This window comes from Nansenia antarctica, assembly GCF_963989245.1.
Source record: "Nansenia antarctica genome assembly, chromosome: 4".
Lineage (NCBI taxonomy): Eukaryota > Metazoa > Chordata > Actinopteri > Argentiniformes > Microstomatidae > Nansenia > Nansenia antarctica.
Genome location: NC_137689.1, coordinates 7,420,866 through 7,491,945, shown reverse-complemented (window position 1 = coordinate 7,491,945; position 71,080 = coordinate 7,420,866). Strand labels below are relative to the sequence as shown.

The following is a 71,080-nucleotide window of genomic DNA, read 5'->3' as shown; positions in this document are numbered from 1 at the left end:
CTATGCTCCTCAATTCACTGTGTCACTTATGACAGAAATATGTAACGTGTAATATGTAATAAGTGACATCACGTTCATCAGCTGTGCATGGCCGCGTCACCTGTGCCTCTGGCTGTTTCAGAGGCATGCTCTGTGGAAGAATACGTGTGTGTGTGTGTGTGTGTGTGTGTGTGTGTGTGTGTGTGTGTGTGGTAACTGTGTGTGTGTGTGTGTGGGGGGGGGGGGGGGGGTGGTAACTGTGTGTGTGTGTGTGTGTGTGTGTGTGTGTGTGTGTGGTAACTCTGTGTGTGTGTGTGTGTGTGTGTGTGTGCTGTAACTCTGTGTGTGTGTGTGTGTAGGTACAGAGTGGGTGGACCCTGAGGACCCGACCGTCATAGCGGAGACGGAGCTGCTGGGGGCGGCCGCGTCCATCGAGGCGGCGGCCAAGAAGCTGGAGCAGCTGAAGCCCCGCGCCAAGCCCAGGGTAGGGCACTACACTTCCCACAATGCACCTCACCTGCACCCCTGCCCCCCTGAAAAACCTGTATATCAAAGGGCTGCGTTCGTAAAAAAGCAATCGCTCTGGAAATCTGATCAGCACTCATGGAACGTCGGAACGGCCTCTCGTCCAATCAAATGACTTGGTTCATGGTTCCTTTTATGACGTCGAGCCCAGTGTTGGCTAACGGCGCTCTCAGAACAATTTTTTTTACGAACACAGCCACACAGTGCAGCTCGTTTTAGGGATGAAAGCTGTCTTCTAGCGAGCTGAACCAAACCTGGCAGCGGTGTTTGTTGTTAGTTGTCATTGTTTTCGTGGCCGTGTGTGTCTGTTGACGGTCTGCATGTCGTCTGTGTGTGGCGTACGTGTTTGGATGTCTGTGGCGACGCAAGACGTGTCGTCGGTTGAGAGTGAGATGGCGTGGTGGCTGATAGCGGTGATGCGTCAAGGCGTGGCGCTCTAAGTAGCTCTTGGATGTTTTGTTACCGTATCCTTGTTACTTACTGTGTGTGTTGCTGTCTACCTCATGTAGCTTGGTCTGTCTGTCTGTCTGTCTGTATCAGTCTGTCTGTGATTGATCATATTAACATTGTTCAGGAGGAAACCCCCCCCCCCCTTGCCGGTCTGACTCTGACCTCCCCCCGCCCCTCCTCCTCCCCGCCCCCCACATCCTCCCCGCCCTCCTCCTCCCTCCTCTCCTTCCTCCTCCCTCCTCTCCTTCCTCCTCCTCTCCCTCCCTCATCCTCCTCTCCCTCCTCCTCCCTGCCATGCCCCCCCTCCTCCTCCTCTCTCTGGTGTCTCCTCCTCCTAGCGAGCGGTAGTGGTAGCATGGTCCCAGCGTAGCGTCTCTCCGCCTGACCACAGTTAAGCCCCTGGAGGAAACCCCTTCTCTCTGCAGGGCTCTGTCTGATATGTTTGATATATTAGGTTGTTATTCAATCCAACTATATATTAAACATATTCCTACAGTGTCCCGCCCTGTCTACAGGTGTGTGGATGGGTGTGTGTGTGTGTGTGTGGGCGGGGTGCGTGTGTGGTGTGTGTCTGTGTGTGTGTGGGTGTGTGGTGTGTGTGTGTGTGTGTGTGTGTGTGTGTGTGTGTGTGTGTGTGTGTGTGTGTGTGCGCAGTGACACAATCCCAAGAGTTGCTCGTTGCAGGGCGATCGATGGATTTTCTGATTTTGTGAGAATGCTTTTGAAGCTGCTGTTCTTCTTACCTCACAGTTCTGTAACAGTCTTTCAGTTCTGTCTTTCTGTCTGTCAACCTCATGGCCAGACAGACGTCATGGGGGGCTTATAAACATCTCTAGACAACTGACAGCCAATCAGACGGCTTCGGTCTGACGATGTCGCAATAACACACTTCTCACACTTCTCTTTGCGATTTTTGTGTCGGACCCCAGGAAGACTAGCTAACGTCATGGCATTAGCTAACGGGGATCCTAATAAACAAACAGTGTGAAGTGATTGTGGAGATAAACGTAGACCTACTGTTCACATCGCCTGTCTGTCTGTCTGTCTGTCTGTCTGTCTGTCTGTCTCTGGGTCTGACTGTCTCCTCTCCCCCCTCAGCAAGCAGATGAGACTCTGGACTTTGAGGAACAGATCCTCGAGGCGGCCAAATCCATCGCCGCGGCAACCAGCGCCCTGGTGAAGTCCGCGTCGGCGGCGCAGAGAGAACTGGTGGCGCAGGGCAAGGTCAGTACACACACACACACACACTGAGGTAGTCAGTACACACACACACTGAGGTAGTCAGTACACACACACACTGAGGTAGTCAGTACACACTGAGGTAGTACACACACACACACACACACACACACACACACACACACTGAGGTAGTCACCTGGACAGGACATCACAGCCAGTCACTATATGTGACGGCAGCTGGTGAAAAGCGGGCGGGAACAAGTCAGCAACCAATCAAAGTGTTCAGACTTTTATTCAGAAAAATGGAAATGTGAACAATAGAGACATTATGTCAAAAAAGACACAGATGAAAAAACCCAAAATAATTGCTCCACTGTTTGGACACAGTGGAGGTCTGATCATAGACATGCATCAGCCTTTAGGTGTTGTGTAGTGTTCACCATCTTCAGATGGAGGTGTTGTGTAGTGTTAGATGGAGGTGTTGTGTAGTGTTAGATGGAGGTGTTGTGTAGTGTTAGATGGAGGTGTTGTGTAGTAATGTTCCTTCAGCGTGTTGGATGTTCAGGTGTAATACCATGTCCTGCCACCAGGTGGGCTCCATCCCAGCCAACGCCGTGGACGACGGCCAGTGGTCCCAGGGCCTCATCTCAGCGGTGAGTACACACACACACACACACACTCACAGACAGCTCGCAGTTAACCTGAGTGATGAATAAACCTGTGTGTGCCTGTGTCTGTGTCTGTGTCTGTGTCTGTGTCTGTCTCTGTGTCTGTGTCTGTCTCTGTGTGTCTGTCTCTGTGTGTCTGTGTGTCGGTGTGTCGGTGTGTCTCTGTGTCTGTGTGTCTGTCTCTCTGCGTGCGTCCCCTCTCCCCCCCCCCTCCAGGCCAGGATGGTGGCAGCAGCCACCAGTAACCTGTGTGAGGCGGCCAACGCCTCTGTGCAGGGCCAGGCCAGCGAGGAGAAGCTCATCTCCTCCGCCAAGCAGGTGGCCGCCTCCACCGCCCAGCTGCTGGTGGCCTGCAAGGTGAAGGCCGACCAGGACTCTGAGGCCATGAGGAGGCTACAGGTACGTACAGCTACATAGGTACAGGTACACTTACACCTGACTAGAGGCTACAGGTACGCTAGCTAACACCTGACTAGAGGCTACAGGTACGCTAACACCTGACTAGATGCTACAGGTACGCTAGCTAACACCTGACTAGAGGCTACAGGTACGCTCGCTAACACCTGACTAGAGGCTGCAGGTACGCTAGCTAACACTTGACATTTATGAATGTGCTGCTCCAAATGGTGGAAATTATTGTCTGGAAACAGTAAACACCACGAAAAAACAAGAAACAGTCAGACCTCTTTGGAGCATAACTACTCTGTGTGCCAGATTAATTTCGTTCTTACAGGTTTCCCAGAATCCACTGATAGAACATTTGGTTGTACTCTGAATGACAAACGTTGAATCCCTTCCCTCTCTCTCTCTAAAGGCAGCTGGGAACGCCGTGAAGCGGGCGTCTGACAACCTGGTGCGGGCGGCCCAGAAGGCAGCGTTCGACAAGGCGGATGACGACAGCGTGGTGGTCAAGACCAAGTTCGTGGGTGGAATCGCTCAGGTGAGACTTCGACATGTTGGCTATCGGGCTGGACCATATGGCTTGAAATTCATATCTGGATATTTTCTGAAATTACGTATATTTCTGTCCTTTATAGCCTGTGGTGTTCAAATACACTTCTTGTTCAAAGAAAGTCTGCATTTACCTGAAACAAGAAAATAATATACCATACAATTACAGTTTATTTCTATGAGAAGCTAGATTGTTGTGAGTTTTGACTTAACAACGTAGATAGCTGAAGCAAGCACACCGTTTTCTATGAACGTAAAGACAGTTACATGTATGTGTCAGTTATGCCTAGGTCTTTATTACTAACATTAGTCATTTAACTTATTACTATAATTTATAACAGAAACCAAACAAAATCCTGACAGCAGACTAATGTATATGCAACAGCTGCAAGAAGACCACACATTTTTGTGCAGAGAAGATCTCTAAGATTTATCTGTGCACAGATCCTCTCTTCTCTCCATTTGTCTCCTGCTAACAGCCGTCCGCTGCGCTCCTCTGAAACATTTATTGTCGGTTGGCGCGTGGCCACGGCTCCAGTAGCCTTCACACAGGGAGAAAATAAACTGTTCCTTTTCTCTCTCCTGCTTTTTATGAGTCCCGCCATCAGAGTTCAACATGAGGTTGGGACACAGGACGCAAAATGAACCGTATCTCAGTAACTGCCATCACACCTGTCAAAAGATTATCCTTATCGTGTCAAAAGATTATCGTTATCGTGTCAAAAGATTTTATCGCCCAGCTATAGTTGACCTAGTTGACCTTGTCCGTTCAAGCAGTATCTCATACGATTCACCCTGTCAGTTCTTTCAAACGATGTCAATTCACAGAGTGTGGAATATCATCCTGATATTGATGCTTTAGCATAACTACTAGCTATAAGCTACTCTGCATAGATGTGTTCTTAGCTGCTGACAGGCTTGTTTTGAGGTGAATTTTGAGGTTACGAATTTTGGTTGGTGTTTTTGAAGTTTGAAGTGACTGGTTCCTGTTGTGGTGTGTTCAGATCATCGCGGCCCAGGAGGAGATGTTGAGGAAGGAGAGGGAGCTGGAGGAGGCCAGGAAGAAGCTGGCTCAGATCAGACAGCAGCAGTACAAGTTCCTGCCCAGCGAGCTGCGGGAGGACGACAACTAGGCTCAACCATGCTGCTGCTGTACACCTCGCTGCCTGTGTGTGTGTGTGGGGGGGGGTACGTGTGTACGTGTGTGTGTGTGTGTGTGGGTGGGTGGGTATGTACGTGAGTGAGTGTGTGGGTGGGTATGTACGTGAGTGAGTGTGTGTGTGAGTGTGTGTGTGTGTGTGTGTGTGTGTGTGTGTGTGTGTGTGTGTGTGTGTGTGTGTGTGTGTGTGGGGGGGTGTGTGGGGGGGTGTGGGTATGTACGTGAGTGAGTGTGGGTACGTGTGTGGGTGGGTGCGTATGTACATGAGTGAGTGTGTGTGTGGGTATGAGTGTGGGTACGTGTGTACAGTATCTGTTTTACCACACGCACGCACAAGTGGTGGCCTGAATAAACTTCCTCAGATCCTCAGCTAACAAGGCTAAGCTAGCTAGCTAGCACCTTTTAGCTCCTGAAGAATTGGAATCTGAAGAGTCCATTTTTAACTACATCTGCAACGGTCTTTAAACTATTAAGAAACTGTCCATAACTGCGGGAGTGGGCTTTGATCCTTACTTCCTGTCTGTAACTCTACTCTTCCATCACCATCCACGTATTTTCACCGCAGCGGAAAATATGTCCCGATGTTGTACGCCCTAAATACTACGAATGATTTGTCTACGGATCTATATTTGTAAGTCCTTACCAGTGTTGACATTTAGATAGTTTATTTCAACATGTAAGCATGGTCTTAAACGTTTCGACCAGGGTTTTCTTTCGTAAAGGAGGATTGAATGTGACGTGCTTGGTGTGTAACAGTACAGTAGACATGTCGTCATGTTTAAGCATGCGTACATTCGCTGTTCATCTTTTGACGCAACAGTGTTTAGCCTTTGTTAGATACTACTAGAGCTGAACTTCAGACCTAAATGCCCGGATGACACTCCTCTGTGTCTTAAAATGCTAGTTCAGCGGTCTGTTGTTACCTCCCAGTGACCTACCACACTAAATGGTTTTATTTAGGATGTTGAGGTATTTGGACCATATGAAATAATTGAAGAATAGCCTATGAATCTTGTTTTATGGATATGCTTCCAGTTCTACAACCATGACCGTTTGGCTTGTGTAGATACTTACAGACGTGCTGAAGACATCAAGCACACCGATTGTTCGGAAGCAACATTAGAATATAGGCCTACTAGGTTTTTTTCACGAGACCTCAAACATGAGTGTCACCGTGTGTGACTTTTATGACTTATGACGACCTCTATTATGGGATGTATCACACTATTACTCCTGTGGATGCTTTGCTCACCTAGGATTCCAGAAGTTTCTATAGAAGGAATATGTTTGCTGCTCTTGAGCAACTTTTAGCAACTTCACAATGCAATACAGACGTCATAGCTAAGGGCATGGGGTTTTTATCTTTCTTCTGGTCAAGTTATGTGGTCAGAGACAAACTCCTGGCCCTTCTCATAGCGCAGCCCAAACCATACCGGACCACAGAACGGTCAGTTAAACTGACTTTCCTCTTCCTCTTTCTTACTAGTAATACAACACAGCGCAGTTCATAGTTGAGCCATTCAGCTAGAACTGACTAACAGGATGCAATAATGCTGATAGTGCTCTAGGGGGCAGTCTTGTTTTCCTCCTCAACTCATAGTCACATTAGAAGACCCCTCTTGCTTACCTTGCTCAAACGCTACATGTCGGAAACCCTCCCAATCTCTGAAACACCATACAGAATATGCTACTATAGAGAGAAACACACTTGGACTGTAGGAAACAGGACTACTGTGTCGATGTTTGTTGATACGTTCTCACAGTTTAGGTTGGAGTTAATTGGTCAGATGTTAGATGAATCCAGTTTAACGTGAATCATCTGAGCTCGGTTGTACTGTGTAGGAGTTCTTACCACTCATAGACTGACTGTCACACCTCAGACTTCTTGAATGAATGCAATGCGGTACCTCTTAATTGACTATGCACAATGTACTGTGCTCCTCTGAAGGTTCCTCTTCCCTGCGGGTTTCTCTCCAGGGCAGGTTCCCCCCTTACCTACCCTCTCTAGAAACCAGGCATGTCCCCCCCCGCATACCCCCCCCCCCCCCCCCCAATCTAGAACCAGGCAGTTCTTAAAGAACATTGGTTCCAGTGCTACTGGATTGTAACAGTGTGTCTCCTTGTCCCCTTGTCGTTCACGTGTCCCGTGTTCCTCTCTTAATCGAACGGTGCTCTGTAGACTGTACGACTCTCGTGGGATGTGCTATTGCAGTATATTTACCTCTTTTTTTTGCCTTTTTTTTTTTTTTTTCGTTGCCAATGTTTGGTTCCCCTCCTCTTATGGACAGCTTTAGTGCGAACTAAGCATTATTGTGAGGTCAAGTTGTCTCGTGCATGGCTTTGTGGTTCTACTCTTACTTTCAGACTAGAGATAAACCTGTAGGAAGCAGCTGATATTCACGTCTTGAAACCAGCCAGATAACCCAAACCACAATCTGCTCAAACAGTCCAAGTTATACTTTGTTGGAGTCCATTGTTGTGGGTGGGTGTGTGGTAGTGGGCTCTACCATTCAGAGTTGCTTTATTAAAACACTGGGTTTCTGTGTTCCTGTCCACTCATCTTCGGTCTGTGTAGTATATTAGTGCCTTAGTCTGTAGAACCATACATACAGTGTCTGGTCTGCTGGACTGACAGTTTCGCCTCCCCTGTCGATGGGAGGCGCTGGACATAGAAGAGAGGTCAGTATCAGTGGTCAGTCTCACTAGTGACATCACATCCTGTCCTGTGAGCTCTGCTTACACCCCCCGTCCTTCTGGGGGCGACAGAGCTAACTGTCCATCAGTCAAAGACAAAAACGAACGTGGGGCTGTGTAAAAAGTACCATCAGTATATATAAGTGTGTATATTATATATGACGACGACACATTTTTTGTACTGCATTCCACGGGCATGCACCTCGATGCTTCGGATATCTACAAGTCTGTCAGCCGGTAATTGTATGTTACAAGTTAAAATAAAAGTTTAATGGATTTACTTTTCTTTTTCTTTTTCTTTTTCTTTTTCTTTTTCTTTTTCTTTTAAGCCACTATGAAATAGGTTTTTGTTGAATGATAAATGTGATACGGATATTAAGATGTATTCTGTCACCAATCAGATGTTTAGTGTGGTGCGTTTCAATGGTGTTTGGAGAAACTGTTCATACTTGGATGTTTTCCTTCCTTAAACAGAGTTAAATGATTATGACATTACGCCAATAGAGATAGATATGAAGTGATGACGTACGGTATGTAAACTATTTATCTGGCCACAAGAAAAAATATTTTTTGTATTCACTGAAAATAAAGGGTTTCAAAGTAAAAAGATATGGCCTCCACAGTTTTGTTCTTTCTGTGCTGTCAGTGTTTTACTATTTAGAATGCACAACACTGGATGAAAACAGAATTATTATTTTTATTGCCAAGTACATTCGCATATACAGGAAATTGACTTGGTGTGGTTGGTGCATAAGACATAAAGATACAAACAACAATATAATAAAAAGAACAACAACAATGTAATAAACACTATATAAGCATAGTAGTTAAGGAAAGACAATAAGAGACCAAAAGACAAAGAAACACATCGTCCCTGGTTAGGTTAGGGTTATGGTTATGGGACCCTGTGTGTTAGGGTTAAGTTAGGGTCAGGGTCAGGGCAGACAGCTTTTGAACTCTGACCCCTGACCCCTCAGGCCTTGTCTTAGGGTCTGGGTTAGCGTCTGGGCCGACCGCTTTGGAGCTCTGAACCCTGACCCCTGACCCCCCTGGCCTTGTCTCTGCCCCGGGTCTCACCTAGTCTGTTCTGTCAGTAAGGTCTGCACACACACACACACACACACACACACACACACACACACACACACACACACCCCCCTTCAGGAGTGTTATTAATACAGTAATGGCGGGCCTCTTCCTGGTAGGAGAGGCTAACGTGGTGTTTGATCCCAGGAGCCGAGAGACTAATCCTCAGCTTTGCTCCGCTCCGCCTCAGACAAGAGGGAACACTATACAGCTCTGACTCAAGTCAGACATGACAGCGTTTTGTTCTCCTGACGTGTTTATCAGTGAGGAAGTGGCTGGGTACCGTATTCACACCGACAGGGCTCCCACGGGTCCTTGAAACCCTTGAAAGTTTGTGAACTTGAGAAAAAGAAATCAAGGTCTTAAAAGTTTTTGAAAATAGACATGGGTCATTGAATGTGCTTGAATTCCCCCCTCTCTCTAAAAGAGTCCTTTTTACTTAGCTCGTCAACTAGTTCTGTCTCAAACTATGCCGTGTTGGGTTCTTGAATTTGAGGGAATTGAGTCTTGAAAGTCCTTTAAAGTCCTTCAAAGGTGCTTCAAAGGTGCTTGAATTTGATGTTTCAGAAGGTGTGGGAACCCTGCTCCTTACAAGTGTGTCGAATACACACACTTGTAACTCATGTCATTAAGGGCTCCACTCTATTTTACCATTTCCCCATTAAGTTGGAACTGGTGCCAAGTATAATGATGTGTTAACTGGTATTTACACTGGGAATGAATAAGCAAACCAACGACATTCCTCCTCGACAATGATTTGTCAGTTGAAGGAGCAGATTAGTTTAATTCAAGGGTTTGTCTATGATTGAGCCAATCAGTCAGTTTTTACTTCTTCTGGGTGGAAGAATGAGAGAATGATTTGTCTTTTCCATTTAGGGACTAAAACAATAGTGATCTCTGAATCTCTCCCATCCCAATCCCCACAGATTCAATTATAATATGGAACCACATCAAGCTTGTGAGAAGACAGCCGGCGTTCAGAATGGGTTCAGTCCAGTTCATCTTCCATAGATTATTATCTAAGTGAAGCACTGGTAAAGTTTAACAGCAGTTTAAACAGCTTTGTATTTTAATTAATGTACATAGGCTACTTTCTTATGTGCGGCAAGGAGGAATGTTCTAGAGAAAAGTTTTAATGGAATTTGAGGATTGTATGCAGCAAGTTTACATTTTGGTCTTGATTATCACAAATCCAACTGCACACAAATCCGAATGCATACAAATCCAACACCAAAAGTCTGACTGGACTGACTTGTCCAAAATCTGACTTAACACTGGATCAAGTGTCTGTCTGGGTTTATAGTATAAAGTCGGGAAGAACAACAGCTTCTTGTTCTCTGATGTGTTTTCTATCCTATAATAGTGACCTCGTTTCTGCAGAGTCATGCAGTACATTTTTACAGCTATGACAGGCCTGGGACAGTGGTCTCATAAGTGTGTTACTTCTGATGTAAGGCTGGGAGCCGACCTGCTTCAGCCAGGCAGCACCGTCCCTTTAAGAGCTCTGTGTCTGTCAGCGCAGTGTAAGGTTGAGACGGCATCTCTGAGTCAGCACCCAGCCCACCACAGCTATATTAAGCTGGGGGTTGGAGTTGAGACCTGTGCTAATATTGGCTGGCTCTAAAAATCTGAGGAGGCAATGTCAATTCCACTGGCACAGCTGCTCCCGGGGCGAGATTAAATTCTGTTATAAGCCCATGAGTGGTTCTCAATGCTAATGGTTTTTTCTATGCTAAATGTGCTAAAATGCTAAATATTTCCCTGCCTTCAGTGCTGTATACTCACTATAAGCACTGGATAGGTAGAAGCAAAGGAAGAGCCCTTTCTTTAATTTGTAAGAGGACCCCCAATGGAAATAAGTCCTGGATCTGGAGGACTTTATTCATGTACAAGGAGTATGTTTGTATTACAGTGTGTTTGTATGACAGTATTTTTGTATTACAGTTTTCTTGTATTACAGTATGTTTGTATTACAGTATGTTTGTATTACAGTATTTTTGTATTACAGTTTTCTTGTATTACAGTATGTTTGTATTGCAGTATTTCTGTATTACAGTATGTGTGCTTGGTTTTAAAATGGTCAAATAAAGGAGTTCTGAATGACAACGTCACTTTGAAAAGAAGGTTGATGACATAGCAGCTTCCTTCTCTCCACCTCTTGCCAACACTGCTACCACCCCTCCCAGACCCACTGCTACCACCCCTCCCAGACCCACTGCTACCCCCCCTCCCAAACCCACTGCTACCACCCCTCCCAGACCCACTGCTACCACCCCTCCCAGACCCACTGCTACCACCCCTCCCAGACCCACTGCTACCCCCCCTCCCAGACCCACTGCTACCCCCCCTCCCAAACCCACTGCTACCCCCCCTCCCAAACCCACTGCTACCACCCCTCCCAGACCCACTGCTACCACCCCACCCAAACCCACTGCGCTACACACATATCTGCTCTCCCCCCTCTCCCCTGATGATATTCCAAAACTGGTCACATCTAAGCATGCAACCACCTGCCCTCTCAAGCCTATCCCCTCCCCCTTTTCCCCCAATCCATTTCCAAACACCTCCTTCTTTTCCTTTCCACGTAATCAATGCCTCTCTGTCCACAGGATCTGTCCCGACTGTCGGAGTCAAGCCTCTTCTCAAGAAACTCTCTTGGCCTGTTTGCTCTCTGCAACTACAGACCGGTATCCCTCCTCTCCTTCTTATCTAAAACCCTTGAACGCGCTGTAACCAACTGTCTCACTATCTCCTTCAGAACAACCTCCTTGACCCCCACCAATCCGGCTTTAAGGCTGGGCACTCTAAACCTGCTCTCCTTGCTGTCACGGAGGCCCTCCACTCTACTCGAGCTTCCTCCCTCTCCTCTGTTCTCATTCTCCTGGACTGTCTGCTGACAACAAACCTCTGTAGCGCTTCCAGAATTCTGTCGCCATTCTGGTGTTAAACCTCCCCAAATCCCCCCAGTGTCACCCGTCTCCTTCGCACCCTTCACTGGCTGCCAGTACCAGCGTGCATCAGATTCACGACCCTGGTGCTCGCCTACCGGGCGGCAAAGGGTACAGCCCCCGCAAGCACTCGTCACCCCCCCAAACACCTGCCCGTTCACCTCCGCTGACCGACTGGCACCACCGCCTCTAAGTGGATGCAGCAGTCGTGCTAACTGGTCACAGCTTTTCATTATCCTGGCATGCCATTGGTGGAATGAGCTTCCCACTGCTGCCAGGACTGCAGAGTCACTCCCTATATTCCACTGTAGACTGAAGACCTCCATATTTTCAGGCAACACCTTGACTGTCCCTCCTGAAACCTCTACATCCCCTCTACCCCCCTGTACAGTTTCTCTACTGTAAATAATAATAACAAAAATTCAATATAAATTAATTAATTCTTCCTTCTTCTAGCATTGTGACCTCCAATGGCCCCTGGCCCGAGCATAGATTACTTTTTCTTGCTATGACTAATGGCTAGATGATTCACTTACTTAGTCAAATGTATTTGTTGTAAGTCGCTTTGGATAAAGGCGTCTGCTAAATGCTAAAAATGTAAATGTACATTGCTTTCACCCGTCCAGCCCTTTAGGACCAGCGAGCAGTAGGGATAAAACCTTTTTATAACTTCTGTGCATTCAGGTGAAAGTGCATTCTGGGAACAGGGAACTGATAGGGTTAGGACACAGGAGAGGAGGCCTCTGGTGTCCAGAGTCGACTACTACAGACTAATACTGTATCTATAAATGACTGAAGCTGCACAGTCTCACAGGATACTGAACATACGAAGGGCTGCCCCTCTGCCCCTTTTTTAACAATTTGTTTATTGAAGATTTTCCTTTTTATACAGAAGTACATCAAGTTACAATTTAAAGTGCTATTCACCCCCAAAACCCCCCACCCATCCGCCTACCCCTTTCCCTTTACTGGTTAAGAGCAAGGTAGTAGTAACAAAAAAACAAAAAAATTACATATACAAAATAAATCAAGAGAATAAATCAAAATAAATCATGAGAATATTGAAAGCAGTTATCTTCGAAAACATATAGATATGAATGCAACGATATTACGCTAAGTGCAAGTCAAGTCCAAAGGATATGCTTACAGGACCATCCCAAAAGATAGACACATAAGAAATGTATTAGAAAGAAAAATAAATAAATAGGGCTGCCCCTCTTGAAACGACAGGATATACTGTATCCACCATAACCATCTGTAGTCCTTCCTCTGTGCTGCCTTTTGAGGTGAGCACCCTGGCCCCAACTCCTTGGCATCCATGCTATATGCTACGCTGCTATAGAGGGAAGGTGACACAGTGACACCATAAGCAGCACAGCCACGCAGCACCCAGCGTCTAAACAGACACATCACACACGCCTGCTATCTCATATAGAGGACCTCATATGGGGGCTCAACCCGAAATTAATTATAATAATTAATAATAATGAACTGGATTCCTAATTGTGTCTCTCTCTGTCTGTGTCAGTTTGTCATTGAGGAGTGGGACAATGGCATCATAGAAGCTAAATGTTATTCATAGATTGTGTTAAAATGCAAGGATTGTATAACCATTAAAAATCTGTGGGGATGCTACTAACGATGAAATTGAATTAACATTTTTCATTAACTCACTCAAATTAAATATTTCCGCCCATAGTAACTATCCCTTGTGCTCTTCAAACTACTTCTTTAAGTCCAAGCATCCTGAAATAATATAAAATAACATCTAATATGTTTAGTTGCTAATTTTTGGTTCATGGTTATGATTGGTATATACCTGTATATATTTGTTAAGATGATTAACATATTGTCTGTGGTTTCTTAATCCCAATTTGTTTAACTGCTAAATAACGCTTTTATTTGGAAGAATCCAAATTTACATACATTTACTTTGGAAGTAGGTGGGCTGAGTTCCACTATTGTGACTTTCCATTCATCTTTTAACTCACACTTTTATTTTGAAGCCTGGAGAAAAGCGAAACCAGAAGTCTTAGAGCTAGATGGAGCTCTTGTTTGCAAATGTGCCCATAATGCCAGAAGAATATACACTATACTTCCACTTGTGTCATGTAATGTCAATATATAATAATAATAATAATATTAATATTTTTATTTTATTTTTTATTTGTATAGCTTTAACAGCTATAACAGATATGAATACTTTAGATTTTTCTTGGAATGTCATATTCTTTTGAATCGTCTTTCCCCACATACGTGCTATGCAGTAGCCTAATGACTGAAGGAATAGTGAAGTTCAGGGTAGGGAATACAGCCTGATCTCAGGGTGTCTTGACTTCTGTCAATGCTGTGCATGTGTGACAGCTGTGACCGCGCTGGCCCTGTGAACAACAGTCGAAGGCAGAGAGAAGAAAGGATTGCTCAAATGCCGACATCATCATATCTTTCACTGGGGACAATTTGAGATAACTCTGAGGGCACCTAAACTTACAAACTTGATGATAATACCTCTAGAGAAGTCTGTGCGATAAGAGCTAGCGTGTTGGTCTACTGACATGACTCTTAGGCCAGCTAATATGACACCTCTCTGAGGGGCTTTAACTTCCACAGGGGGGCTTAACTAGTCAGACTCGACTTGCTCTGCTCAGCATTAAATCATTATTTATTTTTGCCCTGTGGGGAGATCTGAATGCTGTAAGACAACCCCAATTATCTCAGGTATTGGGGTTAGTTAAGTTGATAATGCTCATAATCAAGAGGAATAAATGATTCGGTGGCCCTTGCTGTTGCAATTTATTTATATATATGCAAATTGATTGGGAATATTGTTATTGGTGAGGTGGGGCCACAGCCACACCTTTAATTGATTTCAATGACTATCCAGTATATATTTCTCTAAGACTTTATTTGGTGATAAATGTGTAAACGTTATTTAGTTGTTGTCGTCCTACTGTATACCAGTATATCAGTAACCTAGGTCCCTGTACTTTAGCTGAACCCCACCCCAACGTATCTAAATAGGAACAGACATCTTGGGAGGTGGGGGGGGGGGGGGGGGCGCCTCCTTGACGACCCTCCTACCCCTTGTATAGTCACATAAGTGGTCAAATGTCTTGGAGCAACGAATCGCGAGACGAGATCCATAAAAAAAGACTGGGGCTGGTAGAGGGAAAAGCAGCTGGGCTCGTTGCCAAAAAAGTATTAGGTGTCCAAACGGATCCAGTAGCCCACTCCGAAAGTACATATTTGACTGCCTACAGCCGAGGCGAGTCCGCACTCCAGCTTGGTATTCAGTGTGGTTCAGACGCATCTCCATCCAGTTCCCTTCTTTTCTCACAAGTTGGTCAAAGCCACCCAACAAATAAACAGCCATGGACGCCATCAAGAAGAAGATGCAGATGCTGAAGTTGGACAAGGAGAACGCCTTGGACAGAGCCGAGGGAGCCGAGGGAGACAAGAAGGCGGCTGAGGACAGGAGCAAACAGGTCGGCACCGATAGGGACACCGGCGTCGGTCTTATTGCGCACGGCTGACCGCCCATGGCTCAGTGCGCCTGTAGGATTAGGGGGCATTGAGCATCAAGTCTCTGGAGCTTCCTCTCCTACTGGATTGTTATTTCTCAGAGGACCAAGAGTTTGAGCATTGATAGAAATCTATTTATTTATTTATTTAATCGTATTTGGGAATACATTGGTTTTTTGGGAGTGACCTCGTTTTATTCTTGGACTCCTTGGATGTTATAGCAATTTTACTGTTTGGCCAATTCAATCTAGTTCGGCCAATTAAATTACACGACATTATTGATACTATGTTGTTAATGATTATTCTTTGATAATACTATGGATGTATTTACAAACTGCAAAGTGTTGATAGCACATGCTAGACTATTATGACACTCATTCATATGCACATATTGTGCTAGATTAAAACAAAGAGACAGAGAAACATTCCAAGATGTAAAATAAATAAGTGCATTCAATTTCCAAGATTTTAAACTTTTTAAACTTTAAAAAAAAACATTTAAAACATTTTGGGCCGGTTTCACAGACAAGGCTTAAGCCTAATCCTAGACTAAAAAACATCTTCAATGGAGATTTTACATTGAAAGTGTGATTTAGTCCAGGACTAGGCTTAAGCCTTGTCTCTGAAACCGGCCCTTTAAAGTTTAAGTAACTGCTGCATAACTCTTTACTAAACCCATTTCTTCCCCTCTGTCTCTGTCTCTCTGTCTGTCTGTCTGTCTGTCTGTCTGTCTGTCTGTCTCTCTCTCTCTGTCTGTCTGTCTACCTGTCTGCCACACTCCAATTGACTGATTTCCCTCTACGACAACCAGCTTGAGGATGACCTGGTGGCTCTGCAGAAGAAACTCAAGGGAACAGAGGATGAGCTCGACAAGTTCTCCGAGTCCCTTAAGGACGCCCAGGAGAAGTTGGAGCTCGCAGAGAAGAAAGCCACAGATGTAAGTTTAGGGTGGTGTCTAAGACCGCTCCGACCTCGGCCCCTGTTGAGGTGTAGGTGACAGAGGCCTATGACATCGTTTCTTAACATTTAACCACAAGATTAATAATAAGGGCAACAAATACCTAGCAATATTATTTCATTCGTATAGCCTACAGCCATTAGGGCCTAGGCATAATGGCTTAGGCATTTCATTTTCGTTTTTATCACATTGGATATCCCAATGTGTGGCTGAAAGCTAAATAGAGGACTGAGGGTGGCAAGATGTGACCACAAAACTGCGCAGTGTGCCATCCTTGAAGATGCAAGTGATCTGGATGGTTAAATTTAGCCGCGTGCTTTATATGGAGAAGTTAAAACTCACTGGCGTCTGAAGAGCCGTCTAGGATTTCAGTTAAATATTTGAATGGATTTGATTTACAGTTGGACAGGTTGACTTTGAAGGTGTGAATTCTAGTGCACATTTTTCCAAACGATTATGCTACAGTCAATCGATTTATTTTACACAATATTAATGGGGCCACTAATAATTTCAAGTTACTCAAATACAGTGATGTTAATAATAATAACAATAATATGAATAATAATAACAACAACAACAACAACAATAATAATAAGCAACAATAATGTTATTGTTATTATTATTATTATTATTATTATTATTATTATTATTACTACTACTACTACTACTACTACTACTACTACTACTAGTCTTATTGTTATTATTATTATTATTATTATTAGTAGTAGTAGTAGTAGTAGTATTTTATTATTCTTATTCTTATTCAGAGTTAAGGCTGAGTTGAAAAAAGTTGAAGTTGAAAAAGTCAACGTGTTGCTATAGCGCCCCCTTCTGGAATCCTGGCGTCAATATAGTTGTAAGGGTGTGGTCTGGTCCTCTAGGCCTACCTGTCATGACCATTTATGAAACATAACAGGACTGAACAATAGAACTAACAATTACAATAACGCTTTGCGCCATAATAATAATAATAATAATAATAATAATTGTATACTACATTTATATGTCTATATTTGTCAACGGTGGGTAAATCAGCATTTTAGGCCCTCTGTAACAGACTATTTTTCCCTCACCTAAACTATATATATATTTTCAAATAATTTAAATGTATATTCTAACCCCAGCCCTATTATAAGGGAGTACATTATTTAAATAATGAATTAATTAGGTCTACAAATGACGCGCAATCAGTTACCAGCCAAATGAGTTACTTCCGGTGTTTTAACGCACACGTCGCACCTTCCCCAGTAAGAACAGGGCTGGGATCAGATCATCCCAGAGGCGCGTTACTGCCCTGAGACCTGTCCTGTTAAAACAACAAGGCGTAGTAAAGGACATAGGGTGTAAACATTAAACAATGGCCGGGTTAACGTCGCTGGAAGCTGTGAAAAGGAAAATCAAATCGTTGCAAGAGGAGGCGGAGGGCGCAGAGGAGTATGCGGAGAGGCTGCAGAGAGACGTGGGGCTGGAGAGGGATGCCAGGGAATCAGTAAGCGCAATCAGGCTTCCGACAGTATTAATTAGTACAAATCTGATGAACAAGCTCGGTAGTTGGGAACGATAGACATAATGTGGATGTTTTTTTTTACCCTAAAATAAATCAATCCGTTTTGTCGTCATGCGATAATAATACGCATAATATTATTGGACCAAAATAAACACACAATTAGGCTGCTAGATCATAGGGAGATTTTTGTGCGTTTTGGTCACACTGCCTCTTCTGTTCAAATGCCTAGATTTCGTTTCATCCGCCTTTTATCTACTGTAGGCTATGACATCTCTTAGGAAACACATACATCTTTGTCAGTAATCTTGTCAGCCTCCCCTACCCCCCCATAACACATTATTTACAAACAAACGGTCCCAAAAAATGATACCACCTACCTACATCTATCCCAACCTAAATCTCCCCCAGCTACCTGATGTGACCTGTGTGTCGTGCACTGTGTGTGAGTGTCTGTGGTGTGTGTTGACTCCCGTCTCTCTCCTGTTGTGCTCCCTTAGGCTGAGGCTGATGTCGCTTCCCTGAACAGACGTATCCAGCTCGTTGAGGAGGAGTTGGATCGCGCCCAGGAGCGTCTGGCGACAGCTCTTACCAAGCTGGAGGAGGCAGAGAAGGCTGCAGATGAGAGTGAGAGGTAGGCCGCCATGACGTCATCCTTTAAAACGGCCCTCAAGTCCCGCCTTCGGCCCCTAGCCCTGTTGTTGTTTCTGTTTGTCTGACTGTTTTTGTTATTTTCCTGTATCTCTGTAAAGCGACCTTGTGTCCCCTGAAAGGCACTATATAAATTCAAGTTATTATTATTATTATTATTATTATTATTATTCCATTCTCAGTGTTATGTGACATATCAGTGAATCCCTCCATCTCTCTCTTTGTTGCGTACCATACAAGTCTTCAGTGTCAAACCTGTTCGTTATTACTCTCATTGTTGGTGCTGCAGCACAGCCGTGTCCTGACATACAATATGTACCCCCCCCCCCTCTCTCTAACCCTCCTACAGAGGCATGAAGGTTATTGAGAACAGGGCGTCCAAGGATGAGGAGAAGATGGAGATGCAGGAGATCCAGCTGAAGGAAGCCAAGCACATCGCTGAGGAGGCTGACCGCAAATACGAGGAGGCGAGTCTTCTTCCAGAGAGAGAGAGATCATATTACCTCACATCACCAGACTCCATTACCCTCACCACTCCTCTGATCAATACCAACACTGCTCTATATGACGTGTTGCTGTACTTGTACACCTATTTGTTTGACACTGTATGGCATACAGTACCAGTCAAATGTTTGGACACACTTCCCCAGTGTTTGGAAAGTCTGTCCAAACTTTTGACAGGTACTGTATGTGTATCTACAGTGTTTGGGGTGTGTTGTTCTGTTTGATGTTGTTGTGAACTAAACTAATACTTGTGTGCTGTACCTCCAGGTGGCACGTAAGCTGGTGATCATTGAGAGTGATCTGGAACGTACAGAGGAGCGCGCTGAGCTCAACGAGGGGTACGACCTAGAAACTGCACAACACTTTGTAAAAATGAAAAGTTTTTTTAAACCGTTACTTACTGTTTTAACTGTTACTTACTTGTTTTTTCTCTTCCTTCCTCTGTCCCTCCTCCATCATCTGTCCTCCCTCTGTCCTTCCTCCCATATCTAAAACACCAGTAAATGCGCTGAGCTTGAGGAAGAGTTGAAGACTGTCACAAACACCTTGAAGTCTCTGGAAGCCCAGGCAGAGAAGGTGGGTGTCTCGTCTTGCTACATGAGGACGTAGTTAGGGGGTTCGCTCACCTCGTTATCTGCTAAGACTTGCTAATCGTCGGTGTCTAACGTGAGTTCGCCTTTGTCCACTACAGTACTCACAGAAGGAGGACAAGTACGAGGAGGAGATCAAGGTCCTCACAGACAAACTCAAGGAGGTGAGTTCCCTTCAGCTTGGTACCTTCTAGCCCACTGGGTCTTGGATATCTTGGGGGTGGGAGAGTTCTTATGGGATGATTATGGAACTTATCATGTCTGCCTCTTGTACCACCCAGGCTGAGACCCGTGCTGAGTTCGCTGAGAGATCCGTCGCCAAGCTTGAGAAGACCATTGATGATCTTGAGGGTATGTTTTTTTTCTTCTTCTTCACTTCATTCTATATTATTGTGAACACACATAGGTGGAACGAGAGTGAGAGAGCTCTCTCTGCAAAGACGTGAGGTATAATGGTAAAATAGTATGTTTGATGTGTAAATTAGCACAAACACTACTCTTTACTTTTATAGGTCCTATTGAAACAAACATTGTTTCTCGGTTCATTATCCTAACAAAGACATCATTTCTGGTACAAAGTCAAGTCCGACCTCTCCCTTTACCTCCTCTGTGGTATGGGGTGATTTACTTAGTAAAACAGCAGGCTAGGGCAGATATTTCTTCCATGACAAATATCTGCACAGTCAGATGTGCCCTTGACCAACTATATTAAGTGCACCATGTCCATAGAGACCTTCAGTAAAAGTGTTTACGGTGGATGAAATACATTTCACACGCTGCTGTTAAGGGAGTGAGACTGGTAGCTGTGTTAGAGGGAGTGTCACCTTCATGAAGGAGTTCTGTTAGGGAGTGAGACTGGTCGCTGTGTTAGAGGGAAGAACCTTCATGAAGGAGTTCTGTTAGAGGCGGAGCTTGTGATGTCATTTCCTGCTGGGTGTGAGGAATTGGACACGTCATCAGTACCGGTGGCCCAGCCCGTAGTTTTACCCCCCTCTTTTCTTTCGTTTGACATTCATTCTGTTTTTCCTTTGTTCATTTCTGTTCTCTGACCTGTTTATTATTTATCCATACTTCCCCTCCTCCTCCTCCTCCTCCTTCTCTGCTCTACCCTCTGTCTCTCCCTCCACTATCACACCATCCTCTTCCTCTCCACCCCTCGTCCACCTCTCCACCTCTCCTGTTGCCCTGTGACTACCCGCACACTCTAGATGAGTTGTACGCCCAGAAACTGAAGTACAAGGCCATCAGCGAGGAGCTGGACCACGCCCTCAACGACATGACCTCCATGTAATTTATCACCCGCATGTGTCTGCATGTGTCTCCCCCCCCCTCACCCTTCCCCTCCCCCCCCCCCTCCCCCTCCCCCTCACCCGACTCATTTCACTACAACTATCTCTCATGGCATGTCTCAGTGCAGTGCTCTGTCACCACATAAGGGAATCACTCATCACTAAAACACCCCCCCCCCCCAAAGAAAAACATTCACTAAAACTCCTACTGATATACCGTATCTAACTACTAACCCACAGCACATGGTTCTGGTCATTGTAGTTTTTAGTTTCACAGGTCGTTGAATTCTACAACGACACATATCACTTCGCCTTATCACATACATGTATATATAGCCACAGAGATAATTATTTCTTCTTATTTATCTATCTTCAAACTCAACACTTTTTCACACACTTTTTGACTCTCTTTGGGCTCTTCCCCTCTTCCCTGTTTGCGGTGGTTTATTATTTCATGCGTGCTGCATGCTAGTCACCTTCCTCTCCTCCCTCCAACACGTTCTGTTTCTCCCCTTCTCTCCCCCCCAGATAAATGGGTTCTATCTCCACGCCATAGACGCCTACCGCTGGTTGAGCAGCATCTGCCTCCCGTGCAGCACGGCCCGACAACCTCCTGTCCTTTCTGTCTATGCGTCTCTTTACCACGGCACCGCGCGTCGGGCCTGTGCTGCTGCCATCACATAACCCATCTCTTGTACAGAACAACTTGGAGTAATTTTGCTCTCTTGGAAAATAAACGTTCACGCGTCTATGTCAATGTTCGCCGCCTCTCCTCTCCCCTGTCTTCATTTCTTGTTCATGTCATTTGAGTTCTTTGTTTAATTATTTATTGTTCAAGTAGCTTGAATAAAATCCCCAAAATTCCAAATCACAATCCCATGTTTATTTTTGTTCTGGGAAGAATTGTGGTCGGCATGGTGATGTATGTGGTAGTGGTAGTACTACTACAACTACTACTACTAATAATAATAAATTAGACTTATATAGCGCTTTTCTAGACACTCAAAGCTAGTTAGTTTAGCTTAGCTAGTACTGTATGTGGTAGTGGTAGTACTGTAGGGAGGAAGTTAGAAAGCCCCCACTGGTGTGGCGAAGTCATGGGAGTCTTATTTAGGTGTTAGTTGTAGGATTCCTTAACCTGCTTAGTCTCTGACACACATCTTCTCTCCTCATCTAACCTGCCTCAGTTGACTACGGAAGTAATCTTTGCACATGGTCATTGGCTGATATGTTGTGCCATCTCAATGTAGACTAGCTTGGTATTGGACTCAGTAGCAGCAATACAAGTGCTTACTATTCAAGTAATCTTACACTCCACACCTAGTCTATTTGCTTCTCTGTTTTCGTTGGACTTCAGTACACTGAACACTACTAAACATTATCTGACAGTAATGGTGAAGAATATATTGTAGCGAACGGCAGGGTAGCGTAGCTGAACCCAAACGTGGATCGATCCACAACCTTCCACAACCTTCCATGTGCCAAACCAGCCACACCAGCTACAACTGCCCTCATTCATATTTCCTCATTCATTCAATATTCACAAACATATCGGGACACTTCTACACAGCCTTCATTGAGAGAGTTCTGTCATTTCCCTTTGCCTGCTGGTTCCAGCGTCTCCCTGTCAGACATATAAATGACCTACGGGCCAATGTATACAGTCATGTGAAACAGATAGGACACCCCATGAAAACCTTTGTCTTTTTCAACATATTTCAACATATGGACACATGATCTTCATCTGAACAATATTGAGAGTAATATAAGTAAATACATAAAACTGAAAGAAAAAACAACTTAGGACACCCCCACATTTATTACTACTTAAAATGCCTAAAATTAGAATCAAGTGCCCCACATCAGGTGCAAATGATTAGGACATTGTTAGAGAGGATTTTGGAGAAGCCTGTCTTATTTAAACCTCTGACATTAGTTTGGTATGACTATGCTCTCTAGATTGTTGAAGTGAGTGGTGTCACCATGGTGAGATCAAAAGAGCTCTCTGAGGCCGTCAGAAAGGAGGTTGTAGATGCGTACGAGTCTGGGAAGGGATTTAAAAAGATCCCCAAACAATTAGAACTCAGCCATTCCACTGTCCAGAAAATAATTTACAATTGGAGAACATTTAAATGTAAAACAACTGCCAACATGGCCAGGTCAGGCCGTCCTTCAACCAAGGCCTATTCAACCCTGGGTTCTCCAGCCCCAGTTTTCAGTGCTCTTGGGCGCCACCTACAGTATGAAGTGTGAAGTGCTCCACCTACAGGCGCAGTCAGTGCCACATAAGGTCCTGTAACTGTATCAGGCAGTAACTCCACACCGTTGCCAAATGGAGATGTGGGGGGTTAGTTAATTTCGCTGCCACATAGAATGTGACCAATCACATACTGTGTGAGGGAGGAATATCAGCTGTTGTGCAACACTACAATACACAACACTTCCCTGGACTAACTAACTAACTAACCTTTCTTGTTTCCTTCTCTGTTTTCCTCCTAATCTGCCCTCTTGACTGTCCAGACCACCTTTACAAGCAGCTAGACAGGAACCGCCTCCTTTCCAACGAGCTGAGAGTAGCCTTGAACGAGGACTGAACCAGGAACCAAGATGCAGTGTGTTTAGCTTTGACCCTAGACATTAGTCTGACGCTGTGATGGGAAATTCAGGTCATTGTGCCACTCTGACAGAAATGATTAAGAATTGAGGGCGGGAAGGGGGGGGATGTTGAATTAATGAATGAATGAATGAATTATATTTTATAAAGGAGGTCAATTTGACTGTAGTTGCAGTGGATTAGAGGAATGCATGTTCACATAATGAAATGCATGTTCACTTAAGTAAACGCACGCTCACATAACACGTAAAAGGGCGTGTTTCACTGACCCTTAGGAGAAGGCCTGAATCAAATCTAAGTGTGATTTCATGAATACAGACTGACCCCGTGTTAATATATATATATATATATATATATATATATATATATATTAATGAACATGGATCATAGTAACGATCATAGTAAAAGGTTATGAAGGCCTAAACTGGGTCAGTGAAACTGGCCAAGAAAGTTATGAACTTGCAGTATGTGTGCATTGTAAATATTAATAATGGCCACTGATTGTGGTTAATGGGGTTTAGGGACCACCTGTTTAGCCCAGCTAAGCCCTCTGTTATAACAATAGCGTGTATTCAATATTTAGCACACTTGGTAGGTCCCCTTGGTTAAAAATGGTTTCACAATGTATGTTTTAACCCACTGTGGTCAAGGCTTATAGAAATGGTCTGCATGCTACAAGCTACATGCTGGTTATAATCCCTCATGCTTGTAACATGTTTAATGGCGTATTAACAGAGAAGCTCTCTGCCACTGAAGGAGAGAACCCCAGCATGAGGACATGTTGGATCAGACTCTTCTGGAGATCAGTAGTATGTATATTACAGTATATTATGTATATTACAGTATATTATGTATATTACAGTCACCTTGGGGCCTTACGTTTTTATAAAGTCTCAATATTATTTGGTGGAATTTTGCACTTGAAGATTTCTACTGCACATGATACATGTCTTGACCAAGCCATAACCTAACAAGGTTTTACACTGAAACTTTTTATTATTATTTATTATACTAACTTTTCTAACTTGTTTTTGTTAATTATTGTTCGTGTATTTTCTGTAAGTTGTTCCATGTATGTTCCATGTATTTCAACTGAAAAGAAACACAATATCCTGTATGTCCCTAGCATTGTTGCAGGTAGAAGGCAGTAGCCTAGCTAGCCTAGCTCAGCAGGAAGTTCACCTGAACACAATATTCAGTCAGGAAGAAGGAAGAAGCACCTCATCTCACATACACATTAGTTGGATCATTCCATGTCATATTTAATAATAATAATAATAATAATAATAATAATTGTTTAATTGCCACGCGATCAACTTGTCAATCAATTGTTGGGATTTGGTATTTTATGCTCTAGGCCAGGGGTCGGCCATAGACGGCGACCCTGGAGCAATTAGGGGTTCAGTGTCTTGCTCAAGGGCACCTTGACACGTGGCCAGCCGGGGTTCGAACCGCCGAACTGCCGATCATGCGATCATCTGACGCCAGCTCTAGTTCCTGAGCCACAGCCGCCTCATCTTCAAACCTTACTGTCTGTCTGGAATGTGTTTATTCTGTTTCATATACATATATTGATTTGGTGCTGCTGTAAATATTGCTTACAAATAAATCCCACAATGAAGTTAGATCCGCCTATGTATTTGTCTTTTGTAAATACATTAAAGACACATCGTTCATGACCCATGCTCATGTTTTGACATTACAGTGGCACTGTGTAGTTACAGTGCCTTTCATTAGTATTGGAAAGAGGAAGCATGTTGTCTTCTTTTACAGGTGCAACTCAACAAATTAGAATATCGTGCAAAAGTTCATTTATTTCAGTAATTCAACTTAAAGGGTTAAACTTAGATATTATACTGCCAAACCAAACCAAAAGCTGCCAAACCAAAAGGTATATCATATCAAAACATAATCTAGGGATGTAAAGGAATTTAAAAAATCACATCTAGAATTTGCCCACCCAGATGGTAATGAAAAATGGTTTGGCCCAAGGACGATCTCGACTTTGTCGCTTTTACCACGTCACGCGCGGCATCAACCAATGAAAATGCGTGGGGCATCAACCAATGAAAATGCGAAACACGCCCCCATATTTGCATACAGATCTGATAATCGGGGAAAGAATGAAAGAATGAATGTGGAAAAGAAAGAATGAATGTGGAAAAGAATGTGGAAAAGAAAGAATGAATGTGGAAAAGAAAGAATGAATGTGGAAAAGAATAAATAAATATAGAAATGTATTTCGTTATACTGTGTGTATTCATTCATTTATTTGTTCATATATTCATTTATGTGTCTATATATTTATTGTTAATTTTGACAGACTTGGTCCTCCATAAGAAATTGGACTCACAGGACTTTACAAATACACTGGATATGACAGAATAGTATTGCCTTCTGAACTGTTTGTGTAATTGTGTATACTTAATTTGTCCTAATTTGAATGTATGGAATAACCTAATTTGAATGTATGGAATAATAAATATGTTATGCTATGATCCTATTCTCTGGTTATTTGTATGCCTTATAGTGATTTAGGTGTCAGTTGTAAAAAAAAAAAAAAAACTTTGTGTTGATACTTTTCACACAACATTTCCAATTAACCATGTTGTCAAAATATACGTTATCTATATCAAATGTCGATTTCTCAATGGTATAAAAACAAATCCTAGCTTGAGCTTCCTGAGCTCCTGCTGTGTGACAATCTCATGTCAGTTTTGGGTGGTTAAGCTGATCCTAGATCTAACCTTCTACCTGATGACTGTTCAATGGAGCTGCTGATGCTGGTTTGCCTGAAACACCTCCAAACTAAATTCCTAAATTTGCCTCACTGTCCACTTTGGTGGGTTAGTCAGCTGTTTGATGTGGTTAGTCACTCTGATAATCATCAGTTGTAATCAAAACACTGACATCATCAAAGTGCAAGTCTGAGTTGGTCACCCAAACTGAATCATGTTGTATTTGTCGGATCTATATGTCTGTATGGAAAAACACCAGGCCCGCAAACACTGTCTCCCAATTATAACCAAATAAGCCCATGGAGGAAAGCATGCGGTGCATGCCATTGTATCAGAATGACATCAGCTATAACACCCTCTCCCTTCACTCTCTTTACCCAGTTCTTCTTGCTAACTGTTACATAAGGATAGATGTCAAGCTAACATTTCTGATAAAATCCCTGAATTTACGGATAAGCTACTGAAGATTGTCTTCTGCTAAAGACCAGTCGCCAGTCTCGGAATGTCCATTAAAATAGCTTCTGTCATGTTTTTTTTTTCTTTCTTCTTATAATTATGACCTGACCATCCCATCCCTCTTTCATTTAACCCTCCGTTGGCCTCATCCGTTGCTCTCCACTCTTTCATATAGTGTAAGCTACATTGATTTAGTAGGCTGACGTTGAGTAGGCTACATTGAGTTGCTGCCCCGATGTCCCATTGGTTTTGCTTCCACACAACTATGTATGTCCTTCTGTCCTCACCTGTTTGTGTTTTACTAGGGGAAACCTGCTTATCCTCAATGCCAACCCAAACCTCTGAGTGGTCCACAGCTTTAAACAATTTGCCCCAAGGATTCCAAGATCTTCCCAGGGCCCACCATCCACTGTCCACCTGCACCATCCATCGGAAAACATCTGGACGCCTCAGCATCAAAAGCAGTCAGAATTTATATCAGTTAAATCATTCTAGGTCAAACCCCCATCCATCCATCCCCCATACGGCCCGGAACACAGGTGAGTGGAATTGTTTGTTGGCGAGGAACGGGCTAGTGTCCCCTCCCCCCTCCCCCCTCCACTTCCACCCCCACTCATCTCTCCCTCTCACCCCCCCCCCCCCCCCCGCCCCCCCCTTTTTGGGAGGATATATATTGGAGGTTATGACTCATCTGCATCTCAGCATCACTCGTTCCACGCACTCATCCCTTGTTCCCGCGCTCACTTAAAAGGAGAGGTACAGACAGGCGAAGAGCAGAGATAGCGTAGATCGTAGACATGAGGTCCTTGATGAAGCTGGCGGTACTGCTGTTCTGTGTCCAGAGAGGAGAGGGACACTGGCTACGCTCACTGCTCGGTGAGGCTGGGGGGTCAAGATAACCTTTGACCTGTTGGGATACTTGAGATTAATTCTTGCTTTTTCTCAGGGAAAAGTCTTGTTCATGGTTATGGTGAATCTATAGATACTTGTCTTGTGGGAATGTGTACATGAAAGACGTATGCTTGTGTGAATGCTGCTGGTTTGTGGTACGCATGTGTACTAGAGTAGTAGTCACCTTCTTAGTTTTGAAAGTACTTTCTTCTTAGCTTTACTACCTTAGTTTTTAATCAAGGTGATGTTTTACAGTTGAGTACAGTTACCAACTTTAAAGACATAGCATCAATGTTGGGAGTATTGTATGACCACTGTTATTGAAGTACTTCAATTTTATCCTGCCCAATGGGCGGTTCTACAACCCAGTTCGTGAGCAGGGTCTGTGAATAACCACTCTAACTCTCTCTCTCTCTCTCTCTCCCTTCTTAGAGCAGCGAGGGCAAACCCCATCCTCGCCATCAGACTCACCTGAGGAGGAGAGGAGAGGTGGAGAAGCCAGTGAGGACAACAACAACAACAGAGAGGGGTCTGAGGGAGAAGAGCAATGGGGAAGTTGGGAGATCCCGATCCGCTCTCGTCGCTCCGCCCTCCCAGAGTCCCCCTGCGGCCTGCGCTCCCTCCTCTTGCAGGTCCGAGACCTGGGGCTGGGCTACGACTCGGACGAGACCGTCCTCTTCAAGTACTGCAGCGGGGCGTGTCCTCGAGTGCCCTCCAACCACGACCTCACCCTCACCAACCTCCTCATGAGGGGGGCGCTCTCTGGCGAGGTGTGGCACAACGCCCCCTGTTGCCGTCCCACCCACCATGAGGACATGGCCTTCTTGGATAACGCCCACCACTGGCACAAAGTGGAGAAGCTCTCGGCTGCAGCCTGTAGCTGCGTGGGCTGAGGGGGAGGAACCGGACATGAAGGGGGGAGGAACCGGACACAAAGGGAGAAGGATTGAACATGGAGCAATGGTGTGTTGCCATTGGCTGTTTGGAGAAACAAAATGATGGACACTAGAAGCTGTAAAAGGTGTAATTGAGATAGAGAAAGTGAGAAGTTATCGTTGTATTATCTTCCCAAAAGAAATATGTAAATGTGTGTGTATATATTTGAACTTATTTAAAGCAGTTTTGGGAAATATTCTGAACTATGACAAGAGCGGATCCTGTGTCCTTTGCTGCTTCGATGCATTTTGGGATGCACAATGTGGTTGAATGTAAAATTTCTACAATTTGAACAAAGTCCTAAGAAGACTAGCAATAAGGTATTTATGTAATATAAATTATTTATTTATTTGAGATCCTTCCTTGTTTGATGCTAATTAACTTATTTTGTCCATGTGCCATTGTACATACAGTATGTATGTATAGATCTTAATAAAGACTACCCCACATTAACAATTTTCTTGTGTGATAATCACCGGTAAACATACAAGAAAGAAAGAACATGAAATTCATATACAAATGTTTATTCAACGTTCACAAAAAGTATTTACAAATGGATGTTTACAAAAGAAACACTCTTGACATGCCCTGACATTAGCTGTCACTATCTGGCCATGTTACAAAGGACAGATTTTTAACCACTAACCATGAACCTCATGCTTAGAATGAACCCTAACCCAAGCATACTAAAGCACAAACAAGTCATTGTTCATTTGTTCAGATGATATTGCGGCATTTGTCCTTTCAAGCACAGGCATCTAATGACACCATCTTTTTCACAGTTGACCTTTAAGGTTAGGGTTAAGGTAAGGGTTACGGTTAGGGAAAGGAGTAAAAAAAAACACTATGAAGTTGTGGTTGTGAATCAAGGCCTGTGTTACTTCTCCTGTTTCACAACAACAACCTCTGTTTCTTCTTCTGTTTCTTCTTCTGGCTCCGCTCCCCAGACCTGCACGCGCCCCTCCATGGCAGTGAGAAGGCGGGTCTCCGAGGGATGGAAGGACAGTGATTGGACAACAGCTTTCCCGACTGGCAGCTTCAGCGTCAGAGACCCCTTCGAGGCAGATGCAGCAGAGAGGTTTAGCATTAAGCATTTGTTTTTCCTCCATGCTCGTGAGAAGAAAACCACGGTTGACTAACATCTGCAGTAAAAAAATCCTAACAAACCATATGTTTCTATGCTTTTCATTTTCCAATAGACATCCAGTTATCAAAATCAATCAAACCCTCGTACCTCGACCAGGTCCCAGCAGTAGACGTGTCCGTCCTCTGAACAGCTCAGGACGTGGGTGTCCTTGCTGGTCAGACAGCTGTCCAGCTTGTAGCCCTTCATCTTGTGACCCGTGTACCTGTGGTCACATGGTACAGGACAACAGGATGTGACCCGTTGATAGGGCTGAATGAGGTTTTCACAATGTTAAATAAGGTTTTCATTAATGTTAAATAAGGTTAAAACAGGATACTCTATATATGTTAAATGATATAGTTGGATGTTCTGTATGATTCTGTGTAACACTGTGTAAATTTTGTACAGCCTATCTCTTAGCTCTGTTAATGATTCACCCATTTTGTCCCTGAGCCCCTTCTCTCCCCTGCTTATCAGATTTCCATGAACTTTTCCTCACCCATTCGAAAACAGGTTTTGGTCGCCCAACGGCCACGTCTGCTTAAATGATTCGTTCTGAAACATCACCCCACTTTTCTAGGACACTGATAGGTTCACCACTGCCTCCTCCTTTCCATTCTGTATGAGAACTGAACCACATGTGTGCCTTTCTGAGAGAATAAATAAACTGGCTTACTCAGGAGAAATTTAGTACCAATATGGCGTCTCTTCCTACAGGAGAGGCCTCATATTCGTCCTCCTTGCAAGTAAATACTAATCATGATTGATTCCGTGTCTCTTTGTTGTTTAAAGTCTATGGTCTGTTTGAACTAGCGACGGGTTTAGCATGGCTTGCTTTACAACCAAGCTGATAAGAATATGGCATTTAAGCCCAGAACCAGAACCCGACATTTGGTCCTTCGAGCCGGATCTCAAGGTCGTCTGATGGGGGAAGAAGACTCGACAACGCCGACAGTCTGTCGACAGCCCGGATCCAGGATCCGGACAAAGTCCTGGAACGTTGAATTCGGTCCAGGCCGGCTAGATGTCGAACCTTTCTCCTCCAAAAGGACGGCTGACGAGATCCAGACCAAGACATAAGCAACAAAGACCGGTAAATATAGAAACTATGAATGAAAGTGAATTATAATAGAAAAAGAAAGATTGCAATCGAAATGAATAGTCTATCCTAAATTGTACAAAATAGGAGTTGTTTGACATGCAAAAAGAATGCACTTTAAAAGACAGATGTATATCTTTTTATATGTAAACAGTAGACTAATGGAAATTAGACTGTGGAGTAGTTTGACATACGAAAGGAATCCACTTTGAAAGATAAATGAATATCCTTTTCGTGTTAGGTAAACAGCAGACTAAGAATGGAACTGAAACTATGAACTGTGTGAGAGAGTGTGAGAGTGAGGAACAGAGAGAGAAATGAGAGGACCCAACTAATCACAGACGTGTGTATGGTTGTGTTTAAACTACAGGGAAGTGGTTTCAGCTATAAAAGAAAAGACAGGGCAAGAAGTGAAGAGAGAGAGAAATGTTAAAGTTGTTTAAGGACGAGGGTGAGGAGAGAGAGAGAAGGAGAGAAAGCAGGAGAAAGCAGGAGAGAGAGAGAGAAAGCAGGAGAGAGAGAGGGAATGTGTGTTTGAGTAAGAGATAAGAGAGTATGTTCAGTGACAGAGAGAGAGCAGAGGAGAAGGCCACAGGGTGGGGGCTATTTGAAGAGTGAATGTGTGTTTGAGTAAGAGATAAGAGAGAGAGACAGGAGACAGACAGACAGAAAGAGAGGAATAGACAGACAGACAGGAGACAGACAGACAGAAAGAGAGGAATAGACAGACAGACAGGAGACAGACAGACAGAAAGAGAGGAATAGACAGACAGACAGGAGACAGACAGACAGAAAGAGAGGAATAGACAGACAGACAGGAGACAGACAGACAGAAAGAGAGGAATAGACAGACAGACAGGAGACAGACAGACAGAAAGAGAGGAATAGACAGACAGACAGGAGACAGACAGACAGAAAGAGAGGAATAGACAGACAGACAGGAGACAGACAGACAGAAAGAGAGGAATAGACAGACAGACAGAAAGAGAGGAATAGACAGACAGACAGGAGACAGAGAGACAGACAGAGAGAGAGACGGACAGACAGAGAGAGAGAGAGAGAGAGGGAGAGACAGACAGACGGAGAGAGAGAGAGAGAGAGAGAGAGAGAGAGAGAGAGAGAGAGAAAGTTGTTTAAGGAGAGGAGAAACACACGGGAGACTATGAACTGTGTGCGTTTGAGGCAGAAGAGGAGCGCAAGGGTGGGGGCTGTGTCAGAGTGGACACAGAACAGCAAACAGAGAGAGAGAGAGAGAGAGAGAGGGAGGGAGACAGAGGATTTTTAGTGTGACCCCCTCAGAGACCAGGGGAGTAATACGAATTTGGAATAGATGGGAAAATTGTATTACCACAAAGCCTCTACAAACAGCAGCTAATTTGATACATGGTCTCTTTTTGATGACATGTATCAAAAAGCAGGGAAATGATGATTGACAGGAGTTAACGCACATTTTCACGTATATAATTACACAATTTAAAAACAAAAAAAAAAATATAGTGATAATGGCGCACATTTCGTGAACGAATTGATCAAACACAGTGTAAAATTGAGACCTATGGGTTTGATTGAATGAATGAATGAATGAATGAATGAAATAAATGAAATTAATGAATTTGAAATAGTAAATGGGAGAAGGGTTTAGACTACCCATAGTAGACGACAATAGGGAAGTATTGATTGATTGATTGAAAACTTTATTAGAAGATTTGCAGAAGCAAGTGACATGAAAGTACATATTTCAATTGGGGTCCTAGATACTCAATTCATCGTTATATGTAAAGACAGCAGATTTGGCAGAAACAGAAAACACACTGGCCACGTGGATGGCTATTTAGGAAATAGCCAGAACAAATGATCTGCCAGTCCCTTTCTGTTTCCTACAGGATCGAGAATCATCGACGAGATGGAAGGAGAACACTGGCAGGCCGCGGTGGGTTGAGCCATTTGGGGTGCTGCTGAGCATCTCAACCGCTGTCAAGATCGCAGAACGAGATACGTGGATGCACAGAGCCATTGAGGGAGGGTGACATTGTTCCCCTCGAACGACGGGTGGTGGTGGAAGCCCGGGCTACAAAGGGGTTGTTCAGTTAGTGAATGTACGTCTCAAACCCGGTGAAGAATTCTTCAGATCCACTATCTTTTAGAATGAGGGGACCAAATCCTCCCGACGACCCAAACAGACGCCCGTCCAGGCACACGACCCAGTCTGGGGCAGTAGTGTCCCAGATGACATAGAAACCCTGAACTATCAATCAGAGACATTTGTAAACGCATCCCTTAAGAACTGAATGACTCTTGACCTATCGACTGCAGTAGCAGGAGGAACATGTGTGATGCTTGACATCAAATGATTGTTTGTTGTGTCTTCCCCTGCTTCAAAGCTATGACTAACAAACTGATTTCAGGAATATTTGGAACCGAAGTACCTAACCCAATTTGAGAAACTCTAATCCAAGTTGAGATTCATGTGTGATCTGTACGGCGATGTTGAATGACAGTTAAACTAGAAAATATGAAAGAAAGTTAAAACGACCTGAATAAAGAGAGAATGTTTGTATCGTGATAAATTATGAAAAACAGCAGGGAATGATAGGGCTGAATGAGGTTTTCACAATGTTAAATAAGGTTTTCATTAATGTTAAATAAGGTTAAAACAGGATACTCTATATATGTTAAATGATATAGTTGGATGTTCTGTATGATTCTGTGTAACACTGTGTAAATTTTGTACAGCCTATCTCTTAGCTCTGTTAATGATTCACCCATTTTGTCCCTGAGCCCCTTCTCTCCCCTGCTTATCAGATTTCCATGAACTTTTCCTCACCCATTCGAAAACAGGTTTTGGTCGCCCAACGGCCACGTCTGCTTAAATGATTCGTTCTGAAACATCACCCCACTTTTCTAGGACACTGATAGGTTCACCACTGCCTCCTCCTTTCCATTCTGTATGAGAACTGAACCACATGTGTGCCTTTCTGAGAGAATAAATAAACTGGCTTACTCAGGAGAAATTTAGTACCAATATGGCGTCTCTTCCTACAGGAGAGGCCTCATATTCGTCCTCCTTGCAAGTAAATACTAATCATGATTGATTCCGTGTCTCTTTGTTGTTTAAAGTCTATGGTCTGTTTGAACTAGCGACGGGTTTAGCATGGCTTGCTTTACAACCAAGCTGATAAGAATATGGCATTTAAGCCCAGAACCAGAACCCGACACCCGTGTACCTGTGGTCACATGGTACAGGACAACAGGATGTGACCCGTGTACCTGTGGTCACATGGTACAGGACAACAGGATGAGCACAGGTCAAAGAGTAAACCACTCACATCACAGGATGGGAAAACAAAAAGACAAGACGATCCAGCCAATGACATGGGTGCATTAATGACAGCAAAGAGAAGAACCTGTTACAAACTACAGCGGTAGACTCACTCTCCCAGCATCTCTCCTGTGTCCTTGTCCAGCAGTCGGACAGTGGAGTCCAGGCTGGAGGTCAGGGTGCACTGGCTGTCCTGACTGAAACACACACAGGTGATGGGGCCTGTGGAGTGGAGACATACACACAGGTGTTACTATGGTAACAGGTATCACATAAAGCAATCAAGTGTCACACATTTATATTTTAAGTCATTTTCACCACTCTGGGGTACAGTCTGTTCAATGCGATTACATTCAATTCAATATACCACTCTGACTGAAATACAGGAACAGTTCAAGAGTACTTTCCAAAATGTCTGTTCACACATACAGTATACTGCAGGGGAGGCTACTGGAGGGAGAAATCAGAGGACAGGCTCATTGTAAGGCCTGGAATGGAATGGAATGGTCTTTATTGTCATTGCTACAGTACAGGTACCAAACAACGAAATTTAGGAGGGGTGGCTCCCCTGGTGTTAGGAAAGGGAGAAAAAAAAACATTTTAGAAAAAGCATAAAAGCATAAAATCACAAGAAGGTAAGGAGCTGGTTTACATCAATAAAGGCTATGTACACAATCCACTGTACTATACTGCACAGATAGTCAACTAGGGTTGTCATATTGCACAAAAGTATTTTTTCACGTTATTTTAAAGTGTCACAGTTTGCAGGCTTGAAAATGTACATGTTTGTGCCTCAGCACTAGCTGCCATACAATCCGTCCGGACTGTCCTGGGCCCAGAACTTAGGCCTTTGCTGTGTTCAGGGCCTTGACGGCCCTGTGGTAGAAGCAGTCCTTCATTCCATGCATTACAACGAGCCTGTCCTCTGCTTTCTACCTCCACCAGCCTTTCCAGATATACTATACTGCTATACGTTTTTATTTAGATGCTATCGGTACTGACTGTTGATGAAGTCCACATGCAGCTGTCCCATTCGCAAGTCATAGCGTCGCAGCCTCCCGTCCACCGAGCTAGAGAAGAAAGAGTTGATTAATAAGATTATAAGACTCCGCAACTCTGGTATTTTCCCATGGTGATTTAATTTAGACGCAATTCTAAATATTATTCGGATCGAAACGTTGTCTGTGCGTCTGAATCAAGCTGCTGAAACCAATATACAGTTACAGAGTATCACACCTAGACATATATTTCTACAGTATGACCTACTGAGTGACAGTAATACATGTTGTTGCTGTAATAATGGCCCATTTCTGGCAACGTTCTGGTTCCAGATGGGTACGACTGACCCAGTGAGTAGCTCGTGTTCCGACACCTTCAGACTGCTGATGCCGTCAGTGGCCTCGTCCAGAACCTGGATGGCCTCGAACCTTCTGGACCTGGTGTCCCAACACCGCACTGTACCGTCAATGGAGCCTGAGGGAAGACAGAGACAGAGACACACACACACACACACACACACACACACACGCACACACGCACACACGCACACACGCACACACACACACACACACACACACACACACACACACACACATTTTCACACAATTCATCTTAGGTAGAGCTCTTTAGTAACATCAAGCTGAAGTTGTGATGCATGTACTTTTATTCTGGAAGGAAGTCACTCACCAGACAAAATCACTGTAGCTTCTTCATTGAATTGGACGCAGTTTACCTTCTGCAAACAGAGAGACACAGACCGGTCAGAGGTGGATCTTAGTAGTGCTCAAACCAGTTTCAAACATTGTTCTTTGATTTATTACTCTTTGTCTCTTGCTTTATCTCTCTGTCTGTCTCTTGCTTTATCTCTCACCTGCTAAATGGGAAAAATCTTTGTCTGTCTGTCTCTTGCTCTCTCGCTCTCTCGCTCTCTCTCACTCTCACTCTCACACACGCACAGTTTTGTTATGTTCCTTACCCCAGCATGACCTCTGAGTTTGCGTATAACCTGTCCTGTGGCCACGTCCCACAGAATTACTGTCTTGTCCGAGCTGCAGGAGCACAGCTGGCTGTTGTCATAGGAACTGACGAATCGATGAGAAAACACACCCCATTACCTCCTATTCCCCTAGGGCATCACGACTCAGCAGTGAGACTGATAGTGAAGGACAAACAAGAGGATAGCTAGCTCATAAATTAGAACAACTGTGGAAAACTGAGATTTTATCTAATCTGGATAGATAAAAGTTAAATAAGTAAGGAAGGAAAATACAAAACCGGCCATGGATCCATGCTGAAGGTAGCTTCAACCTAAATCAAATGAAATCCAGAGGGTACAGTGTGAAATATTATTGTTTTGTTTTAAGACAAACTCACCCGTCAGCATCTAGGACCTCATATCCATGGCCACAGTATGCCTTCAATAATGTGCCCCGAGCAACACTCCACAGTTTAAGACTCTTGTCGCTTCCGCAGGACAACAGGTAATTCCCATCAGCTGAGAGAGGGAGCAAGAAAGGAGGGGGGGGGGGGGTGAGAGAGAGAGAGAGAGAGAGAGAGAGAGAGAGAGAGAGAGAGAGAGAGAGAGAGAGAGAGAGAGAGAGAGAGAGGAAGCAAGATAAGACGAATAGAACGAGTTCAATAACCAAAACCCCTCAATCTCTGTATATTGTATAATGTGTGTGCAGAATTAGCAATGTTCCATGCAGACATCATGAGCCTATTGATATACAAGCTCATTCCATCTCTATTTTCTCACCATTGAACCGCACAGCTCTGACTGCACCCTGTTGGCACTCAATGGTCCTGAGCAGGTGTTTGGGAAGCTGGGGGGGCTGGAATTTGGGTTGGGGAAACGACATGGTAACCAATGGTCCTGCAGGGAGATCCAGTCAAGTGAGTCACATTTCCTGTACTGTAGCAATGACAATAAAGTCCATTCATTCATTCATTCATTCATTTCTACCGTACTACTATACTATTCACATGAATAATCAATGATGAGACGTGCAGGGCCAGGGAACAAGCAAGGTTGATTAAAGAACAGACATGTATTCAATCTGGTTTCTATCTGTACTCCCCTCTTTAGCCAGAGCCTGTCCAAAACACACTATGTATGCACTCATAGACAAACTTACCCGAAATGACTCGCTGAATCGTTCGATTTTTTACTAATGGGACATAATAAACTCACATGTAATGCTTTTTTGATAAGATATGCAACAAGTTATTGTTTTTACATTAGTTATAATAAAAGGTATTGATAGAGATATGGTCCGAAAATCACTAACAGGCAAGCTATCCGCTTGTTAAGTCGTGACGTATTTCCGGGTCCAACGTTGGCTGAGGCGCTGTCTTCGAAATGCCGAAATAATAATCATAATTAATTATATTTAAATAGCGCTTTTCCGAGGCTCAAATACCCTGACAATATGGAGAAAACGGGAAAGTGCTGTGTCCCTTGTTGTATGAATAGATCCGAGTCTAAAAAACGATTAAACTGTCATTCTACCACTGTAGTTCACAGGTACTCTGGTGCGGGGAATTTCTGGTTTGGACACGGAAATGGCTAAACGTCACTTTTGACGTCAGACTTAACAAGCGGATTTCCTGTGGTGAGAGTTGCATTCTGGGATATGAGAGAGAGAGAGAGAGAGAGAGAGAGAGAGAGAGAGAGAGAGAGAGAGAGAGAGAGAGAGAGAGAGAGAGAGAGAGAGAGAGAGAGAGAGAGAGAGAGAGAGAGAGAGAGAGAGAGAGAGAGAGAGAGAGAGAGAGAGAGAGAGAGAGAGAGAGAGAGAGAGAGAGAGAGAGAGAGAGAGAGAGAGAGAGAGAGAGAGAGAGAGAGAGAGAGAGAGAGAGAGAGAGAGAGAGAGAGAGAGAGAGAGAGAGAGAGACCACTCCAAAAAGTGGCTTATCCCTGAGGGCAGATCTTAAAGCGGCTACCAGATATTATAGAAGTACCACAAGGCGGAGTCACGCTCAGTCACGTGTTGGGCACGTCCTATAAATACAGACCATCTCCATTTCTATGGCCTCTTTTATTCGGATCAGAGACAAGATGGTGAGTCCGCGTCAAAGTTATGACTTCAATCCTACAGGCATCCAAGCCATCCGTTATTTGTTCGTCTTGCAACTAGTTCGCTGATAACAATGTATTAGTGCTCTACACATAGATGACATTATTGATGTGATATCTATGATATGGTGTGAACATTTAACAGTAGGCCTACATGCTGCACACCGGTAACTTCCAAAATGGTAGCTGGTAGTACTCACTGAGGCCTTATCATGATTACAGTGCAATTAATGAAGTGTGTGTATATGGGGTGACGTGCTTGATTTAGTGTTCTGCCTGTGATGATCACCTCGACGGGCGGACATATTGGGTCTAACCCCCTTGCTGAATGTCGAGCACTGAGTGCAGTCTACATTAACCTGAGCTTTGATGACAATTGGCACATTAGGCGAATGTCATTGGCTAAAAATAATCCACGAGACTAAGGGAAATGTTGATGTTGACTCGTGTTCAACCTCTCTAACCATCAATGTTATCTACTCCTCTTCTGCAGAGGTGAACAAATGTCAGACCATCTTTGCTGAGCATGTCAGTGACGAGTGCAAGCGTCGCTTCTACAGGAACTGGTGAGACATTGTCAACATTCATTTGTGAAACGTACCAAAAGTCTTAAATATTTGTTAAATGCATTTCACTAGTTTGTCTGGATATTGGAGCTTTTATGTTGCTGCCCAGTGTATAAAACATGTCCTGTGTTTTACTGAGCGTGTCTAACATAACGGCGCCCTCTTGTGGCAGCTCCTCTCAGGCGCCTCGTGCCCTGACGAGCTCTGGGCTCCTCTGGCCGGTGGAAAGGGCTTCTTAGAAACCGTGCCATGAGCCGAAACCTCCCTCGAGCGCTCATGAGGACTGTTCTCTGCCTTCCTTCTGAGACCACAAACTATTGCGTCCATGCCCTCCTGCACTGTTCGGAACCTGGTTCAACTGCTCAGTATGAACAAGGCTTTTTATACATGTGCTATATAAAACTTCAGTGAGGCAGGGGAACGGTACCTTCTTGTGCTGTTCCCTGTTCACTCTCTGGGAACACTGCCCCTCATGCCACTATTTTAGCTGTAGTAAGTAATTGCTGATGCCTTTGTCACTGACTGAACTGTCTCCTCCCCTACAGGGACTACTCAAGGACCGCATTACCACAGAAGAGACCGCCTCAAGTCCCTGTTCTCCAGCTCTGTCTGGTGGAATGAGTTCATACAGCACTGCAGTTTTTTTTTGCCCCCTGGGAAGGCAAGCAGCTGTGCGCAGTGTTCTTCCGCTGGCCCTCTGGGGTTATGAAGGACCTGTGCCAAACCGTGTGTCTCTGCTCCTGTACCCTCCCCTCCGCTCGCGCTGCATGCTCTCAGGTACAAGTCCAAGAAGAAGGCCTTCACCAAGTACTGCAAGAAGTGGCAGGATGACGAGGGCAAGAAGCAGCTGGAGAAGGACTTTGCCTCCATGAAGAAGTACTGCCAGGTCGTCCGCGTCATCGCCCACACTCAGGTTAGTCTGAATTGGAGTATTCCGACACTCATGGAATAGCTAGATATGTATTCTGCCCCCCCCTTTGTGTGTCAGTGACGAGAACACGGAACACTGCGTCAGGCATGACGTCCGACACTCATGAGGACTGTTCTCTGCCTTCCTTCTGAGACCACAATTTCCCTAATTCTTAGTCAACTCTTGCTGTAAAGGCCTGTGTGTATGGACCAGTCTCTTATCTGCCCCTCTCTGCTCCCCACAGATGCGCCTTCTGCCCTTGAAGCAGAAGAAGGCTCACCTGATGGAGGTGCAGCTGAACGGAGGCTCCATCAGCGACAAGGTCGTCTGGGCCCGCGAGAAGCTGGAGCAGGCTGTTCCCATCACCAACGTCTTCACCCAGGACGAGATGATCGACGTCATCGGAGTCACCAAGGGTCACGGATACAAGGGTATGCTGGCTTAAATGTACAGTGGTGTACAGTTTAGCAATAATGAATGGGTGGGAAGGCTAACATGGCAGTTGAGTTGATTGGGTAGAAGCTAGAGATGGTAGCACTGTTGTCGGTGATGAGACCACGGAAATCTGTGTCAGGCATGACTCCTGATACGCATGAAGAAATATTCCATGCTGCCTTCCTTCTGAGACTAGTTTGTTATTCATTTGACCAAGCTGACTGTTGGGTTCAGGGAGTGTCACTCACACTATTCTGTTCTACAGGTGTCACCAGCCGTTGGGGCACAAAGAAGCTCCCTCGCAAGACCCATCGTGGTCTGCGTAAGGTGGCGCTTCCACAGAGTATGATCTGTCCAACAAGAGCATCAACCCCCTGGTAAGTTCCTCAAACATCTGTAAGCCTCTTAATTGAATCCTCGCTTCAATCACTGCTTGTGGTCATGAAGAGCAATTGGCTTCAATGTTGCTCTTGTATGTTTCCAGGGAGGCTTTGTCCACTATGGAGATGTGACCAACGACTTCGTCATGCTGAAGGGCTGTGTGATTGGGACCAAAAAGAGGGTGCTCACCCTGCGCAAGGTGAGCAGTCTGCCCCCCCCACACCCCGTTGCAGTATACAAGAATTCTGAAACCCTGAAATTATAATTTGATGTTTTTTGTATTGAGGACTTTTTTTTTCTCCTCTCCCCTGTAGTCTCTACTTGTGCAAACGAGCCGTCGTGCCACTGAGAAGATCGACCTCAAGTTCATCGACACCACATCCAAGTTTGGCCATGGCCGATTCCAGACAGTGGAGGAGAAGAAGGCGTTCATGGTATGTTTGAAATTGGCTGTTACTGCTTTCACACCTTGTGGCGTCCCCCGTCACTCCATCAGCCCCCTTGCACTGTACGTAACCTGGCTCACCTGATCAGTATGAACTTGGGTTCCATTCCAGTGCAAAATAAAACTAATAATAAAAAATGCATTTGTACTGAGCCTAAGAAGCTCCCACCTCAGACCTGTTGTGGTCTGTGTACGGTGGCCTGGCAGTGCCAGATCAACAAGGTGAGTGACATGGGAAGTGGTGTCAATCAAAGAATTTAACCATTACAGACATGCTCTAAAATTGCCTCCTAACCTAGTTTGTTCTGTCTATTCCAGATCTACAAGGTCAGCCAGTGCTACCACACCAAGGATGGCAAGCTGGTGAACTCTTACTGAGTGAGCTGTCCAGAGCACTTGAGGTCTTGCGCTATGGAGATCATGCTGAAGAGCTGTGATGTGGACAAGGTGAGTTTGCCCCCTTGTTTACATTTAGTAATGTAAAGTGCTTTGTTAAAAGAAATGTTATTGAGTAATGTTTATTCTGTCCCCTGTAGTGTTGCTGGTGCAGATTAACCATCATACCCTTGTGGATCACCCTCAAGTTCATCACCACATGCCTCCATTCCAGGCACAAGAGGAAATGAAGGCACTCATGGTATGTTAGAATTCTTCTCTCATACTATTGCGTCCATGCCCTCCTGCACTGTTCGGAACCTGGTTCAACTGCTCAGTATGAACAAGGCTTTTTATACATGTGCTATATAAAACTTCAGTGAGGCAGGGGAACGGTACCTTCTTGTGCTGTTCCCTGTTCACTCTCTGGGAACACTGCCCCTCATGCCACTATTTTAGCTGTAGTAATTAATTGCTGATGCCTTTTTGTCACTGACTGAACTGTCTCCTCCCCTACAGGGACTACTCAAGTACCGCATTACCACAGGAGAGACCGCCTCAAGTCCCTGTTCTCCAGCTCTGTCTGGTGGAATGAGTTCATACAGCACTGCAGTTTTTTAAAATGTATAATAAAAAAAGAAACTTAAGAAGTTGTCTCTCCTTTTGTCATAAAATGCCTTTAAACCATGCCATGGGTACTCGGTCTAGTCAGGGTTAACAGGTGCACTCGTCAATGATAAACTTTAAACTTGAGGTTGACATGGATGATTAGAATCAGCTGACTTTTAACGTTTTTTATTTATTTTTTTCACCTATAGTTTTAATGTAGAGTGCCTCCCCTGAGGGTGAGCTGAAGGAAGTCTTAAGTGTTTGGTTAGAGGTGGCCTTGTAGTCTGCCTGTGTCAGCATGTTGGGAACCTGCAGATGGTGGCTCAGTCAATAATATATACAGCAGATGTGGTTAATTGGTACAGTACAAGTCAGCTGTCATTTAGATTGAGCCCCAAGGTTGACTGACTTGGCGACCATGATGTGTACATAGCGTTTTTGTTTGATAGCGTTCATTATTTCAACAGCCTTATGTATTAAATTAGTCCTCACCCATACATCTAATGTGAGGGGACACCTTTACAGTGTTTCCTCCAGGAATTTTTACCATGGTGGCGGGTAGTGCTGACCGCGCGCGCGCACGCGCATAAAACGCGCACGCGCGCTCAAAACAACGACAAAACTCGAGGATGGCCCAAAAAAATAAAATGTTTTCCTGTACTTCTCTCTTATTGTCTGTGTCTGCATGTTTTTCCAGCATGTAATTCCGTTGTCAATAAAAAAATCGTCTCCCCTTCTTTTCATTATCATTATGGAGGCTTTATGGTTGTTGTAACTATTATTATTTTAATGATACAAAAAAATCTTGAATCAGAATCTGAATTTATTTTACAGTACACAATACAAATCTTTGGCTGTGGTTCTTCAACATTAGCTTTGCAGCAAGGTACATAATCACAACAATACCATCATCACAATAATCACAAGTAAATAAGTAAATTAAGTAATGATAAGGAATAAAGTGATAAGTGATGGTAGTCGCACTACAGCAGAATTAAAGTGCAATCAATAGTGTAACATGCTGTGCAAAGTTCAACAAGATGAAAATGAAAGTGTTCAGGTATTTCTCAAGTAGTCAGGTAGTGTGCAATTCCTGTGTCCTAATGTTTTCAACATTAGCATTGCAGCAAGGTACATAATCACAATAATTGTACATGAGTAAAGTAAGTAATGCAGTTTTCTGGTAGAGGTGGATTTTTCTTAGGTGGAAAAACAGGGGAGGGTCATGCTTTTTTTGGAGGGGGGGGGCCTTAGTGGCAAAGTGTGCAGCCTGGCTGAGAGCACTTTATTTTTCTTTTCTTTTCGAAGAAGAGCTCTAAGGCTCTGTCATAAGGGAACTCGGTTATTGGCGGCCCGAAGTTACAAGATCGTTAAGGGCTCTGCACACAGCGTGCGATTTCTGTTGCGCGTCGCCGTCAACGTTCCATTTTGAAGTTTGAATGGAAGTCTATGAGAACATACAACAGAAATTGCATCGCACGCTGTGTGCAGAGCCCTTTAGCCCGCAGCGCAGAGCGCACAATGTATACGAGTTGACTCGCTGGAACGAGACAGGCCGCAAGACCACCACACACGTGCCATATCATACCGTCTCATCATAATTATTACATCGTATTTATCATCATATTTTTCACTATGTGTGGTTACCTGACCGTCTTCCTCATCTTCTGGTACTTTTCGTTTGAAATACTTTAACAAACTCATCTGAAAATGGAACCAGGAATTTATGAACACATAGCTAGCTAACATTGCTAGCTAACATTTCTGGCAATTACTTTAAGTAGTTCTAAGGTAGCGGAAACATAATTGTTTCACAAAATAGCCTGATTTAGTTGACCATGAACATCAGACTACATTACGAATGTTCATTTAAAATACTTGTATACTGAGCACTGGTATAAGAACACGAACCATAGAATGCAATAACCCACCGTCGTGCTGATGCAGTGTTGCTAATCAATCTGTAATGGATTGTAACACCTGAAGTAGTTTGTAGACTAGACGCAGCCTACCTAGATGTATTCGACCAATCACAAAACAGTTTTGCAAGCGCGTCGCTTCGCGCTTGTGGGTGTGTCTAGCGCTGTGAAGGTCTGAAAAGCGGCCTAAATTTTTTATTTTTTTTGGGTTGAGAAATCTGCATGGTGGCGGAGGAAATTCCATCGTGGCGGACCGCCACGATGAAATGCATGTAGAGGAAACACTGCCTTTATGATTTGTGTACATGCAGCAGAGCCGCTAGACAGGTGCTTGTTTGGTCCTTTCACCCCCGTGCCGTCCTCCTACGTCCTTCCTGTGTGTGTGGGAGGAGGTGGCTTGGCTGACGGCAGCCCTCTGCTGCCCCCTGCTGCAGGCTGGTCCACATGTTCACACAGGAGAGGATGACTGCAGTCTGCTTCCGGCCCTCACACCGCTTTACACTTCGTACACAACATCAGTCCAAGCTGGTCACTCCCTGTGGTTTTGTTAGCAGATTTAACCATAATGTGTTTCTGTGCTGGTATGAACCAGTCTGGGTCCTTTGCTCCATGTGATCGGATCACCAAGGTGTCAGCTCAGAGGGACACAACTATGTAGATCCCAGACGTCTCTGACACATCTGAAGCCAAGCAGAACACTGACTGGATATCTAGTAGAGAAAATGAACCTGTGTTGTACAAAACCAAATCATCAATATTGAATAAATCTTATAATCTTCAAATTGAGAAATGTGGTCTTAGTTTTTAAATATTTTAACAATGACAGTTGAATGACTCTGTGAACTGAGTCCACACACACTGGTCAGGTCAGAGCTCTAAAGCTGGTTGTAAGTATAGCGCTCTATGAAGTCAAAACAACAGCAGTATTGTGGGAAGCAGGTAAGAGACTAGAGGAAGGTGGTGGCAGGTGGTGAATGCCGTCATGAGGACAGGTCAACATCAGTCCAGAGTCATTAGGATTCCTCATGTTCTAGTCACATGTTCATGACAGGTTATTGACATAATCCAGGTAGAAACAATGTCCTTATGATAACCCAGGAGTGGTGAATCAGGAAGTGGAGGAGTTGCTGGTGTAGTATCTTAGTTGGGCAACTTTACATAGTAACTCTGCATGGTGGGACAGACACAGGCATCTCTCAGCTGCACTGACCAACTTCTCTGCTTCTGCTCTGTAGTCAGCAACATAGGAGGTTGATGTGGAACTGTGCCATCTAGTGGCCACAACTGGTAATTGAACTCAATCTCACATCACTGCGATCTTTGAGCAAGTCAATATGATGGTTGTATCCAGTTGTGGAAATGGAATGATTTCACTAGGAGAACCCTGGTGGTTGCAGAGGGAAGTTGAATGTGCTGTACAGATGCACCAATCACAGAGAAGAAGACAGCCACCAATCAAAAGGAAAATATCTTACGACATCAACAAGAACATCCACTCTGTTCCTGGCCTCTGTCCAACACCACTCCCCCGACAAGTCCACACACACACACACACACACACACACACACACTAACACCACTCCCTGTACAGTTACAGAGACACAGAACCAGGAAGTGTTCACGCCCACAAGCACACACAACACTTCTAGAGAAACAAAACGTATCTGCTACTCCGTCTGGTAGTGAGTGAAGCAACATGGCAGAGAGCATGGCCTCTATTAGTTGTCCGATCTGTCTGGATATACTGAAGGATCCTGTGGCTATTCCCTGTGGACACAGCTACTGTATGGGCTGTATTAAGGGCTGCTGGGATCAGGATGATCACAAAGGGGTCTACAGCTGCCCTATGTGTAAGGAAAGCTTTATCCCAAGACCTGTTCTGAGGAGAAACACTCTGCTGGCTGAATTAGTGGAGAAACTGAAGAAGACAGGACTCCAAGCTGCTCCTCCTGCTCACTGTTATGCTGGACCTGGAGATGTGGCGTGTGATGTCTGCACTGGGAGAAAGCAGAAAGCCCTGAAGTCCTGTCTGGTTTGTCTGGCCTCTTACTGTGAGACTCACCTCCAGCCTCACTATGAATCTCCTGCCTTTAAGAAGCACAAGCTGGTCAAAGCCTCCACACAACTGCAGGAGAAGATCTGCTCTCGTCATGACGAAGTGATGAAGATGTTCTGTCGCACTGATCAGCAGTGTATCTGTTATCTGTGTTCCGTGGATGAACATAAAGGCCATGATACCGTCTCAGCTGCAGCAGAGAGGACTGAGAAGCAGGTAAGAACCAGAACTACTCGTTGGTGACTCTGATAAAGGTCCAACTGACTGGGTCTCCTCACTGGCAGCTGTCTGAGAATCAACGATAGGGAGGACGGAGAAAGAAGGAGAGTAACGTCATGTTAGAAATAAAGAGAGGAGAGTGTTTTTGGAAGGACTAAATGACAGGAGAAATGTTATTTATTGTTCATATTAGATTAATGAATGTGTATGTGTTGGTGAAATGAACTGGGCGGGTGTAAAACTGAGAGTCCATGTCCTTGTCTCTTACACTGAAGTGAGTTAATGATTGAAAGAAACATTTGACCATGATTTTATGACAGGAGATATTTTGCTGTAAGAGTTATAGGGTCAAGGTGTGACTTAGTTTGGCAGATTAAAACGGTCATCATGAATTCATAAAATCCTGCAAATTTTTTTCTCTTTTCCTGAAATATATATGTATTCCATATCTTGCAGTATCCTTTTCTTCAGGATTTTCTTTAATCTCAAACTACAACTGCAATGTTGGTATCCATATTACTGTTAATATGCACCAATATGGATTTGATGGCAATATATATTGTGAGTGTAGACTTCTCTTTTTCAACACATGATTAATTCTGATTTCTGTTTCATTAACCATGATCAATCTGTCATTTCCATAACAAAAGCATTGTTTGTCCACAGAGGCAGCTGGGGATGAGTCAGCAGAAAGTCCAGCAGAGAGTCCAGGAGAGAGAGAAGGAGCTGAAGGAGATCCAACAGGCTGTGGAGTCTCTCACAGTGAGTATTGACCAGAGGAGACGCACCATTTCACTGCTCTCCTCCAGTCAGCCACTCTCCAATCCCTCTGTGTGTGTGCGTGTGTGTGTGTGTGTGTGTGTGTGTGTGTGTGTGTGTGTGTGGCCGAGGTGAGATACTAAACCTCACTCCTCAAGTTCAAGTACTCCAACCTACGCTGTCATATTTCGCTAGCGTAGCTGGTTAACAGCAGGTAGAGATGGTCACATGTGTTGGCAGGTCAGAGGTCAGAAGTTGGAGACTTGGTTTGAGGAACTTGAATTGCGGGCTACAGTTTGCAACAACTTCACACCTGTGTTCTGTGTTTGTGTGTGTGATTGTGTGTGTGTGTGTGTGTGTGTGTGTGTGTGTGTGTGTGTGTGTGTGATTGTGTGTGTGTGTGTGTGTGTGTCCTAACAGCGCTCTGCACAGGCAGCAGAGGAGGACAGTGAGAGGATCTTTACTGAGCTGATCTGCTCCATTGAGAGAAGGCGTTCTGAGGTAAAGGAGCTGATCAGAGCCCAGCAGGAGACAGCAGTGAGTCAGGCTAAAGGACTCCTGGAGCGATTGGAGCAGGAGATCGCTGAGCTGAGGAGGAGAGACGCTGAGCTGGGGCAGCTTTCACACACAGACGATCACATCCATTTCCTCCAGGTAACTATGGTAACCAGGTAACTACGCTGACCCTCCATCTGGAACACTGAAAGGAGCTTCCTGTTTAGTTATTCATTCACCAGGAACATCTCTCTCTCTCTCTCTCTCTGTCTCTCTCTCTCTTTCTCTCTCTGGCTCTCTCTCTCTCTGTCTCTGTCTGTCTGTCTCTCTCTCTCTCTCTGTCTCTCTGTCTCTCTTTCTCTCTCTCTCTCTTGCGCGCTCTCTCTCTCTATCTCTCTCTCTCTCGTGCGCTCTCTCTCCAGAGTTACCATTCTCTCTCCAGTCCCAGTGTATCTTCAGACTTCCCTAGCATCATTGAGGGTCCTCTTGGGTACTTTGGAGATGTGACTGAGGCTGTGTCTAAGCTGAGAGAGAAACTAGAGGACATCTTTAAGGGGGAGTGGTCCAAGATCTCAACTACAGGTGAGCTAAAACTCTACCTCTAGCCCCTTTATATACCGGTAGTCAACTTCAGACCACGGTCCTATAATCATCACTTTGTATACAGTACATGTGTGTAATATGATATGATGTGAATGTTTTCTCTCTCTGTGAATGTGTTTGTGTGTCTGTAGTGAATGCAGTGGATATCTTACTGCCTCCAGAGCCCCAGACCAGAGCCCAGTTTTTACAATGTGAGTCTCTTTATCCTGAAGTAGCTAACAGTCTCTCTCCACTGATACTCTCCACAAACCCTGAGATATAATTAGAGAGGTCGAGGAGAGGGAGAGACTCATCAGAAACAGGCTAGATATCTGACTCCTCTTATTTCTCTGATTTGGTCTCTGCTCTGCTCTTCTCCCAGATTCCTGTCAGCTCACACTGGACCCAAACACAGCATACAGCTCCCTCTCTCTGTCTGAGGGGAACAGGAAGGTGACACGGATGGAACAGACCCAGCGATATTCTAATCATCCAGAGAGATTCACAGACCGGTGGCAGGTGCTGTGTAGAGAGGGTCTGTCTGGACGCTGTTACTGGGAGGTTGAGATGAAGGGTCAGAATGTTTCTACAGCAGTCTCATATAAAGACATCAGTAGAACAGCAGGGTCAGGTAGTGACAGTAGATTTGGATCCAATGACAAGTCCTGGATGTTACGCTTATATAGTAATGGTTATAGTTTCCATCACAATAATGTTCAGACTACAGTATCAGGCCCTCGGTCCTCCAGAGTAGGAGTGTACCTGGATTACAGGGCAGGTGCTCTGTCCTTCTACAGCGTCTCCTCTGACACAATGACCCTCCTCCACAGAGTCCAGACCACATTCTCTCAGCCCCTCTATCCTGGGTTTGGGCCTTGTTGGGGTGCCAGTGCTGGGGCCTCATTCATAGAACGTGCTTAGATCAAATTTTGATCTTACCCGTGTCGTACGTAGAAAACCACGTCAACGTAGTGATTTATACAATTTCAACGTGAGTCAATTTGATCGTGGAAACGATCGTAGCTCGACGTCGAGTATTCAACTTGCTTACGCACATTACCTACTGGTTATGCAGAGTTATTACAGGCATGTGAGCCGCACTGGAAAAACGTTGCCTACTGTAATTCATGCGAAGTTTAAGTGGCTCGTAATAAAATTAACGATGTTGTTACCAGCCGAGAAAATGGATTAAATTCAAGATTTAAAGGGAACTACTGTTTATGATTGTATTTCAGTCTTTCTTTATATCCCTCCGGAGCTGTCTATCTCTCTTCAACATGCCTATGCCTTGCCCGGCCACGCGCTAAATGATACTGGATTTCGAGTTGAGTCGGGATGAGGGGGAATGGCACCCCCCCTGAAATAAAAACAGTCCAAATCATCCCCCTTCTAAAACTGCCATCCCCCCTTTCCATCCCTTATGTCATTTTATCAATGAACGTGGTATTACTGCCCTCTCCCGCTTCCAGACGCACGCCTACCCTATAATATAGTATTAACGCCCTGTGATAGCGGCTCAAATAGCGGCTGAATGAAGCCAAGTGCTATAATATAATATAATACAGACAGTATATAATATTGTCAGTATTGTCTGTCTGTATTATATTATATTATAGCACTTGGCTTCATTCAGCCGCTATAATTGAGCCTCTATCACAGGGCGTTAATACAAACCTCATTCACCTGCGTTCAATTCCAAGTATGTTTGGTATTTATAGAAGGAAGCACGTACGCAACTTTAAACCATCTCAGCCCGTTTGATAAATAATGCTTACGTCCGTTTAGAAAAATGTGCTTACGTGAAAGTCAAAGATGACGTTCAAGTACTTTTTTATGAATGAGGCCCCTGAGCTGTGTAATATTAGAGCTCCTCATAAGTGAGTGATGCTTTATCATAACCTACTATTCTGTAGAAATGTCTTTCTCTGCGATTTGGTCTTAAGAGTTTAAATTATTTCCCACTTCAATGACTCTCAGAGGGTTGACTCTCAGATTGAGCTCTCTCTATGAAGTCTAGAATCTGAGATTATTGAAGCCCAATCCGGTGATGGTGTCAACAGTCAGAGGATGCTCATGTCTGGTCAGACTGGACCTCTATTACATATTCCAGGGTTCGGGTCATCTTCATTTGAATGATCAAATGATTGAAAGTAGGACATGTTTTCAATATTTTCTCAAATTAATTGCAAGAGGTTTCTTTTTCTTTTTTTTTTACATTCAAATGTTTTCTTTAAACAATGCAAATGACCCTAACCATCAAATCATATTAAACTTTATTTACAGTACATACTGTAGCACATTTCATTCACAGATGCAGTATAATGTGCTTTAATAACCCTATTCAATACAACACAACATGCTTTTATGATGTGCTCATTACCAGACATACTGGATGCTTCGACTGGTGCCTTGGTTCCAATATTAGTGATACATCAAACTTTTCTGTTTTATCATGTCAGAAGTCTAATTTGATACTTTAATGTTGTGGATGTTTGATGATGTCGAAAGTGATTATTGATTATTGATTCCCATATCAAATCTCCATGCTATGATAGGGTTCACATGGTAGATTTCTCCCTGTCAGTCCACATGTGTTCCTTCTGTGGTGATCACAGGTTATGAATGTGTTTATGTGCTGATCACAGGTTATGAATGTGTTTCTGTGCTGATCACATGTTATGAATGTGTTTCTGTGCTGGTATGAACCAGTCTGGGTCCTTTGCTCCATGTGACAGGATCACCAAGGTGTCAGCTCAGAGGGACACAACTATGTCGATCCCAGACGTCTCTGACACATCTGAAGCCAAGCAGAACACTGACTGGATATCTGCTATAGAAAATGAACCTGTGTTGTACAAAACCAAATCATCAATATTGAATACATCTTATAATCTTCAAATTGAGAAACGTGGTCTTCGTTTTTAATATTTTAACAATAACAGTTGAATGACTCTGTGAACTGAGTCCACACACACTGGTCAGGTCAGAGCTCTATAGCTGGTTGTAAGTAGCGCTCTATGAAGTCAAAACAACAGCAGAGGTATTGTGGGAAGCAGGTAAGAGACTAGAGGAAGGTGGTGGCAGGTGGTGAATGCCGTCATGAGGACAGGTCAACATCAGTCCAGAGTCATTATGATTCCTCATGTTCTAGTCACATGTTCATGACAGGTTATTGACATAATCCAGGTAGAAACAATGTCTTTATGATAACCCAGGAGTGGTGAATCAGGAAGTGGAGGAGGTGCTGGTGTAGTATCTTAGTTGGTCAACTTTATATAGTAACTCTGCATGGTGGGACAGACACAGGCATCTCTCAGCTGCACTGACCAACTTCTCTGGTTCTGCTCTGTAGTCAGCAACATAGGAGGTGGATGTGAAATTGTGCCATCTAGTGGCCACAACTGGTAATTGAACTCAACCTCACATTACCACATTACACATTGTCAATATGATGGTTGTATCCAGTTGTGGAAATGGAATGATTTCACTAGGAGAACCCTGGTGGTTGCAGAGGGAAGTTGAATGTGCTGTACAGATGCACCAATCACAGAGAAGAAGACAGCCACCAATCAAAAGGAAAATATCTTACGACATCAACAAGAACATCCACTCTGTTCCTGGCCTCTGTCCAACACCACTCCCCCGACAAGTCCACACGCACACACACACACACACACACACACACACACACACACACACACACAGAACACTGATCACAATCAGTCACATACAGACAGAGACACATTGTGCTCGCCCACAAGCAGCAAACACTTCTAGAGAAACGAAACGTATCTGATACTCTGGTACTCTGTCTGGTAGTGTGTGCATCAACATGGCAGAGAGCATGGCCTCCTTAAGTTGTCCGATCTGTCTGGATATACTGAAGGATCCTGTGGCTATTCCCTGTGGACACAGCTACTGTATGGGCTGTATTAAGGGCTGGTGGGATCAGGATGATCACAAAGGGGTCTACAGCTGCCCTATGTGTAAGGAAAGCTTCATCCCAAGGCCTGTTCTGAGGAGAAACACTCTGCTGGCAGAATTAGTGGAGAATCTGAAGAAGACAGGACTCCAAGAGCAAAAAAGCATTGTTTGTCCACAAAAGCAGCTGGGGACGAGTCAGCAGAAAGTCCAGCAGAGAGTCCAGGAGAGAGAGAAGGAGCTGAAGGAGATCCAACAGGCTGTGGAGTCTCTCACAGTGAGTATTGACCAGAAGAGATGCACCATTTCACTGCTCTCCTCCAGTCAGCCACTCTCAAATCCCTCTGTGTGTGTGTGTGTGTGTGTGTGTGTGTGTGTGTTGTGTGTGTGTGTGTGTGTGTGTGTGTGTGTGTGTGTGTGTGTGTGTGTGTGTGTGTGTGTGTGTGTGTGTTGTGAGAGAAAATTATTATATGTAATAAGAAATGTTTCTACATTTAAGATTCAAACTTCACAACAGTAAATTGAATGTCTAGTGCAAGCTATAGAAACTGATTTCCTGTTGTAAGCTCACAATGAAACCTGTTTTTCTCCAGACATTTGAATATATGCAATTACCCTTTTGTCTGTCTTTGACCCTAGGAACTCAGAACAATGCTGAGTCACACCAGAGTGATTGCCCGGCATTGTTCACTCTATGGTCACCACTCCTCACTTTTGTAATACTGTAATCAAGGGAGGGTCAGATTCCCCCCTAACCTTCATCCCCATCATCTTCCTCATGTACAGATCCACACCCCTTGCAAATGATTGGTTTAGAACTCACCCGAGAGCGGACTTGTTACCTGAGGGCATAAATACTGAGATGTAATGAATGATCGAGACTTTGAGAGGAACTTTGAATCTTCAGATGCGTCTGACGAACCTGTAAACTTCCTCCTTCTATAGAGGAAAATATTAAATGTCTTTTCTTATACATGCTGCCTTTATTGATAATTTGCTCTAACAGGTTACAAATAGGACATGTTTTCTCATTATCTCTGACAAATCTGAAGCCAAGCAGAACTCTTACTGGATATCTACTATAAAAACCATCAACCTGTGTTGTACAAAATCAAATAATCAATATTAAATAAACCTTAATCTTTAAATTGAGAAACATTGTCTTGCTTCTTCTATTCCATGACTGTTGAATGACTCTGTGGACCTCTACTACCGAAGTCATCTTGATGTGCTGGAGTCATCTTTGGGACGTTCAATAGAACAAGATCATGTTGAACCTTTAATGCTCGCTTGCCTGTGCATGTGGACAGCACAGCGTAGTGAAGTCTCTTTGTAATGTGGTGAGATGTGTTTCCATGGCCTGGTCCCCAGTCCTGCTCTCTAGTACTTGCAGCCCTGCTGGTGAAGAACCTGTTCAGCCTGAAGGACAGAGGACCTACCAGGGTTCCCACACCTTCTGAAACATCAAATTCAAGCACCTTTCAAGGACTTTCAAGACTCAATTCCCTCAAATTCAAGGATCCAACACGGCATAGTTTGAGACAGATGTAGATGAGAATTTATATAATAAGAACTATCCGCTCACAGACAACAATTAAAAAGAGAGGCTTGAATGTGTGAACACTAGATGGTCTCTTGCCTTCTTTTTTTTTTTAGAGAGAGAGAGGGGGGGGAATTCAAGCACTTTCAATGACCCATGTCTATTTTCAAAAACTTTTAAGGCCTTGATTTTTTTCCCTCAAATTCACAAACTTTCAAGGATTTCAAGGACTCGTGGGAACCCTGACCTACTAACCTCTGGGAACAACATGGTGCTAATGTGTGTGTAACAGGTTCGGCACAGAGGGAGACAGACAATAGGATCTGGCGGGTTTAGAGACAGGTTTATTTGAGGTAGCACACTGGCATGCAGACAGTTCGGCTGAGCCTCGCTCAGGGGAGAACGTCTCCGGTTGCTGGCTGGTTTCCGCCGCTCTCTCTGATTACTTCCGTGACTGGTTCGTGCTGTTTCTATCCCGCTTCCTGCTCTCCGCACCTTTCCTCCTACCGCCCTCTCGGGGGACACAAAGCAACACATTAAGAGGGCGCTTTGATGAGGACCTAATTGGCATCAGCCGGTGCCAATTACGCCCCCATCCCCTTCACCAACCGTCCTGTGGCTCCCCCTGCAGGTCGAAACGCGGCATGTTCTCCACAGTGTGCTAGCGAAGTTAACGTTGAGCAGAGCTAGCAATGACTACAGAGTCTGGGAAGGAGTCATCCTCCTCTCTGTCTCCTTATTGAGATGAGAGGGAGGAGAGAGACTAGGGGAAGCTGTTCCTCTCTGTCTCCTTATTGAGATGAGAAGGAGGAGAGAGACTAGGGGAAGCTGTTCCTCTCTGTCTCCTTATTGAGATGAGAGGGAGGAGAGAGACATGGGGAAGCTGTTCCTCTCTGTCTCCTTATTGAGATGAGAGGGAGGAGAGAGACTAGGGGAAGCTGTTCCTCTCTGTCTCCTTATTGAGATGAGAGGGAGGAGAGAGACTAGGGGAAGCTGTTCCTCTCTGTCTCCTTATTGAGATGAGAGGGAGGAGAGAGACTAGGGGAAGCTGTTCCTCTCTGTGTCTTCTTATTGAGATGAGAGGGAGGAGAGAGACTAGGGAAGCTGTTCCTCTCTGTGTCTTCTTATTGAGATGAGAGGGAGGAGAGAGACTAGGGGAAGCTGTTCCTCTCTGTGTCTTCTTATTGAGATGAGAGGGAGGAGAGAGACTAGGGGAAGCTGTTCCTCTCTGTCTCCTTATTGAGATGAGAGGGAGGAGAGAGACTAGGGGAAGCTGTTCCTCTCTCTGTCTCCTTATTGAGATGAGAGGGAGGAGAGAGACTAGGGGAAGCTTTTCCTCTCTGTCTCCTTATTGAGATGAGAGGGAGGAGAGAGACTAGGGGAAGCTTTTCCTCTCTGTCTCCTTATTGAGATGAGAGGGAGGAGAGAGACTAGGGGAAGCTGTTCCTCTCTGTCTCCTTATTGAGATGAGAGGGAGGAGAAAGACTAGGGGAAGCTGTTCCTCTCTGTCTCCTTATTGAGATGAGAGGGAGGAGAAAGACTAGGGGAAGCTGTTCCAGTGGGTTTCGCTCAGCAGCCCATACATTCATGTGTGGAGGGTAGACCCACTGACAGTAAATGAATGGACATATTGAAGTCTGACATCATCCGATTAATTTCAATAGTTGTAGCTTGTGATGCTAATCAAGCCCTTTTACTTGACTACGACAAAGTAAATAACGCTAATGTAAAAATATATGAAACATTGTTTGTGGCAGTTTAGTGTTCTTTAGGGCTCCACCACCTAGCTAGTTAGCCAACGTGCATCATGGCTAGAATGGTTGCATGTTATGGTTATTTCAATTAACGCAGCTTGAGTTTGAATCCAAATGAGTTTCCTCTACGGTACAGGGGATAGACTTACCTTTATTTGAGATTTGTTGATTTCCATAGACAGTGTTATTGTCCTTCGACTTGTTGGGGTATTCTTCATCATGTCTGTGTGCAACGTAAGTCTTCACTGAGTAGCCGCATTATTACATCAGTAACTAAGACAACCATAATGATGTCATCACCACCCCATGCAATGCCGCTGCCTCCTGTGTGTGTGATCCCATGCAGCATTCATGGTGCATGGGATATCTCTCTCTCACACACACACACACACACACACACACACACGCTCATAACAGATGACAAAGAAGCACAGATGAGACGCCACGTTGACGTTTGTCTCTGACGTTTTATTTGAGTCGTTACAACATGGCTGGTAGGAGTTAAGAAGAGCAAGACATGAGGAGGGGTTGGAGGGAGGGGTGGAGGGGTTGGAGGGAGGGGTGGAGGGGTTGGAGGGAGGGATGGAGGGGTTGGAGGGAGGGATGGAGGGTTTTTTCCTCAATGTGAGTTCATATACAGCTCCTGTAGAAACGACCATACAGGCCCTCTTAAGAGACGAGGCTGAATCCCAAACCAACCCCTGGACACTACACCCTGGACACAACTGTAGAGCTGAGAGACTAGGCTGAACCCCAAACCAACTCCTACACCCTGGACACAACTGTAGATCAGTACACTAGACCAGTGAGAATCCCACCTGGCCTATCAGAGCGCAAGGTGGAGCGACTGCACCAATCAAAACCTTTCAGAACCACGGGGGTCTAGGAAGTACGGACTAGTGACTGATTTGGGATTCAGCAAGAGAGGGAACGAGGGATGAATATCTATTTTAAGGCCCAATCCCATTTCAAATGTTAACCCCTTCCCCTCGTTTTGGAGTGCCACACGCTTATCGGCTGGCCCCTAAAACAGAGTTACAAGGGGTACATTACCTGTTGGCATGCTGTGTGTGAAGACCAGTGTTGCCACAGTTACTTTGAAAAAGTATTCTGATTACTGATTACTGATTACTCCTTTAAAAAGTAATCTAGTTACTTTACTGATTACTTGATTTTAAAAGTAACTAAGTTAGATTACTAGTTACTTTTTTAGTTACTATTGGCAGCTGCCTAGGCACCCGACCCCCCCCCCCCCCCCCGCAACATAAAAATTAAAACTGGTTTTGCCAAAACTCACTTTACTTTAACAGTAATTTAAATTACATAATTAAACTTTAAACAATAACTTAAAACAACAAAATAAAGAGTCTTTCTTTGCCTCACCCAACATAAATACTTGTTTTTAAACAATAAAATAAATATAATCTTTTTTTAACAGTAACTAGCAAGGAGTGGTTTCACAAAACCTAAAACCTACCCTGACCATTCAGATATGATCCTAATATAACCCTAATCCTAAACTGGGTGAGTCTGAGTTTATCAATGATCAACATTTATGTTCTTGTCATCCTTTGCTGACACAAACTCAAAATAATCCTTATATTTCCAGCTATTTAACGCATATCTCTGTTCTCGCTCCATTGTGTAGGCTACGCTTCTGTTTACACTGTGCAATCAGCGTGGTGATACACGTGAGCGATTCTGCTGCAATCTCGCGATAGTCGAGAGCCGTTTTTTGCGGGCATGGCCTTCCATAGTAACCTCGTGTTGAAAACGTGAGCACTGACGTCACTCCCCAAGACGCGAGAAAAGCTATCGAACATTACAAAGAAATACTGCATTTAGCCTAAGTTATGAGGTAGTAACGCAATAGTAACGCACAGTCACTTGAATAAGTAACTTTAATCCGATTACTGATTTGGAAATAGTATCGCGTTAGAATACTCGTATTCCCCAAAAAAAATCAGATTAGAGTAACGTGTTACTTAGTAACGCGTTACCGGCATCACTGGTGAAGACTGCACTCTAGTGTTAACACGAGGTACTACATCGTGGTCATTGTGTCCTGCTGTCAAATGTATACTACTGTAGCCTAACATGAATACTCATGAATACATACTGTGTGATGTGATGCATGTTTGTGATGCATGTTTGCGAACACATCATTCAATTCCAATTGTAAAACTGCAGATGAAAAAATAAATGTGTGACGCAAACATAGTCGACCTCAGGAAAACAAAAGCAGCAACTATGAGTGAATTCACCTGTATCACACTACTGGACCTCTGTAACACAGTCTCTAAGTCTAATTCCTCCACCTCCTGCCTTGACCCTATACCAACAACATTCTTCAAGCGGGTGTTTGATAGTGTCTCAAATCATGTGCTGAAGATCATAAATACGTCGCTTCAAACAGGCATCTTCCCAGATGCCTACAAAACAGCTGTTGTAAGACCGCTATTAAAGAAACCCAACCTCGACGCCGATGCACTGAAAAACTACAGACCGATATCCAACCTTACATTCATTAGTAAGATACTTGAGAAGGAAGTTTCACTACAAATAAACTCCAATCAGGTTTTCAATCAGGTTTTAGAACATATCACAGCACTGAAACTGCTCTTACTAAAATAGTGAGTGATCTCAGACTAAACTCTGATGCTAATAAGGTCTCAATTCTCGTCCTATTAGATCTAAGTGCAGCGTTCGATACGATCGACCATGATATCCTAATCAATCGTCTCGAAGAGTTAGTTGGTCTTTCTGGCAGCGTGTTAAATTGGTTCAGAACATACATTACAGGGAGAAAGTTCTATGTCAAGCTTGGAGATCATGTGTCTGAAAAATATGACAGCGATTTCGGAGTCGCACAAGGGAGCTGCCTTGGTCCACTACTATTCTCACTATACATGTTACCACTCGGGGACATCATTAGAGAGCACAACGTATGTTTCCACAGCTATGCCGATGACACGCAACTGTACATTTCTGCTGAACCAAATGATACTTCAGCTATAGACTCCATTACGAACTGTCTTCTAGCAATACATAAATGGATGAGCAATAACTTCTTGAAGCTAAACGAGGACAAAACTGAAGTCCTACTGATCGGCCCTAAAGCAAAGAGGGATATGCTGCTTAATAATCTAGGGAAACTGACATCATTGATTAAATCTGAGGTTACTCCGACTCAGACCTAAGCTTCAAGTCCCATATTAACAAGGTGACGAAAACATCATTCTTTCACCTTAGAAACATTGCTAAAGTAAGACCACTTATAAACCAAAAAGATGCTGAAAAACTGATTCATGCCTTTGTCTCAAGCCGGCTCGATTACTGTAACACACTTTTTACTGGCCTTCCTAAAAAAACGACTGCAAGACTTCAGCTCATTCAAAACTCTGCAGCTCGACTTCTAACTAGAACCAAGAGGAGAGAACACATAACTCCGGTCCTAGCTACTCTGCACTGGCTGCCAGTAACATGTTGATTTTAAGGTCCTCCTCCTTATATACAAAGCCCTTAATGGGCGAGGCCCAAAGTACATTGCTAATTCCCTTGCCAATTATGCACCCTCAAGAACACTAAGATCATCTATCGCAGGTTTATTAGAGGTTCCCAGCAACAGTCAGAAGAAGATCGGGAGCGCAGCCTTTGCCAACTATGCCCCAAAGCTTTGGAACACATTACCTTTAGAGATCAGGGAAGCCAGCTCACTAAATATTTTTAAAAGAAAGCTAAAAACGCACTTCTTCAATATAGCCTTCAACTAGCTTATCTGCACCTGCCCACTGCTCATTTGCCAGCTATTGCACTCCTTTAACTAGCTCATCTGCACCTGCCTACTGCTCATTTGCCAGCTGCTGCACTTTAAATGTTTTATCTATTTATTTCTACACAGTAATGCACATGGTCTTTAACTCCACAGACTGTGGGGGGATAACATTGGTACCACAAAGCCAAGTTGGGCTACAGATCCAGTTGACTGGGATTTTGTGCTGCTGTGTCTAGAGACAGACGACAGCTAGGCTACAAATCCAGTTGGTTAAAATACTGTGATCTGACACTGCCGGATCGATGAGAAAGAGGTGATTGTACGTTGTCAGAAGGTTTGAGTAAGTGCAAAAGAAAGAAACTGCAATGTTGATACTGGATTTTTGGTGCAAGGTCAGCCATGTTTGAACTTGAAAGCCAGTGAGAAGTACAGAAAGACTGTGTAAGGTAGGGAAATGAGAGGGATAGGGAAAGGTATTCTGCTGATGAATGAATGAATGGACTTTATTGTCATTGCTACAGTACAGGTACCAAACAACGAAATTTAGGAGGGGTGGCTCCCCTGGTGTTAGGAAAGGGAAAAAAAAAACTTTAAAAAAAAATCACAAGAAGGGAAGGAGCTGGTTTACATAAATAAAGGCTATGTACACTATCCACTGTACTATACTGTACAGTTGGACGACTAGGGTTGTCATATTGCACAATAGTATTGTTTCACATTTATTTAAAGTGTCACAGTTTGCAGGCTTGAAATGTACATGTTTGTGCCTCAGCACTACACCTGATTTTTTTCAGTCCAGCAGCTGCCATACAATCCGTCCAGACTGTCCAGGGCCCAGAACTTAGGTCTTTGCTGTGTTCAGGGCCTGGACGGCCCTGTGGTAGAAGCTGTTCTTCAGTCTGTTTGTCTTTGCGGCCAGGGTCCTGAACCGCCTTTTCGAGGGCAGCCTGGTAAAGTGTTCGTACCCAGGGTGGGTCGGGTCCCTGGAGATCTTGGAGGCCTTCCTGAGACAGCGTGTGTTGTACAGCTCTTCCAGAGAGGGGAGGGGGGCGCCGGTGATCTTCTGTGCTGTTCTCACGACTCTCTGTAGCGCATTTCTCTCCGCTGTTGTGCAGCTGGAGAACCAGTTGCAGATGCCGTAGGTGAGGATGCTCTCCACTGCGCCGCGGTAGAAGGTCACCAGTATCTCCTGCTTGCTGTGTTCCTTCCTGAGGACTCTCAGGGTGTATAGCCGCTGTTGTGCCCTCTTGATGGTGCCTTTTGTGTTGTCCTTCCAGGTCAGGTCATCCCGCATGTGCATCCCCAGGAATCGGAGGGTTGAGACTCTCTCCACGCTCTCTCCGTCGATGAGCAGGGGCTGGATCTCTGACTTTTTCCTCCTGAAGTCTACGATGATTTCCTGGGTCTTTGACTTGTTCAGCAGCAGGTTGTTAACCTTGCACAGCTTGCTCAGTTGCTCTACCTCATCCCTGTACGCCGCCTCGTCCCCCCCCGAGATGCATCCCACCACGGTGGTGTCGTCTGCAAACTTTACGATGGAGTTGCTGGGGTGATGAGAAGATGGATAGCGGTTACTAAGTGTTAAGGCAGAGGTTGTATTTTGTTTCTCTTTTTCCCTTTTTTAAAAATGTTATTTATTGTATTTTATCTTTACCTTTTCTTTTACTGTTTTCCCCTGCTTTTATATTCATTCTATGCTATGTTTTATTATATTCACTTCATGTTCTTAGTCCTGTTGTAAAGCACTTTGAGCTGCATTTCTTGTATGAAAGGTGCTATATAAATAAAGCTTTACTTACTTACTTACTTACTTACTATCAAAATAAAAGTACCCATGGTAGAGCTGTCAAAATAAAAGTAATAATACCTCATGGATAAATAAAGCGTTACATTTGCGGTCACTTACAATTTGCGTTTATATCCGTTTCATTTCAAACCTTTATTTAAAAACTCGATAGGCACTGAGGTCACCCTCATTTACAGTGACGTCGAGTGTACAATAGAATAGTGATCATGGGCAAACAAACAGTGAGCAAGACAGGATTAAAGGAAAAAAAATAAAAGAAAAATTTGATGAAGATGAAGCTGCATGCCTATAGATAACATCACCGTAATCTAATACGGACAGGAATACCGCCTCGACAACGCTCTTCCTACAAAGCAAGGAGAAGCTAGACCGATTACGGTAAAGAAAGCCCACCTTTTGCCGAAGTTTGGAGGCGAGGCCGTCGACATGCGTTTTGAATGATAGCTTCTCATCCAACCACAGCCCAGATAGATATTTGTACTACAAATTGTAGTCGGTAACTCTCTCAATGGAGGAGCCGTCAACTGTGGATATAAGAAGCTTTGTAAGGTCCACATTTCTAGCCCTAGTAAACAACATGGATTTCGTTTTCTTCGAGTTGAGGACTAGCTTATGCCTCGAGAGGGCGTCTTGCAGTGAGTTAAAGGCTAGCTGCAAGTTGATAGTAGCAGCATGTGGGGAATCTGCTGTACTATAAAGAATGGTATCATCGGCATATGAATGGACGTGGCAACCGGTTAGCGAAGATACCAGTTCATTAATATAGATGGTAAAAAGTACAGGGCCCAGCACCGAACCTTGAGGGACACCCTTTGTAACCGTTATAAAATCTGAATTGCCAAATTAAGATTTTATACACTGACGCCTGAGGGTAAGGTAGTCATGGAACCACGCACAAGCACCTAAATCTAATCCAATATCGGATAGCTGTTCTAGGAGCAAGTGGTGATCGACCGTGTCAAATGCCTTCGAGAGGTCGACAAAGAGGGCCGCGCAGTGGTTCCTCTTGTCCAAGGCCGAGACTATCCGCTTGTTAAGTCGTGACGTGTTTCCGGGTCCAACGTTGGCTGAGGCGCTGTCTTCGAAATGCCGAAATAATAATAATAATTAATTATATTTATATAGCGCTTTTCCGAGGCTCAAATACCCTGACAATATGGAGAAAACGGGAAAGTGCCGTGTCCCTCGTTGTATGAATAGATCCGAGTCTAAAAAACGATTAAACTGTCATTCTACCGCTGTAGTTCACTGGTACTCTGGTGCGGAGAATTTCTGGTTTGGACTCGGAAATGGCTAAACGTCACTTTTGACGTCAGACTTAATCACCCCCTTTGTGTAAAGGAATAACTCGCGCAGACTTCCAGACCAACGGAAATACACCAGAGGAAATGGAGAAATTCCAAATGTAAGTTAGCGGCGCGCTGATAATTGGCGCAGCCAAATTTTATAAAAAATGAGTCTAGTTTATGTCAGTGGATGATTTGGGGTCAATAGTTTCTAAAACCTTGAGGACCTCCGCGGAAGTAAATGGTTGAAAGGTAAAAAGGGGGACACGGTCCACGTGGGCAGTATCATTAAGAAACCACCATAGAGGGGTGTCCAGGGTACAACCTATCAAATAGGTTTGTGTCTCTGGATCGTGAATTAGGTGCAATTTAGCTAATATGCGTTTAGGGTTATGTTTAGCTCCATGTAATGCAGTTTCTTATTTGATTTCAATAAATACTATTCGCCGGTTTCATGGAACAATACAATATTGAGTATATAATGATAATGAGTTATAATAAGTTATATAGACTATACTTTATAGTTATAATAACTCCACATACAAGTTGGAAAACACTTTCCGTTTAGGTTTCAAACCCCCCCATAGTGGACGTGACCTTTTAGGATTCGCCTACAAATATTTTCTGCATTTTGCACTATGCTACAGCAATATTTCGCATGAAAAGTGGAGATTCAAAGTGAGTTTTCGCGGGTGCATGGTTTCCTTTCATGGTCCAGTCAATGTACCAATGAATCGTGATGTAATCGTTTCGATTAGAATCTGATCGAGGTGAATATATACATATCACCGATTTGCTTTGTTGGATTAATATTTCGAATGTTGGTGATCATCACACTTAAAACTCGGGCTTGCACTCATACAGACCATGGCAGGTATGGTTGATCAAACGAAAAATATTGATCACAATGAAAATAGTTAATTGATGTGGGCGTCACGACTTTAGGGGAGATGTCGAAATTCAGGCATCAATGTGCAGAAAGGGTCTCGGCCTCCGCGCGGTCATGTAGCTGTCTGTCTGTCAGTGTCCCATGTAGCTGTCTGTCTGTCAGTGTCCCATGTAGCTGTCTGTCTGTCAGTGTCCCATGTAGCTGTCTGTCTGTCAGTGTCCCATGTAGCTGTCTGTCTGTCAGTGTCCCATGTAGCTGTCTGTCTGTCAGTGTCCCATGTAGCTGTCTGTCTGTCAGTGTCCCATGTAGCTGTCTGTCTGTCAGTGTCCCATGTAGCTGTCTGTCTGTCAGTGTCCCATGTAGCTGTCTGTCTGTCAGTGTTCCATGTAGCTGTCTGTCTGTCTGTCAGTGTCCCATGTAGCTGTCTGTCTGTCAGTGTCCCATGTAGCTGTCTGTCTGTCAGTGTCCCATGTAGCTGTCTGTCTGTCAGTGTCCCATGTAGCTGTCTGTCTGTCAGTGTCCCATGTAGCTGTCTGTCTGTCAGTGTCCCATGTAGCTGTCTGTCTGTCAGTGTCCCATGTAGCTGTCTGTCTGTCAGTGTCCCATGTAGCTGTCTGTCTGTCAGTGATCCATGTAGCTGTCTGTCTGTCAGTGTCCCATGTAGCTGTCTGTCTGTCAGTGTCCCATGTAGCTGTCTGTCTGTCTGTCAGTGTTCCATGTAGCTGTCTGTCTGTCTGTCAGTGTCCCATGTAGCTGTCTGTCTGTCAGTGTCCCATGTAGCTGTCTGTCTGTCAGTGTCCCATGTAGCTGTCTGTCTGTCAGTGTCCCATGTAGCTGTCTGTCTGTCAGTGTCCCATGTAGCTGTCTGTCTGTCAGTGTCCCATGTAGCTGTCTGTCTGTCAGTGTCCCATGTAGCTGTCTGTCTGTCAGTGTTCCATGTAGCTGTCTATCTGTCAGTGTCCCATGTAGCTGTCTGTCTGTCAGTGTCCCATGTAGCTGTCTGTCTGTCAGTGTCCCATGTAGCTGTCTGTCTGTCAGTGTCCCATGTAGCTGTCTGTCTGTCAGTGTTCCATGTAGCTGTCTGTCTGTCAGTGTCCCATGTAGCTGTCTGTCTGTCAGTGTCCCATGTAGCTGTCTGTCTGTCAGTGTTCCATGTAGCTGTCTAAAGGGACGTGACGCTCGAGACAGATGTCATCATCAGCATTAGCACGGCTAGCAGAATTTGAGGAGGCTAAAATCTTTACTTGAAGGTAAATCGATACAACTTAACAAAGCCTATATCAATTGACATTGATACATTTGTATCTTCAAACAAGTACTGATTACTGTAAACTTTGTAACTTTTTTTCGCAACACACTGTATGTACCGGTATGTCTACTCTCAAAGCTGATTTGACACCTAATCATGTATGTCTTGTAGTTTATGGGTCTAGGCTACTTTAAGCAGTAAGAGTTCTGAAATTATATTTCAATAATACATTTTGAATAATTATACTATGTCCTGTTCTACTATAGTTACTTGGTGGTTAGCCTATTTAAAAAAAATTTTTTTTTTAAAAATCCAAAGTCGCCCATAGTTTTGGTAACAAGTGTATGTATTTCCATAAGACTGGATCATGCTGTTTTTGACCATCTTCATTGCTCTTACCTTTAGCTTTGACCTACTTAAGAAATATCAAACCCTCATTTCTGCTCTTGTGTGATCCTATTCTAGTTTGTCCAATAATTCATTTAAACCAAATCAAAGTCAAGTAGCCTATTTGAATAAAGAATAATGATGGACCATAATGGTATGGAAGCTTTTCCACGATTGGTCCAATTCCGTGGGAAGTATCTAGATAAGTAAGGCCGGTGAGATATCCATCTTCCTTCGCTCCTTGGATCTCCTGAAGCAGGTCCCCAAGTTGGCGTAGCTTTATGGGGTCTTTGGATGAAATCCTGGGGAAGCCGTCTAGTCTCTGGAATAAGGACTTCTCTATGATTTCGGGGGCTGCATAGCACTCACGTAGTCTCTCCCATGCTTTGCTTAAAGCGCGACTGGGGTTGTTAACATGTACTGACCTCATGCGTTTCGCCTGTTCTCCAGATTCCTTTCCGAGCCATCTGGTCATGAGATCCAACTCTTGTATTGCTGTCAGGCTAGCTTCACTGGTTGCGCTGATGAATGATGAGTACCATGCGCAATAATTTTCTGGTTTATCGTCAAACTGGTACAGACCTGAGTTAACAAGGTCTCGTCGTACCAAATACTGTGCTAGAGTCTCTATTGGATTTGGTGTGCTAGCTGGCTGAGTGTGTCGGGGAACGTATGATGGCGTATTTACATTTAAGGTAGGTGTTGGTTTTACAAACTCATACTTGAATTCAACTTTAGGAGGATCAGGTAGGTTTGGTGGAGGTAAGTACATTCTTTCAGGATGTGTGTATTGTGTCTCAGGATTTGGCTTATTGTAGTTGAGCTGAGACCGTTGTGTGACGCGTCCCACAGGTAGGTTAACTGGTAATGTCCCTGTCACAAAGCTGTCGAGTGATCTGTTATCAAGTGAGTGAACGACAGGCTGTGCCAATGAGTGTTGTGAGGGAGAAGTACTCCTTAGCTCGATTTGATCTTGAACATAGCTATGTGTGCGTTCCATTTTTGTCCTCTCAGATACAGATTTTTCACACAACAGAAGTCTCCTGAAGAAGCGTCACAGCTTCACTTCACTTCATCGCTCATATTGAGCAGCGAAACAACTGGGGACACTTTGAACTCGACAACGTTAAAACAAGATGGCAGCGTTACCGCGTCCAAACCGGAGCTTCTCCCAAGCTGCTTGGTGGAGGAAGACTCGGCCTCTCCAGCCCCACAGTGTCCGGGGCCCGGGGCCACGGGGAGAACCAAGACCCCCAGGAAGCAGCCCAATCCCAGCCGGAGAGCCGACCTCAGCGACCCGGAGTACCAGCAGGGCGTGGCATTCCAGATGCACCCCGAGCCGGACGACAGCAGGGAGCAGTGTCGGCTGGTCATCACCTCAAAGTACAGGTTAGGATGAGAATAGGGCATTGGCTCTTTGTTTTCATATTAGATTAGATAGGTTCAACTTTATTGTCCAAGAACTGAGACAGTTTGAAGTACAGTTTTGGCATATAACCAGATACTACAACGATATGCACCCTATCTAGTCCTACAGTGAAGGTAGACATTTTATTGAGGCACACAAATGGAGGTAGCCTATTTATTAGACAATTGAGAGCTGTGCTTGTTGTTGTGCATGCCACGATAGAGTATTTATCATCTAAAGATGAGATTTTTTGGTTTGTTTTTACAGTGAGAGGCGCTCTAAGAGTGGCAGGAAACCCAGGGTCAGGTCCAGGTCATGCAAGAGTTCACTGAGTACTATTAGCAGCTCTGAGGAGGAGAGCGATGTCGCCAGCCTGTCCAGTGAGTACCACTCCCCTCCAGCAGGGGGCGTCATTACAACACAAAATACCACTGAGCAGTCAACCTCAGACAGGTGGAATACATTTGATTACTAGGGAATTAAGAAGAGGCATTTAGGGGAAACTGCTAGGTAAACATCCATAAGCCTTTAACGACTAACAAACAGTGCTATTAAGGTGGTGGTCTAGAACAGCGTTTCTCAACCTTTTTTCAGTCACGGCACCCTTCAAAAGTCGATAAAATCTCAAGGCACCCCAGTCTAAAATATAGCTATTCAAAAACGACACTGCATCACCCAGACAGCCCCACACACACACACACACACACACACACACACACACACACACACACACACACACACACACACACACACACACACACACACACACTCACTCACTCAGCGGCTATTGATACAAATAAAAGTTGTATTATTATTATTATTATTGAGAGAGAGAGGAGGGAGTGAAAGCGGCAAGTGTGCATCAAAGGCATCAGGCACGTAACCGTGCTGTATAAACATGACACAGTGACCGAACAAAAGTGGGAATTTATGGAACACATTAATTTTCATATTCCCACATTTGATTGGAAACACCTATCCAGTCCATTCAACGTAAACACCGGGGATGCAGAGTTATTAAGCCAGAAAATGCGTCTCTCTCTCCCGCTGCGCGCATGACCTTGTCTGGATGTATTAAATTCATTGCATGAAAACGAAACCGTGCGTTATTTCGCGAACTTTCCAACCCTGCTTAGCTTCCGAAGTCGGACGAGAGAATAATGTCACCGATCATCCATATAGAACAACCACCTCCACACTCTGCCGGCGAGCGAGACTGCCCTGCCCGATCAGACCCTTTTTCGGGAGCGGGGAACATTGATTGATTGATTGAAAACTTTATTAGAAGATTTGCAGAAGTAGGTACATGAAAGTACATATTACATACAAGGTCATCTAAGAGGATAAAAACCCAAGAAAGCCACTGGCTTATTTCAATTGGGGTCCTTGTTGGGGTCCTTCAACATAGGACCCTTTTAGATGTCATTGATTTGCCTTCCAATTGTACAGTCAGACAGCGGGACCTTTGCTATTTCTTTTGCAGCTTGTGGGCCTAGCATCTTATTAACTATTGCTGTGCATGCTGGCAATATTACGGACTCGGCTATAGTGTGTGGCTTCTTCGCCTTAGCAACAATTTCGGCTACGAGGTAACTAGCCTCCAATGCTTTCTCTGAAACTTTGGCGCACTTCATCATTACCTGTTCTGGACAGCTATGCTTACTTTTCATCCGAACAAAATATTCAGCATCCTTGCTAGCTTGTGATGGATGATCTGTTGTCAGTTCGTCATGTTCCATGATTCTGCTTGTTTGCTTGTTCATTGCTCTCGAAATGTCTTTGACACACTGACCTTACGCTGAACCCGGTATTGACATTGTGAAATGGGAAAGGGGCGTGCGAGACAGAATATAGAATAATTTGACGGCACCCCTGAAGACGCCAGGCGGCGCCCCAGTGTGCCGCGGCGCCCCAGTGTGCCGCGGCACCCCGGTTGAGAAACGCTGGTCTAGAAGAAAAGACGACGGAAAAGAGAGAGAAGCCACCACACAGTGGAGGTTTTCAAAACATGTAATTTGCCGAATCACCCAAGAATTAACTGTACAGCTTTCAAGATTCAGGGATTTTGGAAACTGGGGTATAGGCTTCATAATGGTTATTAACCACCCCCAAGTTCCACGTGATGTTTTGAGGTATTCATCTGAAGACGCTTGGGGGTTCAGGGGCCATTTTCTTGGTATTTGTATACTGATATGCGCTCTTTCCCCCCTCTGTTAGAAAATAAAGTGTGCGCGTCCTGCTGCACCAAGAAGACCGCCATATGGAGGGATGCTGAGGATGGGACTCCGCTGTGCAACGCTTGTGGAATAAGGTGTGTATTTTACCTGGGGGGTATTCCATCAACGTCGCTAAAGGAAAAATCCAGGCTTATTTTTGATAACTTTCGCGAGACTTGTCAGAATATGCCTGGATATTTTTTAAGAACTCTCGTGAGACCTATCAGAATAAACCTGGATTTTCCTTCAGCGATGTCGATGGAATACCCCCCTGGGAAGTTCCCCCAGGGCACCTCTCCTCTATACAATACAATAACTTTATTGTTCCCTGTGGAGAAGACATTGAGGGTTCTTTCTAACAGTGTATATAATTCGTGATCGAAATTATATCGATATCTTTTATATATATTATTTATCAAACACAAACACATTTTCTACTGTGGTTTCTTCTTCTTCTTCTTCTTCTTCTTCTTCTTCAGGTATAAGAAGTACAGACTGCGTTGTGTGCAGTGCTGGCACATCCCCCGGAAGGAGGGCGACTCGAACTCCAAGTGCTTCAAGTGTGGAGGTTTACTAAGGCTAGCCCCTTCTCTCCGCAAGAACACCGCCTATAGGGGAACCCAGCGACCCTATTAAATGATGTCGTAGAGTCACTGTAACCCCAGATAATACCCACAAATACCCCCTGGGCCCGTGACCGCACCCTGTTCTGTCCAGAGGCTCCTTATCCTCATGCTTGTACTACGTTTGGATAGGTAGGCCTAAAGATGAGTGGAATTACACCTATCCATGTACACAAGTGTCTAGGGTTGAGGGGAGGGGAAGGGAGCAGGGGGTCTTGCAGTCAGCACTGTTGCTTGCACTCGTCACTTTAGAGAGAGAGAGAGAGAGAGAGAGAGAGAGAGAGAGAGAGAGAGAGAGAGAGAGAGAGAGACAGAAAAAGAGAGTGAATCTAATGGTATATCAAGTAACTTCAGTCCACCCAATGCACACATGGCCTTGCTGACAGCATGTTCATCGTGCTGTCCACTTGTCAGTTAAATTAAGTTATGTGAATATATCTGTTTTTGTTGAGTTTGTATTGTGTTATTTTTTCCCTTCCTTGTTCATCTTGGTTGTTGTTTTTGGGTAGCCTTTAGTAGTTACTGGCCTTTACTAGTCAATTCCTTCGCTTGACTATTTTGTGTGAAAACTAAACATTTGTGTTGGAGTGTGCACTTCAGTCCACCCAATGCACACATGGCCTTGCTGACAGCATGTTCATCGTGCTGTCCACTTGTCAGTTAAATTAAGTTATGTGAATATATCTGTTTTTGTTGAGTTTGTATTGTGTTATTTTTTCTCTTCCTTGTTCATCTTGGTTGTTGTTTTTGGGTAGCCTTTAGTAGTTACTGGCCTTTACTAGTCAATTCCTTCGCTTGACTATTTTGTGTGAAAACTAAACATTTGTGTTGGAGTGTGCACTACAGGTTTGGTCTGTATTAAACTCTTGTTCAAATATCTTACCCGGGTTTGTTTTCATTCTACCCCAGAACCCAGATGAAAATTGTGATGTGATGAGAGAGAGAGAGAGAGAGAGAGAGAGAGAGATGCAGTGAGTGTCTGTTATACACACTCATTGATAGAATATTTGATCAAGTAATATTGTGATGAAACCTGCTGTTTAAGAGAAGGCCAGATGATGGCCAGATGATCAAATAACGTATTTTCTATTAAGAGAGTATTCGATTGAGCTGCTATTGCTTTTTGATAATGTAATTATAATTATAGATTCTATAGATGTACTGAAATTATGAATTGTTCAATTAAATCTGGCATACGAAAGTGAGCGTGTACAGTAGGTAATGGGAGCAGAAACACGTATGATTTCAATAAACGTAAGACGTGGCGCGTTCATGCCAAGAAATTGCTATTTTCTCGCCCGATGTGACTGTTTCAAATCAGGGAATGCGTAATCCGTTTTTAGAAAATAATAGCCACATTGTGTTGGCCTGTGCTACGCCACCTTCTTGCCAAGCAGGCCAGCTACAGTATCGACAGCTCATAGCAAACACTGCTTTTGGTTCCTTATGGCCCTGCCTTCTAAGTATTGCATCATAACTGGGGATGTAAAAGGCCAAGAATGGGTAAGTTGCCTAGAGGCAACAAGGTGCCATAGAGGGTTCGTAATGTGTCCTACTGATCACCTTATTATTTATATGAATACATTTCATAACATGCAATTATAGATCAAATTAAATTGTACAACATATTTCAGGTGAGGGGCTGTTTTGCAATAATGGTTGGGTTTGTTTTGGACAAATCATGCCCCTCAGCTCAAGAGACCTGTCACATGTCTTTGTGATGTCATACTGTATTATTATATTATTTTTTATCTATTAATTTATTACATTCTCTATTAATGTTTTATTCATATTTTATCAGTTCTATTTTACCCTTCTAATTCCTACTTACTTCCATAACTGTTTATGTTACCAGTGAAGACAAGAGCAGGTGATCTCCAATTGATAGCGGGTTTTATTGTGTGGCTCTGTACGTACAGACAGACACGCAAAATGAGAGAAAATCATTCCCCTTAGGGAGGGGGGAGTGGGGGGAGTGGAGGGAGGGTGATGAAGGCACCCTTACCCCCTCGGTCCACTCTCCCCTCCATAAGGGATGAATGATTTAAGTAACACCGCCTGCCGAGCCCAGGCTACCGGCTCGGTCCTACCGCCTCCTCCGGCCTCCCCTCCTCCTCCTCCGGCTAACCCTGGGGCGCCGGCGGCGACGGACGGGGCGGGAGGTTCTGCGAGCTGGTCTGCGGGGCATGATGGTGGTAAGGGGAGTGACTGGACAACGGAGAACCTCCGCTATTTATGTCGTTTTCGCCCCGTGACGTCACACTCATCACTGTGACGCAATCGGCCCGTTTTTAGCAAAACCACTTTGTTGCTGGGGTTTCACATTTGGGTATTTTCTCCCGACAAATATATTTAAAAAAATATATTTTATATTGTTATATTTTAGTTGAAATAGGATGATATTCTGGGCCAGATACTAACTAGTTGTGATATTACTACATCATCATTTATCAAATGAAACAGTATGCAGCCATTGGCGCTGTTCAACTCAATAATTAAAATGAAATCACCGGAGTATATTAGTATATTATATATATTAGTATATTTTCACACGGACACCCTTCA

The 71,080-nt window shown here is 44.2% G+C and overlaps 5 protein-coding genes and 1 pseudogene across 8 annotated transcripts in view; 5 read left to right on the top strand and 1 right to left on the bottom strand.

The window, feature by feature from the left end:
- Positions 1-4,903, top strand: part of LOC308155427 (talin-2-like) — a gene marked incomplete at its 5' end in the record, with an annotated part of 64,817 nt that extends 59,914 nt beyond the window's left edge. The window contains 6 exon segments of the mRNA XM_080528747.1: positions 339-463; positions 2,053-2,178; positions 2,725-2,787; positions 3,019-3,201; positions 3,617-3,742; positions 4,758-4,903. Coding sequence (XP_080384873.1) covers positions 339-463; positions 2,053-2,178; positions 2,725-2,787; positions 3,019-3,201; positions 3,617-3,742; positions 4,758-4,886 — 752 coding nt within the window. The 3' untranslated portion in view covers positions 4,887-4,903.
- A 10,108-nt stretch (positions 4,904-15,011) lies between these two features.
- Positions 15,012-20,660, top strand: tpma (alpha-tropomyosin; the record flags this gene model as incomplete). Of its 3 annotated transcripts, XM_080527904.1 has the most annotated exons (9): positions 15,012-15,125; positions 15,974-16,099; positions 18,125-18,258; positions 18,625-18,742; positions 19,047-19,117; positions 19,280-19,355; positions 19,471-19,533; positions 19,651-19,720; positions 20,578-20,660. In XM_080527904.1, 9 exons carry the CDS (start codon positions 15,012-15,014, stop codon positions 20,658-20,660), a joined length of 855 nt encoding a protein of 284 aa, XP_080384030.1. The 3 variants fall into 3 exon arrangements, with proteins under 3 accessions (XP_080384030.1, XP_080384032.1, XP_080384031.1); XM_080527906.1 differs by lacking the exon at positions 18,125-18,258 and having other exon boundaries at positions 15,974-16,110; XM_080527905.1 differs by lacking the exons at positions 15,012-15,125; positions 15,974-16,099 and adding an exon at positions 17,478-17,609.
- Positions 20,661-27,263: 6,603 nt separating this feature from the next.
- Positions 27,264-28,250, top strand: LOC308154885 (persephin-like; the record flags this gene model as incomplete). Its single annotated transcript, XM_080528102.1, has 2 exons — positions 27,264-27,342; positions 27,790-28,250. The coding sequence occupies 2 exons, from the start codon at positions 27,264-27,266 to the stop codon at positions 28,248-28,250; spliced, it is 540 nt and encodes a 179-aa protein (XP_080384228.1).
- Positions 28,251-28,827: 577 nt separating this feature from the next.
- On the bottom strand, positions 28,828-36,704 carry LOC308156963 (WD repeat domain-containing protein 83). Its single transcript, XM_080530426.1, has 9 exons — positions 36,593-36,704; positions 36,211-36,331; positions 35,813-35,918; positions 35,524-35,572; positions 35,184-35,310; positions 34,840-34,907; positions 33,951-34,059; positions 29,528-29,642; positions 28,828-29,347 (listed from the first exon to the last, which is right to left on the bottom strand). Exons 1-9 carry the CDS (start codon positions 36,693-36,695, stop codon positions 29,171-29,173), a joined length of 975 nt encoding a protein of 324 aa, XP_080386552.1. The 5' UTR covers positions 36,696-36,704; the 3' UTR covers positions 28,828-29,170.
- A 1,359-nt stretch (positions 36,705-38,063) lies between these two features.
- LOC308154884 (large ribosomal subunit protein uL3-like) lies at positions 38,064-41,654 on the top strand (annotated as a pseudogene). The gene is made up of 10 exons (XR_013938021.1): positions 38,064-38,076; positions 38,403-38,475; positions 39,253-39,388; positions 39,630-39,816; positions 40,086-40,197; positions 40,305-40,400; positions 40,516-40,635; positions 40,965-41,093; positions 41,183-41,283; positions 41,541-41,654. The product of XR_013938021.1 is annotated as a large ribosomal subunit protein uL3-like (transcript).
- A 3,591-nt stretch (positions 41,655-45,245) lies between these two features.
- LOC308154883 (tripartite motif-containing protein 16-like) lies at positions 45,246-68,528 on the top strand (the record flags this gene model as incomplete). The annotated part of the gene is made up of 11 exons (XM_080528101.1): positions 45,246-45,821; positions 46,491-46,586; positions 47,004-47,237; positions 47,501-47,660; positions 47,813-47,872; positions 48,043-48,543; positions 65,087-65,120; positions 65,283-65,651; positions 65,944-66,056; positions 67,894-67,987; positions 68,372-68,528. The coding sequence occupies 11 exons, from the start codon at positions 45,246-45,248 to the stop codon at positions 68,526-68,528; spliced, it is 2,394 nt and encodes a 797-aa protein (XP_080384227.1).
- Between the last annotated feature and the right edge of the window lie 2,552 nt (positions 68,529-71,080).

Coding starts and splice junctions, on each gene's coding strand:
- LOC308156963 (XM_080530426.1), bottom strand. CDS start 36,695: ATGTCGTTTCCCCAACCCAAATTCCAGCCCCCCCAGCTTCCCAAACAC. Junction 35,919..36,210: donor GAGGTCCTAGATGCTGACGG/GTGAGTTTGTCT, acceptor TCGATTCGTCAG/TTCCTATGACAACAGCCAGC. Junction 34,908..35,183: donor GAACACGAGCTACTCACTGG/GTCAGTCGTACC, acceptor TTTCTTCTCTAG/CTCGGTGGACGGGAGGCTGC.